The sequence below is a fragment of the Gobius niger genome, assembly GCF_951799975.1.
Source record: "Gobius niger genome assembly, chromosome: 7".
Lineage (NCBI taxonomy): Eukaryota > Metazoa > Chordata > Actinopteri > Gobiiformes > Gobiidae > Gobius > Gobius niger.
In genome coordinates, this window is record NC_136858.1 from 24,488,984 (window position 1) to 24,553,609 (window position 64,626).

General features: G+C 40.2%; 4 protein-coding genes across 7 annotated transcripts; 1 reads left to right on the forward strand and 3 right to left on the reverse strand.

The window, feature by feature from the left end:
* Positions 1–4,857: 4,857 nt before the first annotated feature.
* On the reverse strand, positions 4,858–11,820 carry kcnk1b (potassium channel, subfamily K, member 1b). Its single transcript, XM_079560456.1, has 3 exons — positions 11,308–11,820; positions 9,424–9,819; positions 4,858–7,254 (listed from the first exon to the last, which is right to left on the reverse strand). The coding sequence occupies exons 1-3, from the start codon at positions 11,660–11,662 to the stop codon at positions 6,998–7,000; spliced, it is 1,008 nt and encodes a 335-aa protein (XP_079416582.1). The 5' UTR covers positions 11,663–11,820; the 3' UTR covers positions 4,858–6,997.
* Positions 11,821–12,761: 941 nt separating this feature from the next.
* Positions 12,762–29,435, forward strand: map3k4 (mitogen-activated protein kinase kinase kinase 4). 3 transcript variants are annotated; one of them, XM_079559471.1, is made up of 27 exons: positions 12,762–12,973; positions 17,158–17,327; positions 17,451–18,826; positions 19,214–19,462; positions 19,539–19,691; positions 19,777–19,934; positions 20,032–20,148; positions 20,633–20,732; positions 20,865–20,948; positions 21,018–21,287; positions 21,632–21,781; positions 21,866–22,027; positions 23,174–23,307; positions 23,380–23,458; positions 23,761–23,839; positions 23,909–24,002; positions 24,684–24,776; positions 25,361–25,461; positions 25,541–25,612; positions 25,738–25,929; positions 26,013–26,083; positions 26,184–26,300; positions 26,375–26,534; positions 26,612–26,734; positions 26,942–27,048; positions 27,188–27,367; positions 28,626–29,435. In XM_079559471.1, the coding sequence occupies exons 1-27, from the start codon at positions 12,942–12,944 to the stop codon at positions 28,644–28,646; spliced, it is 4,644 nt and encodes a 1,547-aa protein (XP_079415597.1). In that variant the 5' UTR covers positions 12,762–12,941; the 3' UTR covers positions 28,647–29,435. The 3 variants fall into 3 exon arrangements, with proteins under 3 accessions (XP_079415597.1, XP_079415599.1, XP_079415598.1); XM_079559472.1 differs by lacking the exon at positions 12,762–12,973 and adding an exon at positions 13,067–13,224; XM_079559473.1 differs by lacking the exon at positions 24,684–24,776.
* Positions 29,436–30,162: 727 nt separating this feature from the next.
* On the reverse strand, positions 30,163–33,952 carry agpat4 (1-acylglycerol-3-phosphate O-acyltransferase 4 (lysophosphatidic acid acyltransferase, delta)). The gene is made up of 9 exons (XM_079560548.1): positions 33,683–33,952; positions 32,936–33,113; positions 32,636–32,805; positions 32,307–32,468; positions 32,066–32,219; positions 31,890–31,992; positions 31,414–31,489; positions 31,132–31,330; positions 30,163–30,724 (listed from the first exon to the last, which is right to left on the reverse strand). The coding sequence occupies exons 2-9, from the start codon at positions 33,111–33,113 to the stop codon at positions 30,636–30,638; spliced, it is 1,131 nt and encodes a 376-aa protein (XP_079416674.1). The 5' UTR covers positions 33,683–33,952; the 3' UTR covers positions 30,163–30,635.
* An 8,468-nt stretch (positions 33,953–42,420) lies between these two features.
* Positions 42,421–59,974, reverse strand: thbs2a (thrombospondin 2a). 2 transcript variants are annotated; one of them, XM_079560100.1, is made up of 23 exons: positions 59,755–59,974; positions 59,550–59,618; positions 58,510–59,063; positions 58,074–58,158; positions 56,106–56,305; positions 54,903–55,043; positions 54,732–54,825; positions 53,766–53,936; positions 52,969–53,145; positions 52,257–52,430; positions 52,025–52,152; positions 51,714–51,866; positions 49,837–50,055; positions 49,307–49,414; positions 49,063–49,222; positions 48,822–48,940; positions 48,507–48,741; positions 45,887–46,114; positions 45,314–45,585; positions 44,659–44,756; positions 44,433–44,572; positions 44,005–44,035; positions 42,421–43,707 (listed from the first exon to the last, which is right to left on the reverse strand). In XM_079560100.1, exons 2-23 carry the CDS (start codon positions 59,611–59,613, stop codon positions 43,704–43,706), a joined length of 3,555 nt encoding a protein of 1,184 aa, XP_079416226.1. In that variant the 5' UTR covers positions 59,614–59,618; positions 59,755–59,974; the 3' UTR covers positions 42,421–43,703. The 2 variants fall into 2 exon arrangements, with proteins under 2 accessions (XP_079416226.1, XP_079416227.1); XM_079560101.1 differs by lacking the exon at positions 44,005–44,035 and having other exon boundaries at positions 42,422–43,707.
* Positions 59,975–64,626: the final 4,652 nt, after the last annotated feature.

Genomic DNA, 64,626 nt, shown 5'->3' on the forward strand with positions numbered 1-64,626 from the left:
TGTAATAACCCTGTAATTGGATTAAAATTGCAGAACTTGAAGAAGGTTGTGTCACTCCAAACACTGCTTTTTTCTTCTTATATGCACCACAGCAGGTGGACCAAAGACAGCTGAACATGTTTGATATGACAATATGATCAAAGTAGCCTGGTGGATTGGCGCTACAATGATATTATTACATAACTGGAGGAGTCAGATAACCTAATAATCAGATCACAACGCTGAGGATGGAGTAATATCTTGCCATACGTGCCGCGCATTAACCACTCGACTGTTGGAAATACGCTGTATGCTCTCTACACACAAATTATACATACATTTAACTTTTGTGTTTTTTATTACATAAAAAATATTTTATTACAAATATTTTCAATCTTTTTATAACATCTTTTCATCTTTATCTTTGACATTTGTTTGGCCTCCTCGCTGTATTTCCCTGGTTAGATCAGATTACGTCAATATCAATATCATCATATCAACGTATGCCAGATTATGCTGTTTACATGTCACGCCAATAATCTGACAACTCCGGAAGTCAGATCATGATCAGATTTTTTTTTGGTATATATAAACGTAGCCAGTGTTATAGCAATAAGCCACTGTTTTTTCATACTGAGATTTGTTCTTAACTGATCTTCGACGTCCGCCCGGTAATATCTTCGCACGGACGTCGAAGTGCTCCTAAGGTGTTTTCACGCCTTACAATATAGCACCCCTTTTTATCCACTTAGAAAATGTACATGTTTTATTTTGTGTAACTATACCTGTACTTGGATCGTGTAACTACTCACGTAACCATATTTAAATAGGGGAAACGTGGAAGAGCTTGGTCGCTCCTAACTTCACCCCGTTTGGCCCCATAGCAAGTTTTTTCCAGCTTCACCTCCTTGCAAATGTGAAGCCTTTCCTCTGCCGCTCTGACCTGGAAAAAAACTATTCATGCATTCATCAGCTCACAATTGGATTACTGCAATGCTCTGTATGTTGGACTCAGTCAGACCTCCATACACAGACAACAACTAGTGCAAAATAATGCCTGGCTCCTTACCAAATCTCTCAAACATGACCATATCACATCTGTCCTTTACTCCCTGTATTGGCTCCCAGTCCCTTTCACATTCCAGTACAAACTTTGCTTTTCATTTTCAATTCCATCCACAGCCTCGCACCTGCGTATATGAGACTCTGACCCCTTACCAGCCCAGCAGAGCCCTACGTTCTGCCCAACACCACCTGCTCAAGGTGCCCAGGTCAAATTACAAACAGTGGGTAGTCGTGCTTTTGCTGTGGCAGGTCCAAAACTCTGGAACTTGTTGCCGCTTAAGTTACGTGCCATTTCAGACCTGCCCCTGTTCAAAGCCTAACATAAGACTCACCTGTTTAAAAAGGCATTTGAAGCATAGTTCTGTGGCAACTGTTGTAAATGTGATAATGGTATGAAATTGTATTCCTTTTAAATTGTATTATATTTTTATTTTTATTGTGTACAGCATTTTGGTTGACTTGCTGTAAAGCACTTTAGAGATAAGACTTGATTGATTAACTATAGAGGAGGAGAGGCTAAATGCTAACAACATCTTTGGTCTTTTTGTGTGACTGAGCGCACGCCAGACAGGTACGCATCAACTTGTCTAAGCTTAGGCAAGAACATTTCTCAGTATGGTTAAAACAGTGGCCTGTCCCTTTAAGATCATATTTAGCCCTGGTATTCTCAGTAATATACCTCAGACCTCCTGTGCAGCTGATTCTTGCCATGTTGAAAGTGACCATTTCACAACACAATTCTTAAATATGACTTACTATAAAAAAAAAACATGACAGACTCTACTTTGTTGCCCACTTGCACTAAACAGCAATATGAGCAAAAGCGTTCGCATGTGCTGCTGTATCCTTACTTGAACCTGTATTCTCCTGTGCCCAGTTTCATGCAATTAACAAAGGTGTGATGTAAAATCCTCCCCCGTCAACATGAATATTTAACTCTCAGCTTGGAAACAGTGTGAAAAGAGATTCAGCCAGTTACTTTGATTCTTTCATTTTGATTTGTTATATTTACAATGCCACAACAATAGCTCACAGCAACGTCACATGCCTGTCTCAAGCCATGTGGGAAAATTGGAGTTGTTTTAGGAATGGATATGAATAACATGCCAAAAAATATGTTGATTATACTTTTATATTAACAGTTACCAAGTACATTCTCTGATTTTGCTTATAAAAGGACATTTCTCTGTGGTTAACCTTTATGAAATAGGTATCCTGCTGCACATCCCTGAGAGATCACTCCAGGCTTTATTTGTTATTCAGTTGCCATTATGTGTGAGGCTGACACACAGCTGGAGCAGAGCCAGGCCTCTTTGCGGATTCTGTTTTGTGTCAACATCATGGACCAGTTAGCTGCCCCTGTGAACGGCTCCACTGGGACCTACAGCGCTTTGGCATCTCCTGCCTTCTTTTGTCGGTGTGTCCCTATCTGGCCTGGTTTCGTTAATAGCTATTCCATTTTTAGATGTGCCAAGACATAATAGAATAATAAAAGTTTAAAATCCCATGACTGAAGTGCAGAGATTGTCTTTAGGCTGTGCTGTTTTCTTAAATATGTACTTTACTGTAGCAGTGATGGGATATTAACAATGCAGTGTATAAAGACAGCAATTGTTATGACTGGCTTGTATAATATAAGATTTATGATGATTAAATATTCATTGTGCATTAAGCTGCTGTGGTCTTATTGCAATTCACTTGTCAGATTCACGTTCCAATGTAATAAGAGATAAGATTAAAACCTACTCTCACCAATATGATGTTAATCCCAGTCCAGTTTATGATTCTCACTTTCTGGAAACGCTTCATCTTGTGCGCACCTTGAAGTATTTTTGTTTTTAGACTCATTATCAAAATGCCCTTCTTGATGAAAATGAAGCATTGTGTTTTCTGGATCAATAAAGCTTCGTTAGAGAGTTAGCGGAGGGGAGTGATTGTGCTCGAGGCCCCTGCATTCCCACAGTCCCAGAGTTGGATATAAATAGATCCAGTCCACAGACGGGAGCCGTGCTACAGGGAAGATGCCAGTCAGTGCCGCAGCCCCTTCAAACCCCCGTCCCAGCCGACCTCCTGCTAGTGCAGAGGTCAGGCGATGCATAAATGGACCTTTGGTGCGGCCATTACATCTTGAGAGACTGGATCATTGATGGGCAAAATGCATGTTAATGTTTTTGCTGCACTAAGGCAATGTCTTTGCTGCAAATACGGTTCAAGCTGGTGGCGTCAGAGGCCATATTCATCCAAATGAAACACTAAAAGTGCAAATTTGGGCTGTTCATTAGAATAGAATCGATTTTTATTGTTTACCAAGGTAGAAATTCATCTTTGGCTCACCGACTAGGACAAATGGCTAACTTACATAGCGCTTTTCTACCTTTATCAGGCTCAAAGCGCTTTACAGTAAGGAATCAGTCATTCATACACCAGTGTACACAGACACTGGAGGCAAGTAGGGTGAAGTGTCTTGCCCAAAAACACAACACAGTGTGTGCGACAGCAGGGATTCGAACCCACGACCTTCCAATCACGAGACGACCTGCTCTACCAACTGCGCCACCATCACCCCAATAAAAACAGGCCTGGTAGAAAAACACACAGAAAGAAGTAGAACAAAATACAATAGAAATATTAAATTGCTAGTTTGTTACGATAAAAGTACAAAGTGGATCTCAGAGGTTAAAAATACCAGTGTGTTTTCTTTCTTATTATTGCTTCATTAAATACACTTTGGTGATAATACTCACCACACTCAATAAACCCTCTTCTATCTGGCAAAAAAAAGAAGAATACACAAATATAAAATGGTCCATTCCCTACCACACCACAGTCACTCGCTAAACTCCCTCTGTCTTCCCAGCGGTGGTTTCCTGTGTGCATTCGCAATGAAATAAGATCAAATGGCAATATTAATGACGAGGAGTGGCTGGTGCAGTTCAGTTTGGTGAGCGGCACTGGCCCTTCAGGGTATGCTGCTGTCATGCTCCACAGTGCTCTCGCTGCAATTACATTTGTGTTGGCTAGAACTGAATAAAGCAAGGAGAAAACAAGTCGGGCTTAGTCTATCTGAACAAAGAAGGCAGCTTATAACTTCCTTTATGCTTTTAAGATGCGTTTTTGGTAGTACTCGAAAGGTTAAATGTTTTAGGTGTAATTTGTGTGAAAAGACTGAGAAACACTGCTTTAGAGATATTTTTTTCAAAGTATAGGCACATTGAGACGATTATCATGCAACATTATGAGTATCGTTTTAATCTCCGCTTTATGTAGAATTCTTTACATTTTAATCCTATTTTGCTGCAGACTATGGCTTTGAGTTTAGCTTTGGGTTTGTTCATTTACTGTTCGGTTTTTATGTGAATAGTTTGCCAGGGCTGTTTGTGACCGCTCAAGTGAAATGTAATAGTTGAAATATGGAACTAAAAGCCAGAGGTGTAAGTGTCTCAGAAGTAATTTCCCCTGAATAATAGAAATGATTTGGCGGATTCTACCCTAGAAAATCCATTAAAACGCTTTTGCTCTGTTGGATATTTGCAGCTGAAATACATAATAGAAACACCAAGCAATCATAATTCTGCTGCATATTCAAGTAGCCAATTATACCTTGTTAGTTGCATCTGAAGGAATTGGAATTGTAGTTCCAGCACTAAAGCTGTGTATTTGTGTTCGCTACTGGAGTAAACTTGCCCATAAAAGTGCCAGTCAAAACTCTCCATAAGATTTCTAAGTCGGCACAAACTCTTAAAAAAGTAATGTTTAGAGTGAAATAAAAGACTGTTAAATCAAGGTTTAAAATGTGAAAATGTCAAACACTTTATTCAAGTCACACCTATATTTTACAGAGTTTGTGTCCATTCCTGACACAGAAATGAAATTATACATACAATGAGGCTGTTTTACTGCCGTGTATGTAACTAAACGGTGTACAACGTAACTCTACAGTACTGTGCATACAGCCACTCCAACTTGAAAACATATGTACAGTCGTTTCCATTTTTAAATATTGCAAAAATCACATTAAGCATAAATAAATAATGACAAATTGTTCCCATTGTAATCTTTGACATGTTTCTGTTACATGACACAGACTAAGTGCATAAGGACTTAATCTAAGAGCTGTAATGCTGAAAGGTAAAGGCATTGACAATCTTACACAGATTACACGTAGTTTAAGGCATGGGCATGAACCGAGGAAACAGAGATAATGCAAAGGTTTACAAGCAGTCATTTAAACACATGGTGCCTGCAGGATTGCACAACATTATGCAGATTTATCATAGCTGCTAATGGACACAATAGACCAAAACATAATTCAACAATGAGAGAAACTTGACGCTACATAATTTATATACGTATAGTTTGAATGTAATCTTTAGGATAACTAAGATTGATGAAACAAATTGTTGATCTAAATTTGCCATGTTGCTATTAAGATCTGTTACGTAGGGATTGCATATTGCATGTCTTAAAATACTGACCAGCCTTTGCTACATCAGTCACTACAGAACGTGATATGTACCGATTTCTGCATCATTTCCCCCAAACTACGAAGCAGACAAAGAATTACATTCAAAAATAGAACACATAATACGATTGAAATACACAATAATGAGGTAATTAGATGATCTCAGCGGAAAGACACTTAGCAGAAAGTTTGTCTCAATGACAAATCATCATCAAGCAACATCAAGTATATGCCATCCAAAAAGGATAAATCATAATGATAAAAAACGCACAAGTAGAAAGTACCATAAGTAGTAGTAAAAACTGCCTTGATGTATTGCTACTGCAGTTTTACTCCCTTATTTACTACTTTATGTACACAGCCACCTTCAAAGGATAATCAACCTTCATATCAAGTTTCAGTTTTAGATTTATAATCAATTCATACAGTATACATATAGCTAAAAGTTCCTTCTCGTTTTGAGGTTAACCAATGCGATATATTAATTAAAAATATTTTAATAAGGAAGTTTGACATTGACAGTGCGACCCCTTAAGATAGAAAAATCCTTCACGTTGAGTGCAGCTGCAGAGTGGAGTCCATGTGCAAATTAGGCTCACTGTATTGACAGCAAAATGCAAATCATAGGCCATACGCGGTTCTCTTTTCACCCCGGACTAATCCCACTTCCCTTTTTACACTGTCAAGCACACAGCAGGTCATTCATAGCAATCAGCAAGTTGGAAAGGGTCTCACAATAAGGATGACTTACAAACAGCACTGCAACATTAAAATATCCATATCTCACATATTTAAACTGTGAAATGTTGGCGCAGCTAGAAAAGCACACACTTATGAGACAAAACATACTCCAGTGTGTCCTAATATTTACACGTGTTAGGAGGGACTTTACTAAGGACATACCCGCAAAGCCTTAAGTCTCACAATGTTCACTTCACAGAGGAACCATGTACAGTATTTAAATAATTGCAGGTTTGAGCAGTATTTTGCTATTAAGTTCACTTTGAAATACAAATAACTATTTTGTGAATCCTACCATTATTCATAGCATTTCTTGTATGTAACCTTTAATTGTCATTCCAGTTTGACCAGAATACTTAGTAACACTTCAATATAACTACTCACTATGAAGCATAAATCAGGTATACTTATTTAAAACGTAGTCTATACTGTATGTGATTGTTGTACGTCGATATTGACAAAACTATGTCCATTAATAAGAACACAGATATTTGTGCCTTAAATTACATGAGCATTGAATGTGTGTCAATTAATAATGTAAAGGTTTTCTTATGTTTATTTGATGTTACTATGTGAGGCTGCTAAATTGTTCTGCCATTGTATATAGAGAATACTTTGATCTAACTTATCTGCATTTGGAAAGGTGACACTAATTAATCCTTCATTTCACATTGAGCTCCTTATTTTATATCTGCGTACTGCGTGACTTCAAGTGTTTGCCTTTGTTACTGTAGAACACTCCTAGACTGATTACTGCAATATCGGATCATCATGAGAAGAAACCATGCTACGGGATACCACAAACCCATGGGACTTCTCCTCATATTGTCCCAGGCTGCGGTCGGACACTGTGGTGAATGACAAGTGGTCGTGCTCCAGAATGGCCATGCGGTCCTGAGGCTTCTCCTTCTTCAGGTAGAACATCTTTCGAAGTTGCTTCAACTGCTGCAGCTCGCAGAAGGTCTCCAGCACCACCAGCATCACAATCAAGCCCAGGATCAGGTAGACTGGACAGACAGACAGGGACAAATGGTTTTATTGGCATTTTGAAAATGTAAAATAAGGGAACTTTTTGTGACCAGAAGACAAAGGCTGAAAATCGGGTTGTGGAGGTTGAGGTCCACGTGTGTTGTCCACCAAGGCTTTAAAGCAGTATTAAGTAACTTGTTTACCTGAATTAATCCTTTTGTAGTCCCTCTGCGGGTAATACAAGTGTTGATGGGAGGGATTGGGGGATTTTTCATCTTCCCCAGGTGTCTCTGGCCAGAAAGCCACACTTGCAGCTTTCTTGCCCCGGGTAGGAGCGTCAATACACACAAATGGAATCGTGAAGAAGAACGGGAAAAGCTAACTGCGGGCTAGCGCCACTTAAACAGTATTTACAGCCATGTTTGAGTGAAAAAAAATATCTCCATTGTATAATTGGATGTACAATATCCCTCTCTCCCTTTGTCTTTTCTGTCAGCATAGTGTTTACTCTCACGGACAATTAATGAGTAAAAAATCGTAACTTGCTACGACACCTGCAGTGGCGCTTATGGCCTCTAGGGGCATGAGTTACTTAGTACTGCTTTAAGGCTTTGACTTTTTTTTCTCAATGCCAGGCCTGACATAAATTATACTGTTGTTGCATGCATAGAACATAAGATTTTTAAGTTAACATTAGAGATGACAACACATAACCCAACTTCTGCCCATATTTGCATTTCCGAACACTAAATAGTAAAAGGCATTTCAAAGAGTGACTACAAGATCATTCTGTCTTTTCCTGTCCACGGACCAACGCACAGCGCCCACTCATAATGACGACCATCAAGCAGCTCTACCACACATTTGCATCACATGCGTGGATGGCAACTAACTACAGGCCTCTGTCTTTTTGGATTATTTTATATTTCTTTTTTAACTCCAGGCAAATGAGGCCAAATGACGGATTATCTTTAAGTGCAATTTGAATGTAAAAACCTCTAACCAGCACCACAGTTAACGATGCCCATTATTTGCAATGTACTGTTTACTATAATTGTGTCACTAAAGATCTGATAGTGAATCTGATCTGATAGTAGCATTTTTAATTGGAGTACAAGGCACAAAATAATTATTGTCAAAGAGCCACATGTTTACGAGATACTTGGACATAAAACAGAATACACTTCGAATTCAAGTAGTTCATGTTAAGAAAAAAAAAAAAAAGTCTAATGCTGCGTTGCACCGTGGGAAATCAATTTGCACTATTGGAGGAACACACCCTATGGAGGACAATGAATAGAGTAAACACTTGAAGCACTTAAAACAAATTCAAATATAATGAGTCCCGTTTTTCCTTTTTTTGTTTGAGTTTCTTCATGTGAACTATAGACAAATTGCCCCAGGTTAAGTAGACCAAGCAAGTGATGCAGGTGTATTTAGAGCTGGTTTGTAATTTGGACCCGTTTGCAGTGGCTGAAGCTCGTAATTTCTGGAAATTAATGATACATGGTTGAAAAAGAAGTGAAACTACACACTTCCTATTACGTAATTTTGTTTGTGATTTATTATGTGACGATTTACAGCCCGAAATGCACCTGCTCTTTCAGTTCAAATAAATGTAAGTGCTACATCCGCTTAGCAACAGGAAGCAACACATTTTGTGGCCATAAAAAAAGTACAAAGTATCACTCAATATAAACTCGCTGAATGTCCCACCTATTACTCTACCAAAGGTGTCCTCATGAAAAAAAAATGATGACAAAAATAATAATGTACAGGTTTTAAGTGCTAATGTAACTTGTATATAACTTTTGTATAGAACTTTTTGGAAGACAAACTACTTTCTAAGAACTATTGATTACTTTTACAGAGTTAATTATTTTCAGTCCTTCAGTCAGTTGGACCTGTCACTGATCTTTTATTTGATTAAAATTGCCATTCCTAAAGTTTACTGTGTCACGGTCCCCTTACAGAAGTACAAGTAGCAAAAGGGGTGGACGCCAAAGCATTATAAATATATATAAAAAATTATAATAATATAGCCAATTGAGGAAAAACTAAGAGAGACCTTTTATATAAACCTCAGCAAGGAGCAATAAGTAAATACTGACTCAAAGACCTAGTATATACTGTATAATGAAATATATAGAAAGTTCATGTCAAATTATAACTTTTTATATGTGTGTGTGTGTTTTTTAATTGCTCACCAGTGATCCCCACTTTGTAGAACTCTCTGAACTTCTGGTTTGCCGCCTCTCCGGGCACATAGTCACCGAGGCCGATGGTGCTGAGGGAGATGAAGCAGAAGTAGAAAGACTCCAGGAAGTTCCAGTTCTCCTCCAGTGCTGAGAAGATGGCAGCAGGAATGAGGAAGAAGCAAGAAACGGCCAGGACAGCTAGGATGGTGGCATGGACAATGGCGACCAGTGGTTTGGAGAAGCCCCAGTTTGTGTGGAAATACGCGATGGGCCGCCGAGTGCTGAAGACCATGATTCTTTGCACCACTGCGGTGAGGAAGAGGAGGGTGAAGGGTATGCCGATCACGGAGTAGATGATGCAAAAGGCTTTACCGCCGTCAGAGAGCGGGGCAGTGTGGCCATAACCTAAAGACACAGAAGTGATAACATCAATCTGCTGCTGTCATGGTTTGAATAAACTTCCTGTTTGATAAAGCCAATCAAGTAAAAGCTAATTAATATCTTTTGTGCTTTTTTTTATTTGTAATATAAAGTCTGTATAAATAGAGCAAATTGTGTCTGGAATGTATTATGTACAAAAACACAATGACATACCTAGGAAATCAAAACAACAAATGCAGAATCCTTACATTGAGAAAAGAGAACTTAACAACTTAGCAGAGACTTTAGAAATACCAAGATACTTCTAATATGACTGTGCAAATGAGATAAACTAATTGCTTTAAGTAGACAAGTGAATGCATTACAGACATTTTCACCAAACTTGGATGCACTGTATTCATAACTATGTTGCATTGTATGGGGTATATGGCCCCATTGCGGTGGAACAGTCCACACCTGAGTATGACCTATAGTCAGCCCAACTGTCTCAACACTAAACAGTGAGCTTTATGCACTTTGCAGACTGCACTCTGTGTGGTATCTCAGTAATCATATGTGATGCAATAACCGAGATAAACCTGCCATGTGGTCAGACTAAAGTTCTTAAGACGGCAAGTTACACATGTGAATTGTGTCATCTGCCTACAGCGCTGTAGAGGCCACGGAATTAGCTTTTAGGTAAAATAAATACACAAAAGACAATGGCATTGGTAAATATTGACTTGTGTGAGTCACTTGAACCTAACTGAAGTTTTACACCAACATATTCCTCTTTTCTGTCACCGGTATGGAAATGGATACATTTCAGTCGTGAAAGAACAACAAAATGGCCAATGTCGTTAACTGTGATCTGAGACTGTGAATAATGCATTAAAGATAATAGTTTGGTCCCTCACTGGGACACAGTTGCCAATTTACAGCTGAGTCTTGACTTAGAAGGTTTAAATCTATAAAACTGCAAATTACATAGTTAATCTTATTGTAGATTCATGTTATTACGGGAATAACAACAAAAGAAAACAAACAAAGCCATGCCATGAAAGGCACTATGTGAACCCCTCTACAATCAGAATCAGAATAGATTTGGTCAAAAACAGGATTTACAAACTGTTGCAATATGAAACATAGACTGGTAATGATAAATAATAACACTGTAAAACTATAAGGGCATGCAATAACAATAACCAGCAACAAAAAGATAATAAATTAGCTAAACACAATATATACTTGTACACTAACAGAACAACAGCATGAAGGCGTGGATTTACAAATGTACAATAAGCAGAACATGTACTGTGGATAAAAACATTGTGGATATCCTGTCTTATAATATTGTCTCAATTGTTCATAAATTAGTGATATTATTGATATAACCTATACACTGAAGTTGCGATTTTTCTATTATTTCACACAAAAGTCCATGGGTAGCAACAAAAAGCCTGTATATAATTAAAGACTTCACCTAGGCCCTACCTTATGGGCCACAGCATCATCATCATCACTGGGGCTTACCTGTGGTGGATAACACAGTGCTGGCGAAAAACAACGCTGAGGTAAAATCCCAATTCCAGTTGACAGAGGCGTTATTAAGGATAGACACCCCATAATTACTAGCGTCCAGGGCTCTCTTTAAAAACCGCTCCAGACGCTCCTCAGATATGCACTCATTTTCCTGGAGAAACTGCTTTTTGATGGCCCTCAGCTCCTGACGCAGGAGGTCTTCGTAGGGTAGCTCCACGGAGGAAAACACCACCGCACCAAATATAAGATAAAGGATATAACCCAGTACTAAAGAAATAAAATACCAGGTCGATTTATGGGTCTGGATCAAGCGAACGCACGAATTACTAGCGAGGGACTGGAGCATTTTGAATAGGAGGACAAGGAGGAGATACGCGTAGATCTTATAATATAAATGCAGTTTGAATAATCGTTTGGCCTAAAGGCAAGATGTGAACAAAATAAGAGATATCAAAGAAGCCAACGCGCAAATAAGAACCCTCTTCCTTTTCTGGAGAGATAGAAACGCTGCTGTGACACATGGTGCGTTCACGGGCGGCCTGAAGTATCCAAAGCTAAACTCTGAAACAAGTCTAAATTTTCGATTCAAATGCTTTTTATTTCAACAGTGGGCTCAATGTCACCTATTTAACAATAAAAGATAAATACGTGTTGTATAAATCACAAAATGGGTTACACATGAACAAAGGTGTCAGTCACGTTTTAGTGATGGAATATTTTCCCACCTTTGCTGGTCCGTGAATGAGGCCATGATGTGGCGGGGACGCAACAAAGGCCGTGACGCAGTACCTGCCTATTCCTCCTCCTACACCTTTCAGTTTCTATCCAAAACATACCATAACCCGTTGGCACTGTCGTGTCGATCCTTACTTGGGCAACTGAAATGAATTATTATTTAATTCAACAATTTAGCCTAACTTGCTGTTGTATCGGCCTTTGGTCTCATTAATAGTGGTTTTCTTTAAAGTAGCACAATTCGTACACAATTAACTTTCTATGAGGAGCAGCGTTAAATGGTTGTTTAGATAATCATTTAATGAAACTGTAACAAAATGTGAAAGAAAATAATATTTACCCAAACAACAGATATGCTTTGGAGAATCCACGTTCAAACACTGCCCTCTCGTGGTTCAATTTAGAACGAAGTCATATTTGAGCCATTTTGAGAACTTTTCTAATTAACTATGTCACAAATGAAAAAACAACAACATTTTTCTGTTTTGTTTTTTGTTTAGATGTGATAGAAAATAATGACAATCAACTAAAATATAACAATTAGGAAATCAGTTTGAATTACAGTGTATTGAACTGGGAAACTAGAGAGTTCAGTGCATTTATTGTTTCATTATAAATAATAACAAAAGGGCAGTAAGTGAACTCGTGACCGTGGCCCTTACGGGCTCCCGTAATAATGCCACCCTGTGGCACTCCTCTTCAATGAACGCTCGAAAGATGGCGACAGCATACGCAACAGCGAGAGTGCTCCGTACCGGCGGGTAGAAAGTGCGCCAAAGACACAATTTTTGGACGTTTTTGCAGCATATTGACGGTGCAAAGTGTACCTAACAGCACAAGGACATGGTTTAATCCATGCATTTTTTGTGAAAAGAAACATCGGCCTTGCAATGGAGCCTCCAGATCGTAACAAGCCCAGCAGGTAACAGACGCTACACCATCAGGATTTAGCAGCTGCCAAATAAAGAGCTCAATGTGACACCGCAGTTCGCTGCGCATCTCGTACAAAGCGACTTCCTGTCAAAAAGTGCGGCGCTGCAGATACTGCATTTCTCACGCCGGAGTTGCAAACTTTTTGGAGCAGCGTTTCCATACGCAGTTTGCTGTTTTTTTTTGCTTGTTACATGTTTTTCGACATTTGGGAATAAGCCACTATGATCAGCAAATGAGAAGGTAACGCTACAGATAAGCTAGCAGCTGCTGAAAAGTGCAACATGCCAGAGTACATGCTAGCTCCTATAGCTGCATGTTCACTGTATTGTTTAGCAGTAAGTTTAGTAACAGTCTCTAATGGAGCACATTATTGGTAATGAATGTAGTACCTGGCATAAATGTGAAAACTACTGCCTGGTGGATATTTGTAATTCCTTTTAGCATGCACTTTGTGTGAAATCTAAGGCACAACTTTGAGACTACCATGTTGCTCTTTCTGTTTCTGTTGTTAATCCTCGATCTGCACCAGGCGCTGTCCTGAGCTGAATCATGACGCTGACTCTACTTTTGAAACCCTGCACATTTGTATTCATGTTTTGTGTTGCAGATTAATGCTTTACAAAGCGTTTCACCATCGTGCATTACAATGGCGTTCATGTCTTAAGGTTTCATCAGTGCACACTTCGGTATTGAGAAGAGCAATCCAAAGTCTGTAAATGGCTGCAATATCTAATCATAATGCCGCAGTTTGCCCCTGACCGCTGGCGGCAGACCCTCAGGAATCCGCTGTTATGTCTTCCCTCTCCTCCCTTTCCCTCTCATGCAGCTATTTGTCGACGTGCATCGAAGTGCATTTATCATCTCAAATCAACAATGTGGCCTTTACCATAATCCCGAATGCTAAAAGGTCTTTCTGTTGTCGTTTGCGTTTTACTATAATACTTTCATGTTCAGGACAGATAAAGTCTTTGCACTTGTGCAGTCACTCTGTCTGAAGTGGACACAAACAGCTTACATGATTGTGCAATACTAGCCCTAATGTAATTTCACTCGGCTCTTGTTGCACAGTAAATACTTTGATGCACGTTTGTCTATATCTTCAGGGCGCCAAAGCGATTTGCATGCAGTTTGCACAAAACTAAAAGCATGCACCACAGATGTCAATGTCCAAATGGCATTGTGCACACTGCACAATCCATCCTTCATGGCTTGTGTCTGCTATTCTTAGAAGCAAAAATAATTAAAATGCCAAGTAATATATCTCAATAGTGAAATCCACCAGATCCTTTTCCATATTGCACAATAAGGTTTTGTAACTATTTTGTTTGAATCGAAGTGCTGTGGAGGCAATTGACTCTAGCTCTTGCAATTAATGTTGCACAGAAGGCCTTTGTCATGCTGTCTTGTTCTCAGTGGGTCTGGAGGCATTCCTGGGATTTCAGGATGTGGTGTACAGTACACAGAGGAGTGATGCCTAAAGCCAGCACAATCTCCCAGCTACAACTCGGTAATGGCCACATTTGAGCACAGGCCGAGACACAGATGGACAGGCCTTCTGCATTTCCTGACTGCATCCTGTTTCTGCCCACACCTGCTTTAGACAAAATTAATGCAACACTGTCAGTCACTCTCATCTGCCGTTTCCTTTTCAACAATGGGATCTTTTTATTGTTGAAAAGTATGAAGTTATTCAGACACGTTTGCATCAGCTGGGATGCATAAGTCAGCTAATAGTGTATTTGCAATGGTGGAACACTGTTGTGCAGTGCACTACGTTTCAGTCAAAGAGTGTAGATGGACAGTGCCCTAATTACCCTATTTACTTGTGCAGCTGTACACATTCAAGCACTGTCTCCATTTAGATTCATCCACATGACTTGCTGTACATGAGTCTGCTCTTACAGACAGGCCATTGGTAGGCGAGATTTGTTGAGTGTGTAATGTTGTAGCATTTATGACTAATACTACAGTTTTAGAAATTAACAGTCATGTGTGCATACAAAGCTTGGCTGCATAGTTGGGATTGGGGATAGTTACCATGTGCACATGTGCCCAAGATGGGTGAGGTCAAGTTAAGTACGCCTGTTTATCTTGGAGAAATGACTGGCCATGATGTCTCCAGTGCACTCATGTCTGAGCTCAAATAATAATTGAGAATCAGCCTTGACATTTTCAAATAATTAGTCTAAAGTGTGCTCTTTGAAAACATGGGCAAACTTCTCCTTTCCCCCTTTCTAAATAGAAAAAAAACCTTTAGAATGTGCATTGTGAATAAGTGTGCTCCGCAGCCAGCTGTGTGCTATTCAGCTGTGGGCCTCACAGGACACGTGCCATTGTGATACAAAAGAGTGCCCCACTCTGCTACAATAGTGCAGCTAGTCAGAGGTCAAAGGTCAGGCCCCCCTGACTCTGGCAGCCCTCACTGTCACTGCTGCAGCCGTCAAAGGAAAAAAAGGTTCCTGAATTTGTGGTGTTTATTATGCACTCAATGTTGCAGCCGAGGGGCTGTAGCATTCCGCTGGCTTTTATTGGAGCCATCAGATGAGCTATTGAGAGTGGCCAGACACCATCTGCAGTGATATTTCACCAGTGCCAGCCACACAAGGACAGCTTGTTGACCATAGTGCCCTTATAGTTATGTGTGAGGCAGTAACACTGCCTCTGCAGCCGGCAGATAAAATCAAGGGAAATGTAAAGGATAAATTTGCCTTTTTGCAGCTGGAACTGCTTTGTCTCCTGGCAACTAAATAAACAATCATCTTTGATGGCGTCATTGGTTCCTGTCTCATTCCACAGTGATTTAGTCATGCTGTTGGACTTGCGTAGATGTTTCTTTTTATAAAACTTGGTCTTGTTCCCTCTCACAAGCGTGTGCTATTTCTGTCGGCAGACATTTCACACCAGGTCACACTTATTGAGAGTTTTTTCAAATGCACTATTCAGAAATTGCAGCAAGCTACTTAGTGTTGCAACAGAAGGTGTAATAAGTTGCATAATCAAATTGTCAAGGTCAAATATTCTGTGTACTTGTTTATCTCTTATTTCCAAGTGAATTTGCGCTGATTCTGAAAATATTTGTTGTGCTTTGCTGAAACAGAAAAGGCCTTTCACATTGTTCCCTCCACTTACTTCGTATAAATGCACCAGTGTTCGTATTAGAGTTATACAAAAGTGGTGCGACTGCTCTTTCTGTTGCATTAGTTTGAGCTCTGTAGACGTGCAGCAGGTGTCTGTCTGTGAGCCTGCTGCACCCCTGCTCTCCCCTGGGGTTTTTGAGGGGTCTCCCTTAAATATTCTGCAGTTTGGCAGATGTGATGCCCTGAAAAGCTTAAGCAAGTCATTTCCAGATTATCCCCCAGGACCCCCACACTTCACCACACTTCTGTTCACCCTTAACCCTTGCACACGCTCCACAGTGAAAGCACAGCAGTCCTGCTCCTTTCAGCTGTGTCTACAGCAGGCATGTGTTGGGATGGCCTTTCACTCAGATGATCGATGAAGGGCAACACTGGGAGCCAGCCATTTTCATGCCCCCACCGCCCCTCTTTGTCATTGTTTTTGTTGGTGGTGTCATGCCTTACAACCTTTAATTTTAATCCTATTAAAAACACATTGGACGGCATTAAGGAACAAAGCTTTGGCATTTGTAACTGAGAAAAGTGTGCCATAAGTATTTTCTTTGCCTGAGTTGTCTTTCCTTCAAGAAGTAAGTGTGTGAAAAAAGGATTCCTTGTGTAACCTTATGACACCTCACTGAAGCTGAAGAAGACTTCCAATTTCTCGAACAGCCTCACACAAATATAATGGTGATTTGGCCAAACAATATCTACATTGAGCATGAAGTCCAGATTTCTGCATTGTGGTTGATGATTCAGCAAACTTAAATACCATTGTTTCTTGAGCTCGCATTGGGCCATTGCATCCTCAGAAGAGGTTGCCAAGGCAGAACCTAGCACTTATTATCCAATGTTTGGGCACCTGCCCACACAGTATTTCTGCTGTGTATTTGAGAGTCCGCTCTCTTAGAACACACAATATCATGGAATGTGCATATTTGTTTTAGTTTTATTGCTTTTTTAAATAATAGTTTTGCATTGACCAACCAGTTGCAAACAAGTTGCAATTTAAGGCTGCAAGTGTCCTCTTGGCCTAAATTCTATTCACTGTTTGCAGGCAGATCAACCCACTTGACAATGAGGAAGAATCCTGCGACTCTCCCAGTGAGGAAGAGGAAGCAGTGTACAGCACCTCACCTCCCTACACCAATCGTCAGATGAAACGCATGTCTGGAAAGCACCAGAGAAACAGTCAAGCAAGGAGTGGTGGCCGTTCTCCCAACAAAGGTATGTTAACTGCATTTTTAGCAATGTTAATCATGAACCGGTTTAAACTGTAAATATGTCATGCTTTAGGCTGCATTCATGTGCATATTAATGATGAATGAAAAATGTGTTTCTGTATTATAGGGGAGGTTAATCCGTCTGTGGTGAAGGAGAGTCCCAGGCTACTGGAGACTCCTGAAGAACATAGCTACAAGCAGGGTAAAAAGCAGCGTGCCGCATTGCGCTCCTCTGAAAGGGACAACAAGAAGACCATTGAAGGCTCTTTCATGCTGGATCCTCTGTCAAAGTCTGGCCCCTTTGGAGCCCTTAGCATGGATCCACGTAAACATTACTTGAGCTTGAGTAGCAAACTCCCAGTGTCCATGCCACACATGGCGCGGACTCACAGGCAAACCTCCAGAACGGATTGCCCTGCTGACCGCCTCAAGTTTTTTGAGACTTTGCGGTTGTTGCTTAAACTTACTTCAATGTCCTCCAAAAGAAAGGAGAAGGAACAGAGGGGTTTGGAGAACATGGCTTTCATGGGCCACAACAATGAAGTTATATGGTTAGAACTACAGGCGTGGCATGCGCGTCGTTCCACAAGTGACCAAGACTTGTTTTTGTTCACTGCACGACAAGCCATTCCTGAAATCATAAGTGAAGTGTTGCTCTTCAAAGTGAGCTATGACAGTCTTAGCGTGGCCCAGTGTTCTGAGTTTCAGTTGTTGCAAGAAGACTCTCACAGCAGAAGTGATGCGCATGAGCCGTCCGTAGCTGAAGTCAATCACAGCGGGGCTGACCAGTGGGGTTTCAGCGCCAGCCCTTCAATGAATGCAGCTGAGCCTTTGGGTTCTGGGACAGACTGCAAAGAGCATCTTCAGCGGCAGCGACTAGCCTTCGAGCAGGTCAAACGTGTCATGGAGTTATTGGAGTCTGTGGAAGCTTTATACCCATCTTTACAAGCCTTGCAGAGGGATTATGAAAAGTATGCGGCCCGGGACTTTCAGGGCAGGGTGCAGGCACTCTGCCTCTGGCAAAACATCACTCAGGACCTTAACCAGAAACTCCGTGTTATGGCCACTCTGCTCGGCCTGCACGATCTGTCACGTATTGGGTGGCCAGTGTTCGAAATCCCCTCGCCCCGCTGTTCCCGTGGAAATGAGGAAGAGGAGAATGAGGACGATGAAGAGAATGACTCAACAGCCACGTTCACAGCAGAGAGCGATGCAGAGGAGGAGGTGACAATGAGCCGAGTGCCTGAAGGGGACTTGTCTCCCTCTCTTACCCACAAATTTGCCCGATTGTTGTCGGAGGAGGAGTTTCTGCCCTCAACAGCGTCTGGAAGTACTGACACCTCTGGAAGTGTATTCTGCCCAACAGCCATTTACCGGCCATTTGTGGATAAAGCTCTGAAACAAATGGGGCTGCGCAAATTAATTCTGAGATTGCACAAACTTATGGACAGGTCGCTACAGAGATCAAGGGCAGCACTGCTCTGCCATTCCCTGGCACAAGAGGTGAGACCAACATTAATAAAGATAATCTTTAATTATGAATTGCTTTGAAAGAAAACTTCAATTGCAATATCATCATTGTGTTAATAGTTAATTCTAATAACTATCAAATAATCAAGTCAAATTCACTTTATTTATCTGTTAGGAGCTTCATTTGCAGGAGAAGTGCCAGTACGGGCCCGATAAAAACAATACATCCACAGACATACAACAACATACAGCAATAATAAATACATGAAAAAAACAATATAGTGGGCCTTTGATAGACCACTATATTATATACCAATCCATTTTAAACATTTACTTTAAGGCCCTGAACTGAAATATTGTCTAATTGCCCAGTTTTCAATTGTAAATATAAATTTGTAAACTGACTAATTTCCTTTGTAGTTTTCTGATTTCCCAGACCCCATGTTGTACAGTGACTACCTGCCAGAGCTGTCTCGCACTGTGTCGTGCAGCAGCACCGGTCATTTGGACCAGGTTTCGTGGGAGGACTTACAGGACATGGCCCTCCCGTCTTTCCGACCAGCATTCCTTGTGCTGTGTAGAGTACTTCTTAATGTTATTCATGAATGCCTTAAACTGCGGCTTGAGCAGAGGCCCGCCGGTGAGCCTTCTCTCCTCAGTATCAAACAGGTATGTGGTAAAAGAGAAATTAAATGTGCCATTTGCATGTATCTAATCCGTTTGTGTGTTTGCATTTCATCATTAGTTGGTGCGTGAGTGTAAAGAGGTTCTCAAAGGCGGTCTGCTGATGAAGCAGTACTATCAGTTCATGCTGCGTGGTGTTGTGACCGATGCTCAGGGCCTGCAGACCAATGCTAATATTGATGAATTTGAGGAGGATCTCCATAAAATGCTTGTGGTATGACTTTTGAACATGTTGACTCCAAATGTCATTTAGTTTTGACTTGCCCACAATTTTTTCTGATTCATATACTTGGTTGCAGGTCTATTTTGACTATATGCACAGTTGGATCCAGATGTTGCAGCAGCTCCCTCAGGCCTCACACAGTTTAAAGAACTTGTTAGAGGAGGAATGGCACTTCACTAAGGTCATTACTCCGTACATCAGAGGAGGAGAGGCTCAGTCTGGGAAGCTGTTCTGGTCAGTGTCCTTTGCAGTTGAAGTGAACTTCAAATTTACTGACCACAAAATTAATGTGAGTTCTGTATTTTCCTGCTCTTTGCATTATTTCATATAGTGACATTGCTGGAATGTTATTGAAATCTACTGGAGAGTTTCTTGATGCTGGCCTGCAAAAAAGTAGCAAGGAATTCTGGGAGAATGCAGATGACAGCACCGCCTCAGATGAGATCAGGTGAATAGTAATGCATTTTAAATAGTAGTAATTAATGCATTTGAAAGTTTGTGTTGGTTCTAAAGTTAGATGAAGCCAGCATGACTCGCTGTGCTATTGCATGTCAAATAGTTATCCAATGTCCATAATAAAATCCAAGGAGACCAAAGGTGACTTAAAAACTCTCTAGTGAGTAACAAAGATATGACAAAAAGACAGGGATTATAAATAAGGGTTTAGTAAAGGTCAAACAACTGTTTGGCCCTACTTCATGAGCAGCGCTCCCCATGACGCACCGCAGAGTGCTGTGTCAAAATATATATATCTTGAATTATGATTTCTTAACCAAATAGAAGGAAACTAAATTTGGCCAAAATAACCAATAACCAAAAACCTTAACAAAATTACGAAAAAGTTACCAAACATAATTTGTGGCATAAACCAAATAGAAGAAATTATGGCAAAGAATAATAAATGTCATGCGTTTTGTGTTTTGTTTGCGAAGGCGTTCAGTTATTGAAACGAGTCGTTCACTGAAAGAGTTATTTCACGAGGCCAGAGAACGAGCATCCAAGGCTTTGGGTTTTGCCAAAATGCTTCGCAAGGTAAGAGGCTGCACTCAGTCATGTTCACTTCACTAAAGCAATCAAACGGCTCAGTATACGTTCTGATCATTCTTTTCTAGCTTTGCGGGCTACATGTTCTGACCCTGTGTTACTTGTCTTTTTCCTATGTAGGACTTGGAAATCGCAGCTGATTTCAGTATCACAAATGGAGTGCCTTGTCTCTTGGAAGCCCTCAAAAAGAGAAACTACATCAAGGTGTGTGTGTGTCAGTACAGCTGTGTTTTTGTGGTGTGTCCTCTGCTCACCTCTGTCTTCCAAAAACAGGTTGTGATTCCTGGTCTTGAGGAACTTCAGGTGTTTGTTCCTAGTGGCCTGTTGGAGCAGCGGCCTATGATCTTACAGCTCCTCAACGCTGCAGCTGGAAAAGACTGCTCTAAAGAACCAGACGAGATCCCGGAAGATGAGGCCTATCTCCTGATCAGCAAACACGGAGCAGGAGACTCTCCATCCCAGACGGAGTGGGCTCAATGGGATGGAGATAATCTCACTCTAGTGTCGCAGCTAGAGACTGTGGACACTCTGAGGTCAATGACGGTATGAAGCGTCTGTTAAGAAATCTTCTGTTTCTGTGTTCAAACAACGGCCCTCATTATACTCTTTGGGCCCTTGGGATGGATACTCGGATACTTATCAATACTAATATTTGTATCTGAACTAGTTTCTCATTTGAGCAGGGATCAATACACTATAATGTCTTTTCCACTGTTAGTTTATACAGAGCAGCCTTCAACTCACACAGTGCAGAGTTACAGTGCAGCACCAAATTTAATTTAATAGCCCTTTAAATTTTATCAGAAGTTGTGGGTATGTCAATTGGTTTTGAGAGTTTTGAAGCCCTGCTCAAGACCAGGCTAATGATTATTGTCTATTACTTTTAGGTTGACAATCTCCTTTTGATCGTAATGCACTCTGCCCACCTGGTAACCCAGCGTAAGGCGTTTCAGCAGTCGATGGAGGATGTTCTGAACCTGAACCGAGAGCAGACATCCAGTCAACCCCTCATTGCAATGGCTCTCCAGGAACTGAAGGTGACAATGATAAATATATATTTTAATATAGTATACATGTTTTTATTGTTATATAATTTCTAACCTAATGTTTATTGGTAACAGAATGAAGCACTACAGCTCTGCATAAAGATCAGCTCGGCCATAGACCAGGTGGAGTACATGTTCACTACAGACATCGAGGCTGAGGTGGAGGAGTCGGAGACGGCCACGCTGCACCAGTACTACAGAGAGGCAATGATACAAGGATACAACTTTGCGTTTGAGGTAGGAAGCAGGAAGTTCCTTTTTCTTTTGGGGACAATTACTTAAAGGGGGTGTATTATGCAAAATCGACTTTTTCAAGCTTTACATCATGTTATTTTGTCATTCCCTCTTTAAAAACATGCCTGAAGTGTTGCCTTGGCACATTCACGTATTTTTGAGTAATCTGTAAAAACTCTGATGGCGGCCATTTTAGGGATAGGTTTGCCTGAGTCCTCCTAGGAACGCCCCCACCTCCTGGAGACGCCTCCGAGCTTTCGTCACCAGCCGAGTAACCAACCACTGCTCCTCAGCAGAACCCCCTCCCCACTGATGCCACAGACAGCGTGTGGAGGGGGCGTGTCGGAAAGAGTCAGAGGTTCTTAAAGAGACAGAGGCCTATTTCAAGACATTCGCTACAGCCATTTTGAGAGAGCAATTTTATACAAGGCAGTTATTTTAATTTACTGCATTTACAGACCAACAGAAGGTTTCGTCATAATTGTAGTGTGCTATAGACAGGTGCTATGTGATAGAAAAAAGCATAATACCCCCTCTTTAAGTAACACAAATAATTTTACAGTGTAACAAATGCGGACTAATAGAGTAATGGATATTTAATTAAAGTTATTGAATATGCACAGCCTGTTAAAGCAGTACTAAGTAGCTTGTGTACCTTAATAAATCCTTTTCGTAGTCCCTCTGGGGGTAATACAAGTGTTTATGGGATGATTGGGGGCCTTTCATCTCCCCCTGGTGTCTCGGCCAGAAAACCACAATTGCAACCTTCGTTCATCCGGGTCGGAGGCCCCAATACACACTAATGGATTCACGAAGAAGAAGCTGACAAGCAAAGCTACAGTATTTACGGCCAAGTTTGAGTGAAAAAAAAAAAAGATCTCCATTTTGTAATTGGATGTACAATATCCCTCTCTGCCTTTCTTTTCCATCAGCGTAGTATTTACTCTTACGGACAATTAATGAGAAAAAAAAGCGCAACATGCTATGACAGCTGCGGTGGCGCTTATGGCCTCTAGGGGCATGAGTTACTTGGTGCCGCTTTAACATTACGCCGTATGCTGGGGAAAGAAAGGTTTCTTCACACAGCTGGTTTTAAATGAAATAAAAACAAATATGAGTAACTAACTTGATTTAATAACTGATGTTCAGTACCACAAGGAGGTCGTACGTCTGATGTCTGGTGAGTTCAGGCAGAGAATTGGAGAGCGGTATATAGCTTTTGCCCGCAAATGGATGAACTACGTCCTGACCAAATGTGAAAGTGGCAGGGGAACAAAGCCCAGGTAAGATTTATGATTTACAGTATCATTATTTGTTATTTACTGTTTAAATAACAATCTTTTATTCCCCTACAGGTGGGCAACTCAGGGTTTTGACTTTCTCCAGGCAATCGAACCAGGCTTTATTTCAGCACTACCAGAAGATGACTTTCTGGTAATGTATTTTCCCTGTCTATAATATTTGTTATTAGGGCTGGGTACCGTTAAATAATAACTGTATGGGATCAAAAGCAAGTATCAAAAAAAGGTTTCTTTATTGTTTCACCTCCAATTAATGATACAAATTGAAAAGAAATGGTGTTCTATGGAAGGCATCGAAGAAGGTATTGTTTAGGTATTGTTGTAGAGCAAGTATCGTTAAATTACAGGTATAAAAAGAAAAACCGGTACCCAGCCCGATTTGTTACTCACATAAAAACTCATTTCAATAAAATTAAAAAAACTTCAATGTTGCAGAATTTACAAGCTTTGATGAATGAATGCATTGGCCACGTCATTGGGAAGCCTCATAGTCCTGTCACTGGGATGTATATTGGTAAGAAGTCAATGGAATAAAACCTTTGTGTCTGTGGGAGCAGTTGAATGTTAAAATAATGTTTTTCAGCACCCAGGAATAGCCCTCGTCCAGTCAAAGTTCCCCGATGCCATAGTGACCCTCCAAATCCAAACTTGTTTATCTCTACGGCTGAGGGATTTAGGTAAGTACTAGATCTATGCGCTAGGCTATTGTGCAATTTTCAGGAACACTTATTGACACCATCAAGGATTTGTAGAATTTGTAAAGCATTGGTGAACATTTATTGATAGCTCTGCATACTTTAGTCAAATACTAATTTCACCGATAGGTTTTCTCCAGATGCTATGGTTTCATCAACCCAAAACACGTACAATAGTTATTAGTCATAGTCTCGCTTAACATCTGGAGATGGGTCTCCGGGCACTGCACTGCGGTTGCGGTTGCTCTCGGCTCCAGACTGGTTGCCCCAGCAACATAGAGGATGGGTCAAATGCAAAGGACACAAAGCGTACCTTAACCTTACAAGGGTTTGGCTGAGTTTTCCTTTAGTGTCTAAACATATTCATGGTCTGAGCAACAATAACATTTTTTGCTAAATGAATAGTGAATAAAGTTTTTATCAATGCTTTACGAAAGGCGAGTTTGGTGTAGTTTATTATGTTGCCATTTTCTCTGTTTTCTGCATGCCTTTCCACTCTGGCTTGTCACATTAACAGCATAACAGTGTTTTATTGTATTATTTTTTTGCTGAATGAATGTGCATTGAGTGAGTGTTGATTCATCAAATGGCACGAACACCTCCACACGAGCCTACTCAACCACCCAATGGTAAAGCTGCTCGATCTGTTCTCTCGCTGTACAGCTCTCGAAGCCTTCCTTGTGACCTCCGGACTCAACTGTTCCCCAACGGCCCCCGTCCTGTCACTGCACCCAGTGGCACCCCCAATGACACCAGGTAGCTTTGCCCCAAAATGAAACCCGCGGATTGAGACAGAGCAAATAAATACAAATAAATTCCAACAATTTTTCTAAACTATTGTTATTTTTTTATGATTATGACACCTTTTTAGACTTTTTTTTTTGTGTTGACTAAAAGCGCCACATTTGCACAGTAGCATCCGAAGATCAAACAAGATTATAAAACCAAGACAAAATCAGAAAAAGGGCTAATCAGCGCCCTGAAATTAGATTTGTCTTATACACCTAAAAAAAGCAGACTGTGATTGTTGTGCATGGTGTGAAAATGAAGTAATAAATGTAGCTTCTTCAATGAGAGTGAGCGGTAATCTTCATAAGTGCCATTAACATCAGTCTTGCTGTGATGCTGGTAATTCATTACTATTGTGGCTTATGCTTCTAGCCTTATCTGTGCTTGTGCTCTGTCTGCTCACACTAGTCCTAATTCAACTGACAACAATCTTTGCTTCTTTTTAAAATGACAGATTTTTGTCAATTTGATCAATTTAGTATTACATTGCAGAATTGCATAGCATGGCACATATTGTTACATTATTATAATGAATACATTTTTTTTAACAGACTTTCCAGTTTTCATGAAAATGACCGTGTATCATCAGTTGCTGCAGAGTTGCAATTTAAATCTATAAGTCGTCATTCAAGCCCCACAGAAGACAGAGAGGGTAAGCACGTTTCAGTTCACAGTCTTGAGTATAATCCTTCTGCTGTTCCTGTCGATTCTGACTGATGCTCCCTGTTCAGAGCCCTCCTATCCTCGAGGTGACCCCGCAGCTGTTCGCCGAAGCTGGGAGTTGCGCACCTGTATATCCAAGGGTGAGACTAATTCAGTTTTTTGTCTTTTATTTTATCATTATTTAATCAGGAAAGTCCCACTGAGATTTCAGAATAAACAACATCATTAGAGCGGCATTTGCAGCTAATGCTTCCTTTGATTTTAGATGCAGCTGCGAGACAATGTCCTATGGAGGCTGTTAGACGTTCCATTCGCAAATTTGAGGACAAACGTTATGCTGTTTTGAAGCAGCGCAATATCATTGGCCAAGTGTGTCACACTCCAAAGTCCTATGACAACGTCATGCATGTAGGACTCAGGAAAGTGACCTTCAAGTGGCAAAGAGGCAACAAGATTGGTGAGTTCTTCAATTTTGCACCTGAAATGCATACTTTTGCATAAATAAGCGTTGGGTTTTTATTCTTTTCCTCTTTTGAACAGGGGAAGGCCAATATGGGAAAGTGTACACCTGCATCAATGTCGACACTGGAGAATTAATGGCAATGAAGGAAGTGAGTGCAGTAGATGCAAAAGAAAATAGTTTTCTCTTAGTGTTGTCTTGTATTGTGTATAATGACTGATTTGTGTTTATATCTGTCTATTTCTAAATAGATTCGATTTCAGCCAAATGATCACAAAACAATAAAGGAGACCGCTGACGAACTCAAAATATTTGAAGGAATTAAACATCCAAACTTGGTTCGGTACTTTGGAGTTGAGCTTCATCGGGTAAGCCATGGTGGCCCTAAATCAATACCAGTTCTATGTGCATGAATGTTAATAGTAAGTGCTCTTGACAACAGGAGGAGATGTACATCTTCATGGAGTACTGTGATGAGGGCACTTTGGAGGAAGTGTCCCGACTGGGTCTGCAGGAGCATGTGATTCGGCTCTACAGTAAACAGATCACTACAGCCATCAACGTCCTGCATGAACATGGGATTGTACACAGAGACATCAAGGGTTAGAACCTGGTTATTGATGTTTTTACTCATTAATAATGTACTGGATTTTAAACTTTTTCCGTATTGTTTTTTTAGGAGCAAACATCTTTCTGACATCATCTGGTCTTATAAAGCTTGGTGACTTTGGCTGTTCTGTGAAGTTAAGAAACAACACCCAAACAATGCCAGGAGAAGTCAACAGCACATTAGGCACTGCAGGTACAAGCCAACATCTTCATTCAGCCACTAGGTGTCACTGTTGCACTGTATGATGCTTGCGTTCATTGTTCCAAATGTATTGTACTCAAACCTTTACGTTTTACCTTACTTAAGAAAGACCAGCAATTTAGTTTGGGTTGTTGTTAATTGATGTGGTTGCAATACAGTAAAGTATATTTTTATGTTTATTTCTTATTAATTTTTTAGCATTCATGGCACCTGAGGTCATTACCAGAGCGAAAGGAGAAGGTCATGGCCGTGCTGCAGATATTTGGAGCTTGGGCTGCGTACTTATTGAAATGGTGACGGGAAAGGTAAATTTAGTATTGTTGTTGTTGTTTTTTTTCATTGGAGGTTTTTAATAATATATATTCATATATAAATATATAATATATAAAAAGAAAATCTCCAAAAATACCTTAATATCTAAAAAAAAATGTATGTTACTTGCAGAGGCCATGGCACGAGTATGAGCACAACTTCCAGATTATGTACAAAGTGGGAATGGGCCATAAACCACCAATCCCAGAGAAACTCAGCACTGAAGGGAAAGACTTCCTCGGCCACTGTTTGGAGAGTGAACCCAAGCGACGCTGGACTGCCAGCATGCTGTTAGACCACCCATTTGTTAAGGTACTTTTTTCTTAACATTTTTATATTACAATTTCAGTCAACTAAGACACTAGTATCTTGATTCTCACACAGTTCAAATTTAAAGCTGGGTATTGTGCTTTTTGCAGGGATTTGGTATTACTATTGATTACTATTTCACTTAGTTTAAAAAAAAAAAATGCAATGGGCAAGTTTATTTCTTGCACAATTCAAAGTGCTTCACAGTTACATAAAACAACAAGAAGGATAAAATCCACCCATAAAATAAACCCATAAATATAATCATTAATTACATGAAAAGCAAACAGTGCAGATTAAATACTTTCAGTTGTCATAAGCAGTTTTTAGTTGAAATGCACAAATCCAGCTTTCTTGCTTTCTATACCAATACCAATAGTGGAGGTTTGAGTATCTACCAATATCCAATATTAACCGATACCAAGAGACTTTCTTGCTTGCTGAGTGAAAAAGGGAATGGTCCTCTTTTCTCCCTCGTGAGATCAATAGTCTTATCTTTTCTTTCATATAATCTATCATTTCTATAAATGAACTGTAATGGAAAAACATTAAAGCTGTACTACCTGAATCAAACCCTGAAAGTCAAAGGTATATGAGTACAATCTCCCCGCTGTTGCCTCAAAGCGTTTCTCACCGACCCTCCACACATCTTGATTGTTCACTTGAGTTAATTAGAAGCATGTCTCAGCTGGAGTTCATAGAGTTGAGACGGAGGTTAAAACTAACCCAGCAATTCAATTCTCCAGGTTCAGAGCTTCGATTAGGTACAGCATGTCCCCATTCACTGACATTTAGTTGGTGAAAGTTGTGTTTTTAAAATGGTACGAGCCATAATATGTATCGCATGTTAGGAATTTGTACCCAATGTTGTATGTTTTCCAGTATTGGATTGGCGTATCCCTAGTTTTTAACCTGTATTTGAACATTGTCAGAGTTTAGGCCTGTCTCACATCTTCATGAAGACTGTTCCAGATTTTAGTGGCATAAAAGTGAAACGTAGCCTCACATTCCTTGAAGACAAAACTCTGGGTCTGTGAATGTAGCATACTGTCAGAATATTGTATTGTATAAGTGTCAGACTCTGAGTGGGATGATTTTGCCTCATGTTGCTCTGCCCCCTTTAAACAATGTGAGTTCAGTGTTATAAAAAGGGTTATGTGACTCCAAAGAAATTTGAGTTCAATTACCTAAAAACTGGTTAACCATGCAAACACTATATCATGTTTTCCCCAAGTTTTACAAATGGTGTCTTTCTTTCCAGGTGTGTATGGATGAGGAGTGAGGCGTTTTTTTTCTTTTTTTTTTTTTTCTAAGTTTACAAATGAAGCACTACTGTACAAGCTGTTGGCAAAAGGACATGATCTGTGGAGGTGTGCAGGATTTACTGCTGAAGGCACTTGGAGCTAAACTGAGGAACTTACAGTATCATTTCCGAGGACAGCCGGACCTACGAAAGCCTGGTCCTGTTGTGTACAACATGGTCTGTACATACTGTAATAAGATGAATGGCTTTAATTCTTGTATAAACAAAATTGTAAAGTTTAAGTAACTATTGCCACAATTGTAATTTTCACTGAGCAGAAAGGCATTTACTTTTTTTTTTTTTTTCTTTCTTGAACAAATGGAGAATGGGGTGGGCGGTGCTCAACCAAAGGCACTTTTTTTTACTGTTTACCCACGGGAGCAGTTAACTAGAATGGGAGGGAGTTATATTTCATAGTGGTTAAATACTCACTGAATGGAAGCACTTGCTAGTTTACGTCTATGAACTAAACACCATCCAAATGTTCATATTAATTTATTACTTGTTCATTTGGCAAGCCTGGGCACTTGGAAGGACTATTTTCCCTTATTGTTTTTTTCTTGCCGAGAGGTAAAATGTTAAATGTCAGAGAGCGTTTCACAAGTGTGGTGGATGAGAGATATATTCATGTGACTGGAGCATAGCGGACGAACTGGAGGAACTGGGCCCACTCCCCTTCCCTGCTGCTGGAGACAAACGGCCAAATAACACAGAAACACACACCACTGGGTCTCTGCTGCTCTCACTGTGTTGCAATGTACACACAAATATTAATAAATCATTTTTTAAAAATAGATCATGTTGTGGTCCTGAGTCTTAAACCCCAAGCCATGTTTACAAAATCAGGTTTCGGTGTCGTGGAATGCTACATGCAAAAAAAACTTCACAGCAAGTACCATCTCAAATACTTAATCTTATCACCTCATAAACTATGATCCTCCAGGCCAAGATCAACACTTATGACTGAAATGGGCGTAAAGTTTGTCTAAGCCTGATAAACTCCTAACTTGGATGCATGACTAAAGTGACACTGATTAAAAACATGCCAGAAGTGTTGCCTTGGCACATTCATATATTTTTGAGTAATCTGTAAAAACTCTGATGGCAGCCATTTTAGGGATAGGTTTGCCCGAGTCCTCCTAGGAACGCCCCCACCTCCTGGAGACGCCTCCGAGCATTCGCCACAGAGGGAGCAATTTTATACGAGGCAGTTATTCTAATTTACTGCATTTACAGACCAACAGAAGGTTTCGTCATCATTGTAGTGTGATATAGACTGGTGCTATGTGATTGAAAAAAGCATAATACCCCCTCTTTAAGATTGTGAACAAGCCCAAGCACCACCAGTGGTGCATGTACCACAGTTTGAGAAGCACTGGTATTATATTAACAGCACATTACCCGCATGAGGAAGTTAATTTAAAAATGTAAAGACAGCATAGACACATTTGCTTAAAAGTGCTTTTATGCAAAACATTTTATGCATGTATTTTGTATATTGCCTTTGGAGCCAGTCGGTAAATCCATTTGCATTTAGTTCAGACAACTTACTCCAACACAACATTAACATAACTCTTCCTGGATTGGCAGTAATCATTTTTGGAGAATGTTTGCAGCATATTGTTAGGGCACCCGTCTGAACTGAAAAACAAAGCTATGTCACTAGTCATGATGTATCAAAACAAGCATGTGTTGTGCAGTACACAATACTCCTTATTTCAAACTTTTCAAGTTGAACCAGTTTATTTGGCAGTTTCTGTGTTAAACCTTTGTGGTTTATTATATCAGCAAATCATTGTTTGCAACAAGCTTTAACAATATGCCATGCGCATTTACGCTTTAGCTCAATTTTGATCACACATGCTAAAGCAGGTCTGCACTTGCAGGACCAGCCCGTCCCAGTGAGATGGGAGTGCTACAGTCAACAGTCAAAGTGGCAGCAGCCGCCCGCTGTGGAGTCCAGAGTACTTAGTGGTTGTTTACAGTAACCTTATTTCCGTAGCTCGAGCCTCGATCAATCTCAGTCTGGCCAATCATCCAGCGAGCGCCCACTGACACTGCAAAAGAGGAATTACTGTTAAAAAAAAATCAAAGACAAAATTAAAAAGATAAACATGCCATTACTAGCAGATTTTTTTTTTTTTAATCACTATGGTATTTTATATACTCCGCAACATGGTGATAACTACAGTTCAATTCAAAGGTCTTTGGCCCCAGTAATCTACCTTTATTACAGAGGATTTATCATGCATCATTACATGCTGTTTCAGATAGTATCTTTGTTTTGTTTTCTCATTTATGAGGGGAACTTTTAACAGAACCCAGAGCAGGTCACAGCTACTGACATGCTCCCAAAGCAAACTTACATTGGAGAGGTCAAATCGGCCGCTTTATTAGACAAAATGGAATCAATTAAAGTGGAACGTTATTAAAATGAAGCAGTGGCCTGTGGGTTGATACTAACCTATGATGCAGAGGGCCACTGAAGATACTATTGTTAGCATTGAGCCAGAGCTAATCAGCTGCACAAAAAGCAGGAACAACGGGTAAAGGAGAAGGCTGGACCAGAAGAGCCAGTTGATTAGAGACCAGGGCCGGCGTGGAGGGCTTTTTATTGGCCCCGGGAACCGTCCTGTCTGGGCATAGTGCTCCTGAAAGCTGTCCTATTACAGCAAGAAAGCATGATATACAAATGGATGATACAACAAAATGCTGTAGAATTTATCTTTTAAACACCATGCCTCACCTTTTCCTGGTAGAGTTTATGTAGCCAGGCTGCACATTCAGCCTCACCTTCTGGGACTGTGTCCAGAGGGATTCTTCTGCAAGATGCAGATAATATACAGCTTTACATCATACCAGGAAACCCACATATTAGTCTTAAGATAATGGTCTTTAGCCTACAAGCACCAACATAGGTACCTTTGTTTCGTAATTCTCTAACCATTTTATTATACTGTATATATTTATTTGAAAAGGGACAGTGCGCAATAAACATTTACTGTGCAATTAGTGCTCAAACGTCTGTGGAGTGAATGTATAATTGTCTCATGTAAAGTGTTTTGTGACTATGTGAAAGGTGCTATGTAAATAAAAGTTCTTCTATAGGAAAAAACTGCTTGGCCAAAAGCAGTAGTCTAATAACGCTGGCTGTACTGATCTGAAGTTGATTTTAGAACACAGAATGTTGTGTTATTTGTAAACATATTCAAATGAATTTACCTCACATACAAATCTGCATGGTATTTTCTCCCACTCAAGAGTCCGAGCAAAGTTGGGGATTCATTATTTCTGAAGTTGAGCGTAGAATCATACACAGCAGCAGCTATACAATACATAGATGAACATCAAAACTCTTTTTTCGATTCATATATTCCATACATTATAATAATCCTCACCATTTCCTCTGAGATTCTGGACCGTTACCCAGAATCCTTTGGTGCGAGGCAAAAGATGATACTTGAGTTTTGGGAGGCCTTTGCTCTCGGCCACCTGCATTGAGACCTCGTGCTTCAGTGGCGTGAAACGCGTCCCTTCACAGTGGAGCAAAAACTGCAGGGAACACAGTGAAAACCATGAGTAACTGAGTAACCAGTGTACTTTGCTTAGATTCATCACTTCCTGTTGACAAACACATACCCAAAAGTTTTCTGGATAATCGTGCAGGTTTTGAAGACTCTCTGCGACGGTTTTTCGATCATCCTCCCACTTTCTCTGACAAAAAACTATCTCTAAGAAGTACCACATCCACCCGATGATCGGCACAAACGCCAACTGCTTTTTTGCAAGTACTTTAGAACTCTGGAAAAGGAGTAAAAATACTGAATTGATGCAGAGAACAACACAATGATACCTATTAGGGCTACACAATATAATCCCAAATTATTAATAATTTTCTTCTCTATTTATATTTTGCAGCCCTAATACCCATCTGGTGCAGTTCATTCAGAATCAGAGGTCTATCTTACTCCCAGAACGCCAAATCTCTCGCAGAAGGTCCAACCACACAGGAAGTCAATCTCAAAGTTGTGGTTGAGTACCACGATAGCATTTTCATTTCCATATAACGGGTAGCTCTTGGGGTCTGTGTACAGTGTGCACTCTGTAGCAGACCACCACTCCAGCAACGCGACCATCTCTGAGAAAGGAGAGGGGGACAGAATGGTTATAATGCATGTGTTCTTGTGTACATCATCTTCGAGCCTTGGATTATTTTTTTCAGTTCATATTAGTCATCAAGCAGCTCTAGGTGAAAAGACTGTACTCACGGCTCATTACGCTGTAGCCCAGTCTGACGTTGAGTTTGCGGGCGAGGCGTTTACTGACCAGCCACAAAGGTAAGGTGCACAACTGTAGTATATTTACAATTAAACCACTGACCATGAACACATAGATCATCAGCAAGTGAATCACAAACTGGGACTTCAGCAGCTGCACAAGCCCCATCTGTGAAAAACATAGACATATCAACATTTAATAAGACAAAACCACACATGATGAGGTTAGATTTTTTGTTTTTCATAGGTTTATCCATAGAGTGTGGCAAAGCAAAGCTGATTTGCATTGGTCTCACTGTAACAAGCTGTAAAGGTCGTCTTTGACAAGAATATGAAAGAGCGCATTGAGCTCTTCAACTAACACAGAGGAATGTAGTGTCTCCGCAAACATTTTTTCTTTTTTTTTGATAAAACATTGCTGTCTAACACTAAATGCTTAAATTAGTCATACTTTAACATAGGGCTCATTATTTCCTGAGCAGAAATATTTCACTAGTACAGTACACATCTAGATCTCCTGATTAACATTTGCAATTTATCAAAACAGTCTTAACCCAACTCTTCACAATACAGTATCAAACAAGTTACTGTAGCCAGTAATCTCAGTCACACTCTATGTAATAAGTGACATAATAATTACTCAAACCTGTTTTTCTTGCTACATAAAGCTATATTAAGATTGCACTGCGATCAGTACGCCACATATTAAAATCTCGGAAGTTCATGAAACTTAATTACCTTTGCGCTCAGTTTTCAAACTATTTTCCTGGATAACTCCAACCATGCAGTGATCACTACAGACAATGGTGTCACTACACGCACTCCCTCCGCTACAAGTGCTGCTTTGTATTAATTTTCAGGATGTTTGCATGTCATGTTTGCGCGTAGCTGCCCCTCTGTCTGCTGTCAGTGCTTCCAAACTTCTCTGTACAAATGCACCACACCCATTTACAGCTGCGCCTCGGATGGAGCGCTTCCTTGTAGACACAGGAGCCACACCATAGCCACGCCGTCTCGCTTTTCAAAGATCGTCTATGCACAGTTACCGTATGAAATAGACTATTCAGTAGCGTTTAGTGCAATGCAAACACGGTCGCTTTGAGGACAAGGAAACATCTTCGACATGAAATGCTTCACTGCTCAACATCCTCAACCAGACATATTGGCCACAGAGCAACATTTAACGACTTTAAGTCTCGCACGAAGAGCAAAGCATCTTTCTCTTGTTTGTGAGCTTTGGTGACTCCTTATTTGGTGAAAGGAGATTGGCCCTGAGAGTCAATGCAAGTAAGCTTAATTAAATATGATTTATGGTGCGCTTTCTTAATTCAGTTTATTTTCGTTCAATTAATAAAGTATTGGCAATGTTTAATTATTTTTATAGCAGCAATACAGGAAATATAGTAAATACTTTATTTGCCACTAGATGGCGATAAAGTCGTACCAAAGCAACGCAAGACAACGGTGATTCTCAAACGGCGCGCATAGATCAGATCAGATCAGATCTTGTAGAAGATGGACGGACGGACGGACGGACGGAGGATACACAGACAGATAGATTTGACCCATCCTTCGTTGCTGCTGGTGGAGCCAGGCTGATGGTCAGTAGCTGGCTGGAGGATGCACCTATTGTACATATTTTAGTGGCAGGGGAAATCGGAGTAGGCCTACCTGGCCCCCGTTCAGGGATCGAACCCGGGTTTTTCTGGCACAACCGCTAACCGCTGCGCCACCGCGCACTGTACTCTTGAGTTTTACCAAAGCACCAAACAACCAGGGTTTGGCTTTTCACAGTTCTTAACAGATGGAGATTTTTTTCTTATTATTATTACTGTAAGGTTTTCTCAAAGTGTTCATTCTGTTTCTACAGGGAGCCTAACATAATGACAAATAGAGTAAAATATCAGGTAGGCTAAAGACAGTAGACAATGTCACCTATTTTTATTTTATTTATTTATTTATTTCAAAATGAAGACAAATATAAAAACTATAAACTGAGTTTTGTAATTTCAAGAAAAAGTAAAGTTGGCTAAGGCTTCCTGAGGTGATAAAACAGACACTACAGTAGGCTATAGGATTTGTCAATGATAAACAGGCTTATGCTGCACAGAATGTAGTTATTATTACTGTCCAAAGTAAACACTTGCAGGCTACTTTAAATTCAAACAGAAGTTTCACAGTTTACGGCTTCCTAATGCTTTCAGAGTATAGTTTATAATGCAGTTTCAAATCTACGTGTGGTCGCTACAGTATAGATTATGATCCTAAATATCCATATTGCTGTGCAATTTCTGATTCCACCAGATTGAAGGAGAGCGGGTGTGCTGCACAAGTCTTTTACGTTTGACCCCTGAGTGGAAAAGAGCAGTTGATATGAGGCTTGTGGATGTAAAGATGCTTGTGGGACACCCCACAAGGACTTTCCATGGTCCAACTCACGTCAGCTTTCATTACAGGAGTTTAGTGTTACTATAAGGGTCAGCTCCCAGGGCCTATGGTAAGACTGGCAATTAGGGATTGTACAAGGCTTTAAAGCGGTAAAAATTGCATAGGCTGACATTTTTATATACCCGACTGTTTATTACCTTTATGATCCAAAATGTCATCTGAATGAAATGTTACAAACTGATTGAATGAAGTGGGCTGTTTCTAGTTTTGTGGGGTCCCAGGCAAAATTATTTCCAGAGGCACTTCTTTGCCAATTTACAGATAGACTGGGACAAACCAAGCTACATGTCACTGTGACAGCAGTTACAATGAAAGAAAAGAAGACATAGAAATATTAAACACAACACAAACAGTCAATTAAAATTATTATACTTATTTACATTATTTACAATTTAAAATATCCACAAGCATCACTATGCTCAGAGGACACATTTTTGCTGATGAACTGATTATGTATTAGATTCTGTGTACAAAATAAAGCATTTCTAAAACAGTGTCTGGCTCTAGAGGGGACCCTGAGGCTACATGTTTTTGTGGTAGAGGTTGCCACATCATTCATGGGGAACCTAGGCACATGAGGAGACTCTGCAAACTCCACACAGAAAGGCTCCAGACTCAAAGCTGGGACCAATACTTTGAGTAATGCAGAGCGAGATTTGACTTGCATTTATGCATTTTCTTTGGCTAAACTTTCTCACTTAGGGCTGCTGCACGCTTCACAAACCACACTCTGAATCAGATTCAATAGACTTTAATGAGTGCATGTTGTAATATCATATCATAGGATCATGAGAGACACATGTTCTCAAACAGTTTCTGCAGCACGAGGCTTTGGGACTGTGGAAAAAAGTACAAATCAGAAAAAGTGACAACATAGCCACGGGAAATACATTTTATTTGACACAATGTGTACATTCTGTAAGCCGGTAATAAGCTCCTGATGTAAGTCTTTCTCCACAGAATCATCATTCAGAACTGAAATGTCCCCCATGGATACATCTGAATGGGAATGGGGAGTCACCTGCTCTGCTGTGGGGAGGGGAGGGAGGTCCAGCCTATAGACAAAAAAACAAAACAAAATAATGGCTGACAAGTTGATGTAAAGTTTCGGGAAAAATATAAGGTGGAATATTCTGTTCAATCATGTTATGTAATTGCATGACCTCGTGACGTCCTGACTGACAGTGGGGGAGTTTGCAGAAGGTCATATCTGCAGATGCTTTCGTTGTCAGCCGTGAGAAGGTTCATCAAAGCAAAGAAAAGTGACCTGTTGAGAGCGCGCAAAGAAATAATGCTTATCTTAATTATTTGTGGAAAAGTACATGATGTTCCACACACTTAAATATGATCCAAGGAGGGAAAAAAAATCAATCCAGCAGAAAGTCAAGCCTATGGACCGAGAGCTTTCATTCAAGGACGCCCGTTTTTTGTTTATTATTTATTTACTATTATACTTCAAAGCAGGACGTAAATACTACATAAATAATGAACCTGATAATAATAAATCCAATTATTATAATAGTTGAAGTAGTATTTCCACTTTCAGGTTTTGTTGGATTTCATGCTGAAAAAGTGATCATGAGTGGGAAAGGAGGTGCTCTATGAGAACGTTCACCTTCTATCCATTTCATCAATTCATCATATGTGGCATACTGTAAGGGCAATGACCACTTAGTCACAGGACCCATACTGTGACATGCAACAGACTACTATTTTCTCCATATGCTGGGGAAAAAAAAGATTTTTCATGCTTTTGTGGCCTTCGAAGAACGTTGACAGACGTACAGGTCAATCTAAGGTTCAAGTCTAGCACAATTTCTTAATTTTTCATTTTGACAGAAAACACTCAACGCTTTGTCGGGAGCACTGAAGTGAAGTTAACAAATGACTTGAGCCACGTGTTCTGTTAAAGCAACTTCAATAGACATGCTAGCATTTTTATTCTTAACTTTGTACATTCATCATGGTTCGGTGATGCAGATTTATTTACCAAACCTCCCAGGTATCATTTTAGAAATACTGGTCCACATTTTCCACTGTTCCTGTGATTGGAAAACAACCAGAGAAGGAAGTGAGTGAGGGGTATCTTTAAACACTCAGCATGTGTACTTTCATGATGATGTTCCATTACAGCAGAGCACAACACGGCTGAAAAACCCATCAGACGAGAAATGGATATGAGCTGATCACTTGTTTCCACTGGTTAAAGAGGAAGGGCACCCTGAAGTACTGTGGTCCCTCTCATCCTCTCAGGCCCATGTACGGGTTCATTTTCTGCAGATGAGTTTTGAACTGTTATTCAATTCAATTTTTTTTTATTATATTGGGGCCTTGTTTGGCCAGATGCATTTCCTCCATTAGATGACATTTGGGACATGTTTACTTACAAAGTTGAGTCCTGGTGTTTTGTGTGTGACCATTTTCTTTTCCCTCTTTCTCCCCCCCTGGAATAACATTATCTTTAAAGGTACACTGCGTAACATTTTGGACTATACTGTTGCCGGCAAAACAAAAGCATGCTCTTAATGACCAGCTCAACACAGAAAATGCTGTTAGTGCAGTGTGTAATAAAAGAATGGACTTGGATGAGAACCTAACCTGTTTAAAATCTCAAATTCTACTGCCTTTCGTCACATCTCCATGGAGACGAGCTGGAGACGTACCCACTCCCAGTAAAGTTTACAGTCATATCTTAGGAGAGCTGAGTCTCATAAATGTTTGTTTGTACATTTATGAGGTATTTTTCAATGAGGAAAATATCTGTCATAAAATAAATGCTTGTATTTCAATTTTATTTATTGGGTAAAATTCTACGTGGTGTGGCTTTAAGATAAAAACATATATAACATGTATGGTCGACTTCACAGGCACCGCAATGACCTGGATTGCCCAAAGCTGAATGTTGAGGACATAAGCCGGTGTGTTTGCAGACGTTATATCTTACCTCAAGCCTCTATAATTCAGTCACTGAGCTTTATCGATTTTAGGACTAGAGACAGGCACTGGGATTATGTCCTTTTATGTTTTTGCATAGAGGTTTTAATCCATTCATGTGAAGAGCTAAAACAACTTTTACATCAGGTAAAATGTTTCAACATGACAAATGTATAGAATATTTTATTATAACATAATACCCTCAGAAATAAAATATTAAACAAAAATCCGCACATATACAATTAGACAAAATGCTACATTTGATGATTTTATTCAGTGCATACAGTACAATTAGATTTTTTAGCCTACATAAATCTGTGCCTCTCAGCACTCAGGCCTCCACTCGAACAGCAGCGAGAGTAAACTGCTGATGACACATAAAGATCTTCCAAGAAATCACCACAAATGTTTGGACGGGTGAAGGATTTGATCTCTGTTCTCTGCTCAACACTGGCAAACTCGTAGCCCTTTCATTAACACAGTGATTCTGCACAGAGTTATTATTTCAGGTGCTGGTAACGTGACGTCTGGCCAGCAAACAAAAAAAAAAGTGTTTATGTGGATCCTAAAGTTTTGACTCCTTTGGCCACACTTGCTCTGTCGTCCTCTGGCCCCTCAGTGCATATATATGTGGAGCGAATGACTCATGCGTTTAGCTACATTCGCTGTGCTTCTCATGCAGCAGAAAATTGTGTTTCCCATATTCGAGGTATGCACATGAGGTCATCCATTTCCTGATTTAAACTGACATCCTAAAGGTTTCAGTTTCAGTTTGTTTGCCATGGCTGTCCAGTGTAACAGGTGCAATTGTATGTACAGCGTCGCTCGAGACTTGCCTTGAAAACAGGGCCATTTTATTTGAGGCTGTTTGATCCAAGATGAGGGTTGCAAACACTTGTGATTTGCCAAAAGAGAAAGCCAACAATACGTTATTTATTTAATTGACTCAAATGATTCATTATGACCTTGGTGATAGTGTTGGTGTGTAACAGTGAAAGTAGAGTGATAGTAGTGGCGACAGCAGCATATTGTCAATGGCAGCTTGACACTTCCTCTGAAGTCAGCCTGGAAAGATTTATTCTGGGTGAAGACTTAACAAACTGATTGAAAGAGACACTATGCATCTGCTCCTTGTTTCACACCGATGGCCTTTTGAAACGATGGGGACCAGCAGTACTAGACTTCTAGGAACAAGTCAATAACATTTATTCATCATATATATATATACAGTATATTGTTTTCAATTTACAGTTTTGATGTAGGATTGTTGGGTTAAATGTGTTTTTAAACCAATGGAATAGATATGGTCAAAAGCAGTTGTGGAAACATACACAAATAAGAGGTACAAATTATATGTACTTTTACTTTACTTAAGTTAATTTTTTGATGAATACTTTTTACTTTTACTTCACCACATTTTAGAGCCTGTATCTGTACTTTCTACTCCACTACATTTTTAAATTGGGTAAAAAGTAAAAAGTGTTTTATTTTCAAAGTGACCTCTCCACGATGAACTGGTTTAGTCCCAGTTTAGACTTGGTTTAGTGGTTTACTCCTGTTTAGATCTGGTTTAATTCCTGTTTTTGACCTGGTTTAGTTCCTGTTTTTGAGTTAGTGGTTTACTTGTTTACACCTGGTTTGATTCAATGATTTAAAAAATCCTCTTAAATACTTTTACTTTTTACTTATAAAGTAAAAATAATTATCAGATACTTTTTCTTTTACTAAGTAAATTTTTGGTCCTGTATCTGTACTTTTACTTAAGTAAGAATATTGAGTACTTCTTCCACCACTGGTCAAAAGAAAGTTAAGCAAAAAGCACCCACAGACTAATAAGTCCTGGGCACAAGTGAAAAGTGGGTTAGTCCTGCAGACTGCTGGTACCTCTGTTTTTGGGAGCAGTGAGTGTGAACCCCTGACGGCTGGCACAACACGGATTTAGGATATTTTCCCTATGACTGCACCAATGTGTGCCCTGAAATAAATGACTAACTTTATTTCACATGACAGATCCACTTCGCTGCTAACACTCACAGGACATGCGGTCATTTAGCTCATTTTGATTGTAGTACAAAGGCTTACAGAAGGTTTGCACTTTCCAAGTCCATAGAGATGTTACATTGTCATTTTTAACACAATAAACTGCTTGATTTTATTTGAATGTAACTTTTTGTCCCTTGAGCTTTATTAGACGTGACAGTTATGCAGAGTTGGGGCAGTGAAAAGTGACACCGAGACCCAGCATACGTGCTGCAGCCTTAACCGCTAGGCAGAGCCAATCACCAGTTACTACATCCTTATGTAATGGTGAATTATAAATGCACAGAACAAAGGGGACTGAGATTGTATCAAATAATTTGGGAACTTTTAGACTTATTTATCAGTTGATTCTTTTATCATTTTATTTAGGGTCGGGGCTTTTTCCGATTAATTGATTAATTCATTACATAAGGTTTAATGTGATCAAAAATATGAAGTGAAATTAATCACACAAACTTCACAGACTTCAGTTTTCTTTTTCCTGCAAGATGTGGCAAAAGGACAAAAGCTTTTTTTTATTTTTATTAGCCTATACTACTTTTTGGTCACTACTGACACCTTTGTTTAGAATATGTTCAGTCCAAACTTTATAAAATAAGACTACAGCAATAATATATGGCAGTTTAACTTGCCAATATTAACGTATGATGCATTCTTTTCTAATATTTATGCAGCAGATCACTATTCACAGTAAAGTCTGTTACACTGGTACTTCAAGACTTCAAAATCCTTTTAGGTGGAACCAATGCTCTTGTGTGGCACTATAAAATCAATCTTCTAGTGTTGATCAGAGATTACTCTGCGACTTAATAGGAAAAAAAGGAAAAAAGTTTTGAGTTAAGCTTATTGTAATTACATTGGAAGTAGTGAGAGGCAACACCATTGGAAGCAATAGGCCTTTTCATGAGAGTTAAACATTGTAAAACACATTATACACTGGCAGTGCAGAGGCAGCTGAATTGTTGTATCTTAAACTTTTTTCTTTTTTGATGGTTAGTTAATTTAACTTTCACTACAGGACAAAGCTCTGATTTGGAGCACATCTTCCACCTTGTCAAACCAATAGTTAACCATCGTAGTGGGTTTTCAGACCGTGTGCATCTTGGTACATATTTATGCCCTCACTCCAGAGATGATGATTTGATATATGTGAAGTGGAGAAAGTCCGTCAGTGGAATATTATGTTAAGCTCCTGTGTCCCAGCGCGGGACAAAGCGGACTGAAGTGGAACATCTCACGGGGAGCAGCTCTGCTTTCACACTCCTGTTTAAATAAGAGGGTTTCCTGCCTGCTCTCACTGTCTCTGACTCTTCCTGAAAGACTCACTCACTCATTTAAGAACGAATTATGACTATCAGACAATGTTTCACTACATTCATTTATCTTTGCTTTTTGTGTCTAAACTGTCATTTATTCAGCTAACCCTCCTCTTGTCAAACTCAAAACCTTTGCTGCCCGATAAATCTTAGCTTTAGCAGAAAAGGGTGATTTGCTGTGTTGCACGTTGACATCTCTTGGCAGGACGGAACCACCATGAACCACACTCTGGGCGCAGCACCAGGCCCAAGTGCCAGACCCATATAGTCCAGTCCCAAAGCCTCAACCGAAATATCTCTGCCACAGAACTACACCAGAGGCTTTGACTTCCACTTTCCCTAATAGCGCATTTCTTTCCTGGCCACAGTGCACTTATTTAACTCCTTCATGAGCAGAGAGTTGTAAGGAAAATGGCTACAATGCAAAAGTCAGACTCCTTATTGTTCAAGTCATATTTCAGAGTTTTCAGGTAAATAGAGATGCCTAGAATAATGAGACGTTAAGATATTGAGATACGTAGATGATCTAAGGACAATGACTAAAGACTGAAACAAAGACTGATGAAATATTGCTTTGTCTGATATAGATATGTGCAACAATATAAACCTGAGTTGGTCAAAAAAGGCCCATCTGCTGTACGTGTGATTGTCCTAATGATAAAAGGAGATGCCGAACAATCAAGATGCAAATTCCTGCACCAGAGAGTGCTGATTTAATGCAGAAACTTTGGCAAGGACAGGCCAAAAGGATGTAGCCAATACATCTATCAACAAACAATAAAATACTTTTATTTCCATGTGTATTCTTACTTCGATTGTGAAAGAGCACATCGCTGCTGTACAAACTGAACCACAGTGATAACAATTCATCATGTATGTTTCTGATGTACATATAATTCAGAAATAAAAGTATTGTACACTTTTCTTTTCGTATACAGTTTCAAAAAACATTTACATTTTTGTGCAATGCAAAACTCAACAAACATAACATGGCTATACTGACACAATCTCTTCCTTTCTTTTACGAGAGATTCATGAACCACAAAGTAAATCACAGATAATGATGCATGGGACGTGTGCGCAGAGAAACACACGACATAAGGCCGGAAGAACCCAAATGTGTGAATTGTTAACAATAAAGAAGCATAAACCTGAACATGAGGATCGGCCGTGAAAGAAAAGGTTTTAAAAGTGTCATAAATGCAGCAGAAAACTCAAGGGGACAGTTTTAAAAGGCATTTGGTAAACGCTGGTGCTGAAGTTATAATGCTGCAATATTGCCTGAGTCTAATTTCAAGAGCTTTTGCCAAAAAGGTTTGTGTAGTCTGTGTTTGCGCAATTATAGGATACATGTAGCGTTTGAAACAGTTTTAAGACACATTAAGCATTTATATATGTGAAAAGTGCTTTACCTACTGTATATACAAAACTACTGGGCACAGCTCGTATTTAATTAAGCTTTGCCTATTTTAATAGTTACTTTATTGTTGAAAAAGCGTTGCTAATGTATTATATATGTTTTTTTGTGGCTTGTGATATTGCTTTATATATATGTCAGTGTAAACAAATAAATAAATATTTACAAACCGTATCAAAACCGCAAACAAAAAAAGACAAAAACAAGCAGAGCAATAATAATTTAAAAAGGAATTATAATACAGACCTAGTATAAACATCTCTGTCTTAGGCTGAAATGGCTTCATTTCACTCATTCAGTCTCATACGACCACATTTAGGAAATGTAAGATTTTATACAAAGCTATGATTTGACGACACTAAAGATAACAAAGATACTAAAGTGGTTACACAGTGAATGCTTGTGAGGACTTAACATTAGGTAAACGTGATGCTGTGCTGGCATTATTTCATTATCCATTATGCATATATTTTTTTTAATAGTCTTTCAGATATAAACTCATCATGAGAATTGCATCAAGGCAGAACATTCAAGTTGATAAAGACCACTGATTTTACTTCACACGTCTTGAAATTCAGTCTATTTCCTGTCCGCCCTCCTTCAGTTATCTGTGGAAAGATTGAGAACACAACATCCTCCATTACCGTCAAACTTAAATCAGGACGCTCATCACGAGTCACACAGAGAGTGCCAAAGTGCCAATGTGCGTGGAGTGTGTCAAAAGCGTGTCTACAAAAACATTGGTTGTTTTTTGCACCGTGCTGATGATCTAAAGGACAATCTCAGATGGCCCTTTCACAATGCAAAAGTAAAATGGGTGAGCTGACAGGCAAAAACATAGCGTGACTTCTTTGTTCGTGCTTCGGCCAAAACCACAAAGCATTTAGCAGCACCGTCATTATTACCTTGTGAACACTGTTGGAAACTCCGGCTTATCTGAGTAGAAAGACGAGCACAGTTCAAAGGGTTTGCCCACACAGCAATAGACACAGAGGGGGATGGGTCTTGGACAAGCTCGAATACCGTCTGTGATGTTCACTCTACAGGTGCATGTTAATCTTTTTGTTTTTCCTACTTTTGGAGTCTACACTGAAAATCACTGATGTGTTGTGACATAATTGACATGTTGCCAATCAAATACCATTCAAACTTTTCTCAGACCAGCCTCAACTGACTTGCGATCCCTTTACTAGAATACACCAAATATAATCAATAGTCTGCTCTTCTATCAAAACTAGTTATACTTCGGCTGGACTGGGTAATGACATGTAAGTCTAATCAACAGTTATATGTGATCTTTATGTTTCAGTTCAATGAAATGCGTTCCACTCACCTCTGCACTCATACTTCAGGTCTGAGAAGAAAACCAGTTCTTGGGAGAATACGAACAATCCTAACCGTCCTCCAGCAAAAGTCTTGTCATAAACCGGCCCTGAGTCGGCCATGATCTGTTTACCTTCATACACAACAACCCTGTGAACACCACATACTTCACTTTATTATGCTGTTTATTAGGGCATATTTTAGAACATAATGAACCACAAGTATGACATTTGTACCTAATGAATCCTGTCTTTGGCCGGTGGATGAGATGCCACCTGTAAGCTGTGTAATCCTTCCAGCCAATGTTTTTGGGGTCGTGCCACAAAGTCCGCACCTGCAAAAAAACGTAAGCATAGTTTGGAAATGAGAAGCGTATCTTCTATTGCAGCGGTTGGTTAATAACTGCTGTTCCTGGAAGAGTTACATTTGAACTGGAAAAATGACATTTAAACTGGAAGAGTTACATTTGAACTGGATAAATTACATTTGAACTGGAAAAATTACATTTGAACTAGAAGAGTTACATTTGAACATTTAAGAATATGTATTAATTATTATTTTATTACTTTAGCTTCGACGTAAATCAATGTTTTCAATGCATTTTAGGGTTACTTTAATGTATGTGACTGTATTTTTTTATTTTGTGTTATTTATAGTTGCTTTTATATCTTGTAGTAATGTTTTTATATGTTATTTATGTATCGCACTTTGAAAACAGTATTTGATTATGAAATGTGCAATATAAAGTGAATTATAACTTAAAAGTGAAACTACATTTACCTGTAAAATACTAGTCTAAGACGTATCACTCGTGTTTCCTGTAATTCGCTGACAAGTCCTGAACCGTAACGTAGGTATCTTTGTTTGGTATGGCTCCAGCGCTTGTCTCACCTGTCCGGGGGTGTTGCCTGTGTGCCACAGAGCATTCCTGAGGTTTTCTCCAGTGCCTGTGGTGGAGTTAACGACTTTGAGTGAAACGCCTGAGATGCCAAACGCCTTCGAGGGCTTGTCCTCCCAGTACGTCTGTGTGATCTGCTTCCACATCACCACGTAAAACCGCCCGCTGGACTGGTACCCGAACACAAAGCCAGCATAGTCATCATCTCTGTCTGTGTTCACGTACATGGTCCCACTGAAGTCCACCGCGTTGAACTCGTCAAACCCTGCCATTACAAAACATCAAGTCAGTACTTTTTTTTTTTTATAAACAACCACGTGTATTGGACATTTTTCCCACCAAGATCTGACTGACATTTTGTTACTAAATGAGCATTACAAGAAGAACTAACTTGATGACAAATGAACCCATAAAAATCTATGGAGCAGAGCAATAATTAAACAGCTCATGGTGGCAATTACACCTTATGTTTGTTTTCATGTGATGTGTATGTCACGACTGCTCCAAAACTGTGAAAAAAAATACTCAAAAAAGTTTGAGTAACACCCCCTCTTTTTTTTTCTTACCGACCGCGATGCCTGGGTCCGAGTTGGCAGTTTGAACCAGCTCTTTGCCCTGATGCCGGACCACCCAGTTGGGGTCAATCTGAGTGGTGCCTTTAGGATCCAGGTGAACCATCTGGAACTTTCTGAAGTCAGTGACACTAATGGCACTGTTTTCAGGGCACACGTCCAGAATGTCTGGGATGCTGTCATTGTCAAAGTCATCTTTGCATGCATCTCCTCTCCCATCACCTATGCACACAAAACAAACAAAGACATGTTAAATATATTTGTAAGGACCCAACAAACAACAAAGCAGCACGGCAGAGTGAGAGTGATACAACTTATTCATTTCAAGACAAGTTAACTAGGGCCCAACCAATATGGATTTTTGGGGTCTAATACCGATATGAAGGGGCATGGCCGATAGCCGATTCATAGGCCGATATTTTAAGTCATTTAAGTTGATGTAATTTTTAAAAAATCTTTCAAATAACCTAAACATAAATTATAAAAATAAAGGTTTCAATCATAGAAACATATCTAATACATGTCGATCGATGTGGGTTTCTCTGAGGCCGATGCCGATTTTTGGTGATTTTGATTGGCCAAAGCCATGACCGCTGACATTTTTGGAATTGTGGGAGGGCATTTTAAAGCTCTGACTGAGCTCTTCCCAGTGCAAAAGTCTCCCTTTTGGTTCCTGAGATATCCACATTTTCATCACCGATATCTCCTAAAGTTAACCAAGAGTGGCTTATTAACACTGTGTGCCTCTCCTCTACAAAGTTCTAGAAATGATTACGAATTTCTTTAGTTTCCCAGAAAATATGTATGTTTTACATTGGCTATTAATAGTTTTATATCTCAGGCCTCAGTGCTTTCAGGATGGAACATTTTTAATCCATTAAAATTTCAATGTTTTTCCATGCAGTGTCACTCTCATGCAGCAGCTGGAATTTAATTTTAGTTTGGACCAGTTCTTAATCTGCTATAGGCTACTACAAGAGCTACTGCTGCTTTTAACATCTATGGTACAACTACACAACTGTGAGGTGACAACAAATAAACACTCAGGTTGTAAAAGCGCGAAGCAGCTAGAGATACTAATTTCCCGTTCGCTTCCAATTACAAACAGTTGTACAAACTCTTGAGGTAATTTGGTCTAATTAAGTCCAGGCTTAAAAGACACTTCACAGCGGGCACCAGTCATGCACAGTGTCGTCACCCATTACTACTTCCTTCCAAATTGCCTTCATTCTCACTGTAGCCCACAGCTGCAGCAGCAAAGCGAGAACTAATCGACCTTACAGTAAAAAACGCTGTCCCAATATTGCTGTTCGATAAACTGTTCCGTCTGGTCAAACAAGAAATATGTTTTCAACATATTTAGCAGCTCTATGCAGATGCAAGCAGTTAAATGTGAAGCAAATGAAGTGGAAAAAGCGGCCCATATTTTCATTACATGTCGCCTTGATTATTGTAGTTTTGTATTAAATTGGCGACTGGACTGAGTTTGGCTGAGTTGAGAATATTTTGCTTCAATTCACAGAAGCGCTTAGCTCTTGTTGTTAGAAAATGTAACAACTACACCCAAGCTAGAGTGGTCTATAGTAAGAATCAGGCCTAGGAAGAGGAAACAAGACTACCAACACCAACCAACGGAAGTTGTTGAAAGTAAACCTCGATTAGCAAGTCTTTGTTATGCTCTGATGCTGAGACCGACAAGTGTGATGAACCATTAGCATTAACAAAAGACGGCATGAGAGCCTGCACAGACAGACTTCAGATGATCTAGAAAGAGAGAACTGCTCTACAGATGATGCCATTTCCACCCTTCTGTCACATCTGGAGGACAGGAACACTGCTGGATACTGCAGCTTGACTTCAACTCAGCATCTAATACAATCCTTCCTTGACAGTTAGTGGAGAAGCTGGTAATGTTGGGTCTGGAGTCCGGAGTGTGCAGGTGGATTTTGGACCTTTTGACGGAGAGGAGACAGAGTTGGCAACATAACATCGAAAACAAGCACAGGCTCACCTCAAGGGTGTGTTCTCAGCCCGTTATTGTTCACACTGCTTACTCACAACTATACTGTCACTCACAGCAACAACCATGTCATTAAGTTTGCACATAACACCACAGCTGTCGGCTTAATAACTAACAATGATGAGCCGGAACACATGAGAGAGATGGAGGTGCAGAAACAGAATCTGTCCCTCAACACCACCAAAACAAAGGAGATAATCGTCGACTTCAGAAGATCCGATTACAATTAACAACTGTGAGGTGGAGAGGGTCAGTTTGTCTGTTAGACACCAGAGACAACACCATGGCTATCATTAAGAAGGCACAACAACATCTTCACTTCCTCCATAAGCTGAAGAAGGTGGACCTCCCCATCGCAGCGTTGACCCTGTTCTACAGAAGGACAGTGGACAGCTATCTATCTATCTATCTATCTATCTATCTATCTATCTATCTATCTATCTATCTATCTATCTATCTATCTATCTATCTATCTATCTATCTATCTATCTATCTATCTATCTATCTATCTATCTATCTATCTATCTATCTATCTATCTATCTATCTATCTATCTATCTATCTATCTATCTATCTATCTATCTATCTATCTCACCATCAGAGTCGAGCTGGTCCGGGTTTTCAGTGAGTCGGCAGTTGTCCTTTTCGTCAGGGATACCATCGTTATCATCGTCATAGTCACAGGCGTCCCCTTTCCCGTCCTTGTCGTGGTCTGCCTGGTTAGCGTTGGGCACGTACGGGCAGTTATCTAGGTTATTCTGGTGCCCGTCTTCATCGATGTCCTGGTTATTGTCACACTGGTCTCCAACTAAGTCATTGTCTACATCGGTCTGTTGAAACAGAAATGATAGAAATCATGTCACGTTGTCTTTACTTAGAAATCAGGTGGTAGGTTGGTCCAAACTGGTACCTGGTCAGGGTTGTGAAGCATAGGGCAGTTGTCACATTGATCGCCAACTCCATCCATATCAGTGTCCTTTTGGTCAGTGTTGTAAACATATGGACAGTTGTCGCTTTCATTCAGAATTTCTATCAAAAATGGATACATTATTCCTCGTCAGTGTTTTATTCACATTTTCCAAATACACCATTATCAATTATATTAGATGGGACTGTTGCCGCTTCAACATTAACAATAAATAATATCTTACCATCTCCATCAATGTCCACTGCACAGGCGTCCCCTTCTCCATTGTGGTCAGTGTCTATCTGATCAGGATTGTGCTCATAAGGACAGTTATCACATCTGTCGCCAACATCGTCCTTGTCAAAGTCAAACTGACGGGGGTTAAAGTGGAGAGGGCAGTTGTCCTGTGGCCGGAAAGAAGTTAAATTTAATAATCAAAAGTAATGAACTAAAGAAAAAACATAAAAAGTAAATGTGATTAACCTTACCCTCTCGTCCAGAATCGAATCATTATCATCATCTTTGTCACAAGCGTCTCCTTGACCGTCTTTGTCAAAGTCTTCCTGTCCAGAGTTTGGCAGCGTAGGGCAATTGTCCTACAGTGAAAGGAGAGTGACAGCAACACTTAATCAAACATTTGATACTGCTGCACACCTGAAAACTAAACCAACATGACAACACTCTGGCCAGCAATTCCTTCTTCTGTCTAAAAACAGGAGCACCTGTTTAACATTTGTAAAGAATTGAACACCTTCTCAAATCCTGTATCATTTTTTAATTGTCTGGTAACCCGCCATGTTTACTCTACAATAAATGTTCCTACATATATTACAGAGTGCCTCAGCTCCTTCTTGCCTTTCAACTCGCAGTGTTTGTTTTGATACAAATGAACAATGTGCTTCTCGGATTGTTTATTCCACCTGTCAATCACAACAATTGCAAACAGCAGAGATAATGCCGGGTCCCAGACAACAAGCTTTTGCTTAAATAAACACCAGCTTGCGACTCCCAGACGTACCTTCTTGCAGTGGTATGTGGCATTGGCTGCACACACGAGGTTCTGATTGGGCCATCCGTCCAAGTCTGAGTCCTCTCCGCAGATAAAGCCATCTCCCGCGTAGCCAGTCTTACACTCACATTTGTACATGGGGTCGCTGAAGTGGCTGATGTAGATGCATTCAGCAGATCTGTGACAGTTATGGGTTTTGTCTTTGCAGGGATTCTCTGGCTCGCACACCTGCAAGAAATAGGAAACAACTGGACTTTTAAGTTAAGTCATCATCTTTCAGCTACTCAAATCGGGGTAAGCTTCAGTCCTCATCACGGGTCACAAGAGGGATTTTAGGCAATGGCGGAATACAGGTCCCTTTTGGCCACAGTCAATTTTATGAAATCCCCCTTAATGCTTCATAGCCCCATTATGACCCTTTTTACTGAAGCAATGGTATTCACAGCTGCCCTTCGTTACCACACGATGAACTGAACTCTGCCACTGCATGAGATCATAGAGAGAAGTGACAGCATGACCGGGCCTTTGATCAGATCAGTGAAATGGAGAACTTTAACACAAGCAGTGGGACACAAGTGTAGTCCCAGATCAATTAGTGCGTTTGGTGAATCACGCTGAACCGTAGAAGTGATCAAGTGACATAGGTGGACCACAGGGGAACATTATCTTCGGAAAACCCACAGTTTAAAAGCTGCCTTAAGCTATTCGCTAGGATCTTTTTGTCAGGTGTCAGTAGTGAAGCCTGCGCTGCACCTCCCCTCACCCCCCTCCACACGCCAGAGGTCGGTGCCAAAACGTATACCTGGTCAGACCGGCTCGCCCCAACCGGGTTGACCAGGCACTGGGCTGTGTAGTGTCTGCCAGTGGAAAAAACGGCTAGTATGTGCTCTGTAAACAACAGTAGTTGAGTAGAAAAATGACCCTTAGAAAGTTTAGATATTGGATTATCAAACAAATGGACATGGACATTTTATGAGGATTTCAGCTGTATCAGAACAGATCTTTAACAGATGTTTATCAGTTCACAATCTTTCACAAATGTCTTTCATAATGCTAACTCTGACTGTGTTAGCACGCTACCTGTTGCTGCTTCTGCAAACATTTCCACTGATTTTGCGATATCTACACGTGTTTGTGTTTACGCGGTGCGGGGGCAGGTGAGGGATGTGTTCGGGGTGAACTATGAGACGGGGGAGGGGTGGAGATTTTCTACTTCTGTGGGACAAAATGAACACGCTGTTTTGATGTGGCAATGTGGGAATGCAACAATTCTGGGCCGGTAATTAGAAAAGCTTAGTTCAGCTTTAAGAATATACAGAAAGAATGATAAAATCTGTAATAATAAGGCAAGGCTGAAATTGAGCTAAATTTGGAAACACTGAATCAATTATTACAGCAATAACAACTATTTGGCACTACACTGTGCAGCCCTGGTGTGTAGTATATTGTGTAGTTAAAGTGATATCAAAGACTTTTGTTGTAATAGATTTATGACTTCTCAAAAACAGACCCCAAAGCTTTGATAGTCCTCTTCGACAGGTGTGATGATACTGTCCATGAAATCCTAAGACTCTACATCTATCTTGTCTCTGATCTTATAACAAAACACCAATGTGTAACACATGTTCACTGCGACTCCATGCTGATATTGGATCAAGGCACTTACGTATATTAAATATGAACATATGGTGACCTACTGCCTCCTATATGGCTGTGTATAAACTCTCACAATACACGAATAAGGTCTATAAATCCATCTCAATGCTGTTACGATCATTCATAAATCTTAATCTGCCATACAATAATGCATTCTGTTCAATGCTGTTAATGTAAGTGTGCTTTCTTTACCCCCCAATGTTATATAACCTTATTAAAGTTGAACATACCTGTTTGTTCTTCTTGGCATCCTCGACACCCATACCAAAGGGCTGAGTGCCTTTGTAGCGTGTGGGACAGGGCAGGCAGTGGAAACCAGGGTCGGTGTTAAAACAGCGCTGAGACCCACCCAGTTTATAACAAACGTCTGACACCATAGCACACTGCAATGCAAGGAGGAAAACATGCAAATGATCAACATTACAAATACAACAATAATTTTCAAGAATTAATTGCACTAATATTATGCATTAATAAACTAACAAATCAATCGAACATACAAACAATCACACAGTTACAGGTAATGGTTTCTTAAGTTAACCTCGTCTATGTCTTCACAGTGGGTACCATTTCCACGATAACCAGCAGGACACGGCCCGCACTCCCAGGATCCATCAGGGGAGCTGTTACACTCTACTCCGGCAAAGCACGGGTTCGACAGGCACCCATCTGCAACAGGAAATAATAATTCCTTATATATGTCTGGGCTCTGCAAACAGACACTACACATCTGCAAATTCAAAAGATATTTGCAATCAGATCACTGTACTCACTAATTGGACAATCCTTCTTGTTGCAGCTGTCACTGTCGTGGTTTTGTCCAATACAACTATTCCCGCCAAACTGAGGCTCAGGGCTGTTGCATTCACGCGTTCGACTTTTGATCCCACCTCCACATGTCGCTGAACATGATGCCCACGGCGACCAAGGACCCCAGCCACCATCAACTAAAAAACAAATTGGTTTTACTTTGCACTTTCACGCATTTTCCGACTTAGTATATCATTTTGTTCCAAAAAGAACTCGTTTTGGACTGAGTGTCATGATTTTGCCGTGCTGTGACATCATCAGCATACTGTTAGATGTTGTGTGTTAGACTTTTCCATATAGTATTAGCTAATGTAACTATGTGAACATTGATATCTGTTTTGCCAAAGTATTGTCAGACTTTGCCATATGATCCCGACCCCTACACTGTAAATGCGGTGCCTTTTGTCGTTTTTTGTAACGCTGCCTGAACATGGATTTCCTTAGGGATCAATAAAGTATTTAGCTAATCTAATTTTCAAACCTAATTCAGTACCAAAAAGAAACATTATCTCATCACAGTAAGAGCGAGCCACTTAAGTTTGGGTCAACACTTCGACGCAGAAAGGAGGTCAGCCGAAAAACACATGGGAATGTTGCTTGAGGCACGAGAACGTCTGGGTATTTGAGTTGAATGTTGGGGATTTCTGGAGTTTCCTTGTGAACTCAAACACTCACTTGGACATGGTTTGGCAGTGCAGCGCTTAGTCTCTCGGCCATTGCCCTCACAATCGTTGCCCCCTAGCTGTGGCACAGGGGCATTGCAGTGGCGAATCCTGGTGATTTGTCCCTCTCCACATGTTACCGAGCAAGAAGACCAAGGTGACCACAAGCTCCAGCCTCCATCTTGCCGAACTGGAAGAGAAATTATGGCAGGATCTGAGCAGCCATGCAACATTTTGTGGATTCCAGTCAAATAGTAAGAGACAAGGGTTATCCCCCCAAAAGGCGAAGAAATCAGTACTTGTAAACATTGGCTCGATTTCAGGGATTTTCCGGAGATTACTGGCCCAGAATTGATGTCATTGTGGGTAGTCCGTGGTCGGGATGGTGAAGTTATTTAAACAATACAAATAACCCACAACAATAGACCATCCTCAGCTAATCCAAGTATCAAATATCTAATAAATTCAGCATGGTATTCATCAAATGCGAACAGAATCCTCCTGACACATAAGAAATCACCAGCAATTTTTACATTTCTAGTTCGACTTGGCATTGATCACCACATGAACACCCCTTCATTCAGAGTAACATTTAAGCCTTATAACCCAGATTTCTGTCTTACATTTACTCGAAGCCAAACTCAGATGGACTCGTTTTATCAGATTCATGCTTTGGCTACGCAAACCTGTCATCTCCAATACATCAGCTCTAGTTCCCAGTGTCACGATGTTTGTCTTCAATTATTGTTTCTGGGACGCATGTTAATGCGATACAGAAGCAGTTAGCGTACAAGCTGATAGTTCTCTTACCACGACTGTCACATTTTCCCAAGCTGCACTTTCGGGTCTGGATTGAGGCTCCGGGACATGGATTACTGGTGGCGTCACATGACCTCCCTCTCTGTTGAGTCCCCGTCCCACAAGTCACGGTGCACTCGGTCCACTCCGACCACAGCGACCAGCCATCGTCTCCATCTGAGGCTGTCGGGGCACGACAATGACACATGTATTTAAGTTCCATCTTTCTCTGTAGTAATTAAAGCTACATTTCCACACCATATATTGCTATAGAAGAGCAAACAAACTGACGCCAATCTAAAAAAAATAACATGCCTGTCATTCCAAACTTACTCTTAATGATTAGACATTAACAATGGGTTTTACAATGGATTAGCGAAATAAAACGACACCGTTTGAATTAACATAAAAAGCTCAATAGCAGTTCCGGCAGCTCAATCCCTTCATACCGTTGTTGTGTCCTTGGTATGAAGGCATTAACACGCCTGGACTGTGTCTCCACTGTTTGTGTATGGATCAGTGAGAATAGGTGAGTGGTTCTTTGATGAAAAGTGCCAAACAAGGTGGAAAGGAAATGTAGCATATAAATGGAGACGCTGTAACAATGGAGTAAACGGCGTTTTGAGATCTTTCCACTCTGGGACGTAGCTTGGAAAATGATTGCTTACAGACCCCCAAGATGGCGGATTCGTAAGGATGATTCACGGAATTGCTAAAATATTTTTGGCTTTAGTCCAGAGCTTGACTCCGTGCTGATGGGGCATAAGACCATTAACCAGAGACTAAATAGAATCTACGAATAATACGACTAAAACAGATCAAGACTGTAACTGTACCATGTTTTCACCAAGCCTAAAGCTCAGACAAAAACTACAGAAAACCAGGACTAAGCAGGCAAAGAAAAATGGTGATGAACACTTCAATTTCATGTAAGTTTACTGTATAATTAGTGTATGCAAACGCTCTGCTTGTACTTACGGATACACACGGGGCAGCACTCTCCTTCCATAAATAAGGGGCTTGCACAGGCCACAGGAGGACAAGTGATTTGATGACAGACGATTTTGGATTCCTGCCGTTATTCAAAATAGGATATCAATAAATCGATCCACCAGGAGCGTACAGTTTTCCGTGCACGGGATGCTTTACCTGGCAGCTGCATTTGGTACAACTGTCCACCACCCATTCTTCCTTATCGTCAAACAGCCGCCCATCCTGCCAACACATGTTTTTCTCCTTAGTGTTCTTGATCCTCCCCAGAGCCTCCTTCATGACTGTGTTCTCCTCCGTCTGAAACATTGAGAGGTCAGCCACAAATGATTAGGACACGCTCAAGGTAAAGATACATAGTAATGCAATGGGCACCTGCTGGCAGACACACTGACCTGATTCTTTTATAGTATACAACAAGGATTTACCATACACTCAACCTTAAATAAAAAAATATTTCATTGGCTGTTTGTGCTTCATTACAGTTATGATTCAGCTCTAGTTTTTCCACCTAGTTTCTTTCGTTGCTTCACTTAGTTTATGTGCAAATACCTCAATAAAACTATCATTAAAGGCATTACTTTAATCACTTCTTATGTGGAAAGTATGATCAAAGCCGAGTTTAATGAAGTAGAAAGAAATGGCCCTCTATAAGACTTTAAGATTTACACACCAATTACTTAAATGAACAACAATCCCAGTGAAAGCTGCTGCAAATTAAAGACCATAACACGGTATCACTTTGTAGTTCTTTGTGTGTCTTTATGGGGCTTTATAAAAAATGTTTAGAAACAAAGTGAAAACTGACACTGAAACCTCCAATTGGAGGGTTAGGAATAGTTGGCTGAATCTACAATATTGTCAGTTGATAAGCTACTGCCATAAGCCCCCGTGTGTGCGTGTATATGTGTGGGTGTGTGTGAGTTTTTAGTAAAAAGCCAAAGCAGTTGTGCTGAGATCAGAGACACCACTCGGGCTGGAAGAGCCTCAGGGACCCTACTCAACCAAACCGTTTTTCTCCCAAGGTTCAAGCCCAGAATCTGCTGCAGGAGGATCCCAGCTTAAACACATGGCTGGTAAAACATAACCAAACATTCAACCGGACTCTGACGCTGCCAGGGGAACACTTCCTCTATCCACGTAACGTGTCATAAAGGGTGTCAGCCTTACAGCTACCCGAGTCAAGCATCTACACAGTCCAGAGTAGGTAATCCAGTTACCTCATTCACACTCTTGAGCTGCTGGTCTTAGCATAGAGGACTTTATTATTTGCTTTCATGAAACTGCACGGTCCACACAAAGAGTGTGCTTTTCTGTGTAACTCTTTTCATATGTTTCAGAAGAGCAACTGACAGCACTCACCACTTTCTGCAGACCGTCGATGAGATTGCTGACCACCACACGGAGGCCTTGGAGCTCCTGGAACATGGTGCTTAGCTCCTCACAGGAGCGCTCACACATCTCTGCGCCAAAGTCATCTGTCTTTTGACCAATAATGTTGGTGGTTATGGAGGGACTCACATCCACAATCTCTGTGCTCTCACTCACAATGTTAGCATCATCTGTAAACGAAACAACAGAAGACATTAAAATAAATGAGGTTTACAGACTGATGGAAAACATTTCTGTATGACTGAAATGCAAGAGTTTGTATCAGTAATTTCCTGTTTTCTTCTACCAACTAGAACATCATTGTGGTGATCGCTCCGTTTTCTGCATTCCTCAAAACAGATGTTTAGTCAGCAGTGTTTGGTTTTAAGAATTTATCTTATTTTTTTGCTGTGGCACAGCTGAACTTAAAACAAACACCTGGGTGTCCGTTTCGGTGATGAGAACAACACGCTGCCGCAGTAAATCTTTAGTGACCTTTAAAATCAGACTGAACTTTTTCCAATACAAAAGTAATGGACTGAGATGACCTCACAAACTCAGTATCCAGGAGATCAAACTGAAACTTTGCACAACAGCCACAGTGCACCATGTAAGTCTTTAATGTGCTTGACATCTGTGACATGGTTGAAACATGAACAAGAACATAGCCCACTCACAGTGTGACATGTGCCTTTCTTCATTCACTCAGTTTAAACCTACAGACTTTCCCTCACAATGTCTTTATGGGACCATTGATTTGGCAAGATACATGATCCCGAAAGTAAACACACAGATCATAGCACTGAGGAATTTCTGTCATTCATCCAAATCAGGGCACATTTTTGCGACCGCGTTGCATTTAGCTGTGTAAATTGGTGAAGATTAATAGCAGGCTGGGGACTCTAAATCAAATAGTTGTCTACATTGTCCGATGGCGTCCCACTGATGCCTCTGCTATGTTTTCTTTTACTTCGATCTGCTGGATTCATTCAAATCCCAGTGGGGTGTCATGCTGGGAGTGCTTGTACGCGTGTGCTTGCGTGTCTGCAAAAGAGTTTACACATTACTACCCCTTTTAGATAAAGCAAGGACTTAAGAAAAAGAGCAACAGCTTGAGTGGGTTCAATGCTGCTCATTAATGTCTAACATGACAGCTTTTATGAGTGTGGCTTTCGCGGGTTTATGACTGACTCCTGGCGTACAATGTGCTACCACTGCAAAACCTCAAAGGCAACAAGGGGACGTGTCTCAGGTTAAGATGACTTTTGTTCAAGAAATAAAACTCATTCTACTATTCTTGTAGCTATAAACTATTACACTAGTGCACATATTTGGTAACACTTCTGTTGACTCAAATGTGCGCATCGATAGAGCTTTTTTCCCTCTCCTCCTCTCTCCCTTGTGTGAATCCCGTAGAGTTTTCACGAGTAGTATTTCTCCATCTCAGCTGAGAAAAGCAGCCCTTTAAGCCAATTCATGACCTCACTGTTGGTGTGTACTGCTGGACGTGGAAGCTCCCTACTCTTAGCAGCATCAACTTACTATTTTCTATTTTCATTCCCAGGGCATTATGCTGTGTCCACTGCCAACTGAAATAAATGGATGCATCTGCAGCTCCTTTTGTTCACCACGCACAGAGTTCAAATTCAAGCCGTACTGTTCACACTGCAGTTTCCGTAAACATGAGGTAATAGTTTGTAGAAATATCAAATATGTATGCTTATTGACCCACTTAACAAAAAAGAAAAAAAGAAAACTTTCAGGAAAAATGACACATGGAGTTGATCAACACATCTGATCAGATTAATGCTGAATGGCTCACACATTTTCCAACTTTCGAGACTTGCACGTGAGATGTTTTTTTTTTTTGTAATAGGAACTTCAAAGTGTCAAGACCAAAATGTCCTGATGTGATCCATAAAAAAATAGATGGAAAAAGGCTGAAATTAACATCTGTACCTTGCTTTGTGATTTCACAGTCTCTGGTTAGAAGCACGTCCTCCACTGGTGTGTCAAAGATGAAATGCACATTTTGTAGAAGACCCTGTAAAAAGTATAAAGTAATTCTTACTTTGTTATTGCAGCTAGTACCACCACTATTACTAGTACTACTGCTATAGGTTGAATCCTGAGGTCCTCTGATAATAAGGAGCCGAATACCATTGGGCAATTTAGACATTCCCTCCAAATAGGTCTAAATTCTTGGCGTAATTTTTTAAATAACAAATCATCCTTTTACTATACAATTAAAACTTCATAGAGATGTCAGAGATTGTGTACATTTACCCAAAGGAAAAACCCTCAAAAGTCAAAGACCCAATAAAAGTCAAGCGCCACTAAAGCTCACACAAATGAACTAAGTCTTTCATAGGAACACCAGTTGCTTTCTCCTTACCCTGAAGTGGTTCTCTCGAATGGACCCTTTGGCCACATACATACGGCTCCCCTCTGCCCTAAGATGTTCATAGAAAGGTTCGTCCAGGATGAAACTGTCTATGAGGTTACAGCCCACAAACAGGTTCGCATTTTCCCCATGAACCTGAAGCGTGATGTTCTTCCACTGTGAGTCCGACAAGTCCACGTCCTCAAAGGAAACCACATTTTGGGAGCCATCCACCCAGTACACCAGGTCCAGAGTGTTGGCCCGTCCGTTGGATACGATCTCGAACTGCCTCCTGCCGTTGGGGCTCTCTAAGCCGATCAGAGTGCCCCGTGAGCCGCGGTCCTGCCGAATGCTGGCCACAAATATGAAGCCCTCGTTGATTTGGATTTGCTGCAGGATTTGCTTGAGTATCGGCGGGCTAACGGGGGGCAGGTGGTCGAAGCGGAGGAAGCGGTAAGCCGGGGCGTCTGAGTTTTGGCCCCGGAACTGTTTGGCCCCCAGTGTCTTGCGTGAGATGCTGCTGATCTCAAATAAGTCAAATAACGTCTCATCCTCCTGCTCCCCATCTTTACAGTAGACAAAATAAATACAGGCATTTAGAAGTGATGCACATGTATCATTTGAAATAAGCCTGTGTTTCTCAAACTATGGAACAGGTACCACAGTTTGAGTGACACAATTTTATATATGCTTTTCATCAGTCATAGTTCTTAAATATACACAGGATTTAGGTGGCATACTCTCAGTGACAGAGTTTTTAATATAGGGGGCACTTGGAGTGAAAAGTTTCAGAGCTGCTGAAATAGGCTATATGACCTATTTCAAAGAGACACCACAGGAAAAGATCGCCACGATTAAAATGATGATGCGCATGTTAACTTAAAATAATTTACAGTTAAATCAATACTGGTATAGGAAACCACCTTTTTCATCACAAATTAGTGCTCAAATAAACTTCAAAGATATGAATTGCCCCATTTTAAGATATTAATTTAAGCACAAATCCCTATATATATATAGGCATATATATAAAAACTAATACGATCACTTACCCGTAGTTAAAGCGTAGAGGAGATTTATTGATAAAAGCAGCAAGCAGAAAATCCTGGGTATCATATTTCCTGGAGCACAAAAGAAAGTTGATATATGGGATGCTAGCACTTTTTGGACACACTTTGACAACAAGAGGCTAATACAAAACAAACTTACTAAAACAAACTAGCCCTAAAAGAAGATGGACTTTTTTTTTGGACTTACCTTAAAACTTAACCTATCCTGCGTTGAAAAAAAATAATAAAAAAAATCCTATAAATTATCCACTGGTAGACAAAGAGGAGAAAAGCAGTCAAATGCACGTGTTGATCATTTGTATTGGCCACTTGAATGAGAGCCGCTAAATCCTTTTAACTCTCGTGCGTAAAAGTACGTCCACTTGGGTTTACAGGCTGGAGAGTTTGAGGCGCAACCGCGAGTGAAGTCCTTGCCTCCCTGCGTTTTTATAGCGCAGAGGCAGCGCCGCGCCTGTCAATCAAGCTTGAGTTGGGGGCAGTGGTTTTTGCGAAGAGACGGCATTACATAATTGCCTTCCTATGGTGGAAAGCGCGCGGAGACGAGAGAGACTATCATCTGGATGCGGCAGGTAGACCATAGCCTATACGAGGTAATGGGCGGATACCATTCCACACAGATCTGATGCCCGCTGTCTGCGTCTCCCTCCACCCGAGAACCACCATCCCCTCGCCACCGCTGCGTCTGGAGTAGATTGACTTTTACTGGGGCAGACGACGAGGGAATGTGGGTTTAACCATGGAGAGGCATTTACAGTGGTGAACAAAGACCACAAGCTAATGGTAATCTGTTTCTAGTTGAGTAGAGGTGGGTAGTGTTACATAATAGGGTAATAAAGGGTTTTAGGGAACTGATTTGACATGTGATTTATGATGACAGAACATTGTTTTTTGCATTTTTTTTAAAATTCAAATTCAAAATGGTTTGGGATCTGAGTGGCAAGGAGGTAGCCTATGTAGGAATGGTGGGATAGATTCATTTGACATGATATAAGGATCTCAACAAGTGATGAAAAAGCAAACCCATTGTCATAGCAATTAACCTCTTACCCCCCACGTGAACCGAGCACATTTTCTGCAGTTCGACTTTAACCAAATCTAAAAGCTTCCGACAAAAACGAGTATAAAAAGTTACAAAAACCTAACAAAAAAGCGACAAAAATGTGACAGAAAAAGTGATGAAAAAATTGACGTAAAAATGACAAAAATGATGAAAAAGTGACAAAAACACAACAAAAATTTGGCAAAAAATGTGACAAAAACGCAACAATGCGAGGAAAAAGATCCTTCTAGATCAGTTTTTTAGGTCTTAGCTTTTAAACGGGGCCTTACACTGGCCTATAGGCTGTGCGCTTTTAGATTTGGGTAAAGCTGAACTGGAGAAAATGTACTTGGTCATGGTGAGGGTTAAGAGGTTAACATTATTGTTTTATTGAAAGTTCAAAAGTCCTCAGGAAAATGGTGTTTGATAGGAAAATATCATATCTGACTGAAACCCTTAAATAGGCTGGTCTGGTAGTAACAGCAATTTAGTTCTTGCAAGTATTATATTTACAATACTTGTCTGAAATCTAGTAATTACTGTTATTTGTTGCAGCAGCATCAGAAGTATATACAGTGACAGTTGGAGTGATCGGGCCTATAGTGTTGGACGTCGACTCAACTATCGTGAGTACGCACTTATTCATTCTAAAAAAGAACCTTTAAAGTTCTGAATCGAGCGTTAAAACAACAACGTACATTTGACACGCCTTTGTGACATCACTTGCATTCCTCTGAGTGCCTAATGTGGGTGTAAAAGTGCTGTGATATGAGTAGAGACAATTTACCAGTTCCACACTTTACTCATTTATTTAGAAGAACCTGCAGACACTTGAGTTCAATTCTACGGCCCACATTTCCCCTAATCTTAACCTTCATATGGAGACGGAATGACGTAAAGATGATCTAGCAACAACAACAATAAGTCAAACAGTAGATTCTCAGCTATGTCTGCAATGTGGAAAAAGAACATGAAAATGACATCTAGGACAATAGATACTTTGGATGCCTCCATCGCACTGGCAAGCACCGTCTTGTGTCTGGAGACCATCAGCTTTTCTCTGTGTCTGCGTCAGAGGGAGAATAGCTGATACAACATCTCACTCAGGGAGCCCCGTGGAGCTGGATGTGGGCAGCCCATTGTTTACCAATCAGAACCATCTTGGACTGCGTCTAATGAAAATGTGCTTTCCATAGAAGAAAAGAGGGAGGGCGGAGCAGATGTGTCAGTGCAAATTATGTATGGACTGAAAAACATTAATTGTGTACCAAAAAATGACAGTATTTGCATATTAACAATGATTAAAAAACAATTATACGGATTGCTGTCTGTACATAAGTGCCTCATGCTGAAGACTGTAGCTGAAACTACTCCACAATTAAAACTTAGAATTAAAAGTTGAGAAACTGAAGTACCATAGGTTAGATATATAGATTTTTGTCATGTAAACTGCTGCTTCTATATCACTTCTATCATCAAGCCAGGACTGCCTGAAAGGATATTCTGAATCTCATCGGCTCTTCTGATCAAATAAAATAAAATTGAATGAAACCTCTACTACTATTGGGATTAAAACACTTGAAAACTTCTAGTTTCCTCACAATCTTAATGCAACCAGTTCAGCAGTTACGGCGGCATTACTGGATGATGTGTGAAAGTAAAAACTGAATGTGCTTTGATGGGATTCAAACTGACAACCGTCTGGTTTCCTGTCCTGAATTTTATACAATCCTTAATAGTCACAGGAAGGACTTGGATCTGAACACATTTGCATCAGGGTTGTTAGTGTGAGGATTTGTACTTTAGGCAGGGACAAGAGGCCAGTGTTTGCACGTACAAATATCTCCAATCCAAAAATATTTCATAAAACTATTCAGATCATTTAGTTCAGACAGTCCTTGAAACAGAGCTTGCAGACTCTACTATTAAGATCTAAAAGTGATGGATGTCAGTTAAGCTTGACAAACAACTTAGTTTCCAGCCCTGGTCTCCAAGCCGTGACTTCACCCCGAGGTTTATGTGTTTTTCAGCAAGAAATTGGTTCAGTGTGACTCAACAGCAAAGTCCAAAAAGGAAATCTAGCACCTGAGCAATGCAAACTGCCCTCAGCCATACATCAACATGCACATTTCACATTCACACAAGAAATATAGATGAAAGTAAAGGTTCTTGGGAGAAAATTTGTTTAAGATTTAAAGCTGTTATTTAAATAGGCTAGTCATTTTGTGGTCGGTGACCGTGCCAAATTCTGAGTAATTCCAATGAAACTAATTTGGCTAGAAAGGCTGGCATTGTAAAATAACCTTGCAAAAAAAAAAACCAGATGGGATGACTAGCCATCGCATGATATTGTACAAATTAAGAAGATTTCAGAAACCATGGAGAATATGGCCCCCTTATGTAAACAAGTAGGGACATTGTGTAACATTTCATTGGATCAGAACATTACATTTTTAATCATTAAAACAAAAATAACAGTTTTCACATTGAAGGATAAATGTATTTCCCTTTCCTGACAAGCAACGAGTCGCGGACAGGACAATTTCCAGTTCTCATTATAGAGTAGATCTCAAAACCTCCAAAATACAAAGTGTTCAGGGAGTTAATGTCAAGTAGTTGTTTTGTAAGGAAGGTGCTCTTTGCTGTTTTGGGAATAGCAACTGAAATAGAAAATCCAAGGCCCCCATTCTTACATCAAGTGTTAATAATAAAGGCTTTATAGAATCTTTAAAAATAGACAATTTTGATCTCGGATTTTCTGTTTCTAAGGGTACAGTAAATGCATACTTTATGTATTTTTAATAGTACAGTGATTCTCAAGACTGAGATTAAACGGTTCAAAGCATTTCATTTTTTTGGTTAAAGGTTATTTTCACTGTCAAAATATTAGTGCTTCTCTGTCACCGCACATCACTTGCCACTGTCTCCATTTGTTTCAGTCTCATTTCATTCAAACACATGTGCACTGATCCAGTTTATTTACATTTGGCAAACTACAATTACACTCACATTTATCTTACACCTCACTCTTTCATTTGTCCGGCTTACTGTTTCTGCAACAGGAAGTTACAAGTCAACGCAATTAACTGAAGTGGAAAGTTTTTTTTCTTTTTGCCTATAATCTCAATGCAATACAAATTGGGAATGTAAGCACAGAAGAACAGTACCAGACAGAAAGACAAAAAGTGTGGCAACAAAGGAGATCATCATTGTGCCACCAGATCAGCATTAGGTGAAGCATAAATGAAAGTTAAGTGACATTGTGAAAACATTTGAGGTTCTGTTGCCACCCTTAACATTGCTATAGAGTTGTGTGAACCTCAAAGATATTACTTGTTACGAATTAATTTACTGCAACACTTTTCAACAGAGTTTTCTAGCAAATATTTTCTTTATGAGGCCACTGATACATCACCTCGAAAGCAGAGAAGCTGTGGAACATTGGGTGCGATCACACACCCCATTAATCATTAAAAGGCTTCACAGTGGGTAGCTGTCCTTCTGTCCTGGAAAGAAAATCTAACTATGCACCAAGACACAATGTCCACAACTTCCCCAGACTCTGATTTATTATGCCATAAAGTGAACGGAGTGTAGCACCGGCAACCTCTGACTGTCACACCATTCAATTATGCACTTATATTACACACAATAGCATCTGGTCGGCCTCAAGGTGTCAAGATGATGTTAAAATAGTTGTCAGACTGGCCGAGCGCGGATACAGCCGCAGAGTGAGCTATTCACAGTTGAACTTGTTCTAATAAATTATAAATGTCATAAATTAAGCACAATCAAATAACACAGACCACTTTAGTTCATCTAAACCTCAGAAAGTCGGCCAGGGGTCTGCAACCTTGTGTTTCGCCATAATACGAACTTACTTACCCAGAAAATGCTGCAATCAATTTTGGTAATATGTTTACAGAAATTGCGAGGACTGATAAAGTACAACACCAGGACTTAATAACATCTAAATTATTATGTACCCCAGATTAGATCAGCGCAGGGCTAGCCAAAGGA

Bases quoted from the DNA above. Each gene is read 5' to 3' on its own strand.
- thbs2a (XM_079560100.1), bottom strand. From the start codon at position 59,613: ATGATACCCAGGATTTTCTGCTTGCTGCTTTTATCAATAAATCTCCTC. The intron at 52,153-52,256 runs GTGAGTACAGTG...TTCCTGTTGCAG, and splicing joins CAAGAAGGATTGTCCAATTA to ATGGGTGCCTGTCGAACCCG. The intron at 44,036-44,432 runs GTGAGTGGAACG...CTTTCTACTCAG, and splicing joins CCTGAAGTATGAGTGCAGAG to ATAAGCCGGAGTTTCCAACA.
- agpat4 (XM_079560548.1), bottom strand. From the start codon at position 33,113: ATGGGGCTTGTGCAGCTGCTGAAGTCCCAGTTTGTGATTCACTTGCTG. The intron at 32,469-32,635 runs GTAAGATAGACC...CTCCTTTTCCAG, and splicing joins AGAGATTTGGCGTTCTGGGA to AGTTCTAAAGTACTTGCAAA. The intron at 31,490-31,889 runs GTAAATTCATTT...TGCATCTTGCAG, and splicing joins CATGCAGATTTGTATGTGAG to AAGAATCCCTCTGGACACAG.
- kcnk1b (XM_079560456.1), bottom strand. From the start codon at position 11,662: ATGCTCCAGTCCCTCGCTAGTAATTCGTGCGTTCGCTTGATCCAGACC. The intron at 9,820-11,307 runs GTAAGCCCCAGT...CTGTGTCTTTAG, and splicing joins CACTGTGTTATCCACCACAG to GTTATGGCCACACTGCCCCG. The intron at 7,255-9,423 runs GTGAGCAATTAA...CTGTCTGTCCAG, and splicing joins CTACAAAGTGGGGATCACTG to TCTACCTGATCCTGGGCTTG.
- map3k4 (XM_079559471.1), top strand. From the start codon at position 12,942: ATGGAGCCTCCAGATCGTAACAAGCCCAGCAG. The intron at 20,733-20,864 runs GTAAGAGGCTGC...TTTCCTATGTAG, and splicing joins TTGCCAAAATGCTTCGCAAG to GACTTGGAAATCGCAGCTGA. The intron at 20,949-21,017 runs GTGTGTGTGTGT...TTCCAAAAACAG, and splicing joins AAAAGAGAAACTACATCAAG to GTTGTGATTCCTGGTCTTGA.